Consider the following 72089-nt stretch of genomic DNA (forward strand, 5'->3'; position numbering starts at 1 on the left):
TGGACTCAGAATAGACCAGGCTGACCCTTCTTCCCGGAATTTGAGCCTAGAGCAAAATGACACAAAAACAAACATATACTGTCCAATTCCTTTTGGCCTCCCACATCTTTAAAGAAAGCAGCTCCTGGTGTCTGGAGGATGGTGCCTTCGCTGTGACTTTGCAAGTCACCCCATATCTTTACAATAACGCCCTGTCTAATTAAGTCAGTATTGGCCTCTTGTCACTTGCATAAAGAATCAATAAAGCTGAGCACTGGTGGCTGGTGCCTATAATCCTAGCTGTTCAGGAGGCTGAGATCTGAGGGTTGAGATTTATAGCCAGTCTCAGTCCATGAGACTCTTATTTCCAATTAATCACCAAAGAGCTGGAGTGGAGGTATGGCTCAAGTGATAGAGTGTGGGCCTTGAATGAAAAGGCTGGGCTCTCAGTTTCAAGCCCCAGCACTGACACCAAAAAAAAACCAAAATCCTAACCAATACGCTTGCCTAGGGCAGAAACCTGAGTATGATTCTAATATGTCTTTCTACCTTTTGTTTGCAAATTCTCTTCTATGAATTGGACATCCGATATAGCTCTCAGCTCAGTCTTCCTTCTTTTCTTTTATAATAACGCCAGTGCTATAGTTCAGGCTCTTAGCATTGTGTACCTGAACTTCACAAGACCCCTTAACTGCTACCTCCCTGTCCCCATGGTAACTTTTCTAAAATGCAAATGCAGGCTTTAGAAATTACAATACCAACCCTGGTGCAGTGGAACTATGCACTCACATATTGCTGGCAGTTATCATTTTTACCACCTTTTTCAAAGGCAATTTGGCCATTCACATGGAGAGTCATTAGAAATACAATATAGCCTTTGACTCAACACTAGTCACCTAAAAGAATGTTTTTCCTAAAGAAATAATCAGACATGCATACAAAGAGTAATGACTGACACATTTTCTGAAATTCATTTATTTACTCATTCAACAAATACCAAATGCCTACTATATCAGGTACTCCCATGATTAATTATAATAAAAAATTGGAGGGGCGTAAAGCAGTATTTAATTAGAGAGAATTTTAGTGGACTAAAGACCACAGATTTATTCCTTTACAGTTCTGAAGTCAGAAGTCCCAAATGATCTTGTAAAGCATCAGAAGGGCTGGTGGGCACCAGTGGTTCATGCCATTGGAACCCAACAGCTCAAGAGGCTAAGACCCAGACGACTATGGTTCAAATCCAATCCAGGCAGAAAGGTCCATGAGAATTGTCTCCCAAATAAACATCAGGCTGATGAGAATCGTTTTACAAAAGACAATGAAATATCACGTAATGTCTGTATTTCACTGTTTATTTGAGTACACCTTAGAAAACTGAATGTAACACAAACCCTGGACATTTAGTGGGGAATTATATACCCTTTAACAACTCTGTGAATTTTTACACAAGCATTGTTTTACGAGTTATTATGAAGCATTATAAAAAGTAGAAGGAAAAAAAAGCCAGGCTGGAAGCGTGGCTCAAGTGATAGAACACAAGTTGAAAAAGCAAGCTGAAGCAAGTATGGGACTGGATTCAAACACTATTACTGAATTAAAAAAAGAAAGAAAGAAAGGACATTGGGGAGGTGGGGAAGAAAGGAATGGTAGGGGAAAAATAAAGGAGGGTGTAACAATGCTCGGTAGGAAATGGACTCATTACCTTGCTCAAGTAACTGTAACCCCTCTGTACAGTATCTTTACAATAAAAAATATATATTAAGAAAAAAAGTCAGTAGGAATAGAATCCAGTGGTGACCCCTTTAATCCTAGAGAGGCTGGAGGCACAAAGGATTGCAGTCCAACGCCAGCCAGGACAAAAATCACAATCCTATGTGAAAAGTAAACACAAAATGGTTGGGGCACATCTTACATTGCTTGCCTAAAAAGCACAATTTCAAGTCCACACCAGAGAAAGAGAAAAGGAAAAAGAGGGCTCAAGACTAGCTTCTTTCAGGGGCTCTATTCCCTCTCCTGTGCCAGCTTCTCATAACTACTTGAGACTCCGTCCTCCATCTTCAAAGGCTGTTTGGTCTCCTCTCTTCAGCACCCATCCTGTGGTTTGGTCAAGCCAGTCCAGATAATACAGGGTAACACTCAGGAGATCTCAAGGTCTTTAACCATGTCGGTAAAGTCCATTTTGTCATACAAGGTAACAGAGGCACAGATTCGAGGGTTTGGACCGTGGACAATGGGGCCTCTCCTCAGCCTGCCCAGTGAGATGTCACCAGCAATATGCACTGTGACCAAGGGAGAACCGATTGTCTGCTTCATGTGAGCCAGTCAGAGGAGGCCATACTGATCAGGTGACATTTGAGGGCAGATTCATCATGAAGTTATCCTGGGCTGGGAGGGAAGTATTCATTTTCCAGCAGTTGGATCAAGTTTCCCTTCTCAGCAAAACCTGCTGTCTCTACCACACCCGGTGTTAGTATTGCTGTGGCCAAGACAATATCTATATGTCCCATTGGCCTCACACTGGGTATCCTATGTGGTAATGTTTTCCTTTCATATGGATTTTTCCCTGCTATTCATGAATTTCTTCTGGGCCAAATCAATGTATTTGTACTCCTCCCGCCCTTCCACACAATGCCAGGCATAGTAAATTCCCAGTGAATAGAGGCTAAGCATGTGAATAAATGAATGAGAGCTGGACGTAGAATCAGATGTAAAACTGACTTTACCCTTCCCACTTAGCAGTTACAGAATAACTGGCAAATTTTCAAATCCCTCCATGACTCTTTTCCCATCTATGAATGGGATGACAATAATGTCACTTGCCTTCTAGGATTAATTTGGGAATCTAATAAGGATAAAAATATGTAAAACTTCTAGCATTTGGCTTACAGTGGGAATTTCATTAAATTACATAAAGTCATGTTTTGTAATATTGGGGGTGAAGAACAGTTCATAAAAAGGGAAGTTATTGAAAATGTGTCCCTCGTTACTTAAAATTAAGCTGAGGCTCAGAGCTGAGTGTGTACGAAATGTAGGCTCTGCTGCCCTGGCTTAGGCCCTGGGATCTTATTTGGCAGGAGTCCTGTCTTACTCTGCATCCCTGTGGGGTCTAAAACATATTTGTTTCACTCAACAAATATACATTGAATGCCTACTGTGTCCTAGAAACTGTACTGGGAGTTAGGGGTACACAATGGAAGAGACAGACTCAGAAAAGCTTCTCAGCCACAAATGCCTGCATTTCAAGTTTGGAGAGGTGTTGAAAGAACACAGTACTCTTGTAATGCATTGCATGTTTTCCATGCAATGCCACTGTGAAATCTGTTAATGCTCTTTGTTAAAGAACATTCTTACCCTTCCCAGTGTGTGTGTGTGTGTGTGTGTGTGTGTGTGTGTGTTTGGGGGGAGGGAGTTGGGGAGAGATACAACTACACAGGAAAAGAGCAGTGAGATCCTTGAAATTTCCATTTGCTCTTCACTTGGTACTGCTAAGCATCAGGCTTGGTATCACCTGACTCCAAGATGCTATCCCAGCTGAGATTTCTCCTCCTCCTCCTTCTTTTGTTGGTACTGGGTGTTTGAACTCCTGTCCTTATTCTTACTACCACTGAGCTCCACCTCTAGCACTGGTTTTTGTTTTTTTTTGGGTTGTTTGTTTTCACTGGCTATTCTTAGGATAGGGTCTCCATTCTTGCCCAGGTGTACACCTGAAATGTGATCCACCTACTTTTCACAGGCACATGCCACTGTGGTCAGCTAACTTCTGTGGAGACAGAGTATCATTCAACTTGCCATCCCAGCTGGTCTGAAACTACAGTCCTGCCAATGTCAGCGTCCCATGTGCCTTAATGACAGGCAGGTCACTGCACCCAGCCATGGGTTGAGGATGGGGGTCTCACAAGCATTTCTTCCAGGCTGTCCTGGAACCACAATCCTCCAGATCTCAGCATTCCAAGATCACAAGTATGAATACCAACAACCAGCCTAATAAGAGACCACTGACAGGGCTGTGGTGCACACACACACACACACACACACACACACACACACACACACACACACTGTCCTTCACTGTGAAGGCAGCAGAGATGGCTCTAGCACATACAGCCACTGGTCAGGTGGCCACAGCAATGGGTGTGAGTGCCGGGAGCGCACCTGACAAATGCAAGCTCCGTCACTTCCTGGTCTTATCTGCCTCTTTCCACCTGTTCTTGCCCTGAAGCTCAGAGGTTGGCTTTTCCACACTCACCTCTGGCCTCCTGCTTAAATGTATCTTCTTTTCCTGCTATCAGTACATTTTCTCTGACATGCAGCTTGAGTCTTCTTTCCTGCCTGTTTGTCCTGCATTGTGGGAAGAGTTCAGGATATGGTGGGGGGAGGAGATTCAGCCATGAGGTCAGTGAGGGCCAATTGGACCTATTTCGAATTTAAATTTGGTTTTAAGTCATAAAAGGGCCATAAAAACCTTCCACTAAGTAAGGGAAACGGTCCCATCCGGGGGCCTAAATCCATGTCCAGTTCTGCTTGACTTCTCTCGCTCATTACACTTGTATAATATAGTATGGTTTCTATTGAGTGTTTCCTTCCTGTTTTTACACTTATTCTTGCTTCACTGACTTTATTATGGGCAGAATTTTGTAGTGTTTTTTTTTTTGCACCGCCATAAATACTATTCAATTCAACAAACGCGTACAAATGGTTTCCATTAGAATTTTAATCTACTCTCAAAATGAAAGAAAAGCTTCATATAAATCTTTTTTAAATTACCAGAACATAAATTCAGACAGGGACAGCTCCACCTGGACGACACTCAAGGGGTCACATCCCGCTGTCCCCGCTCATAAATTAATTGAGGTCTCTCGCCGTTGTAAACGAACAGTGCATCCCAGAAAGATCATATCTGTCAAGATTGCAGATTGGTTTCCCTCGGACTTTGTAAAAGTCACAGCTTACAATACCTTCATAATGCCGATGAGAATGGCTGTCTCCCCAACTGGAAAGAAATAGGTGTTTTTGTTCTGTTGGACCAAGATTTACAGAAAGCAATTTTCCTCCATGTAGGAGATAGGACAAACCTGCTGGAAAAAAAAAATGTCATTTCGCAACTTCTTTCATTTTATCACCTTTTTTCCCCCCTGCTAGATGTAGATTCTCTCCCCTGTACAAACAGGCGGGCTGTAGTGACATTTAATGGCTAAGTGAGGCAGCACTAGGGGGCCAATGCACCTTTCGGAGACACTAAGCTGTAAAGAGTTCACATCCCTCTCTCTCTTGCCCACCCCCTACCTCTGAGAGAGTCTAGAAAGTTCCCAGCTTCTTCCAAATGAGGGAATGAGTCACGAACAGGAGAATGCACAGGACACTTCACAGTCATCTGCCATCATCTGAAAGTAGCCTCAGTTTCCCCCCGCGACTGCTGATCCCACAAACCCCAGGATGCCCTCTCTGTCCTTGGTTGACAGCAGCAGACACTCTCAGGAGGACAACTGAAGGGCAGAGTTGGGGCTTATTTTATTTTTTCCCATTTCCTCGTGTCATAACCTAATGCTGTTGTAGCAAAGATTCTGCATATTAAATCGCCTCTTAGCAACTGGGAAGCGGGTGGCGTGATCTATGGAGAAAGGGCCCTCATGTAAATGTATGATGGTTGACACTACCCCACTGAGGACAAAGGGCAAGAGAAATGCAGAGAACGGGGCCAGCAAACCCCGGGAAACATCACTCTTGGCTGTGACTTCGCTCTCCTTGAGTCAAGAGCCAGCGTTGTGGGCTCTTCACCCACAGCTGCCCCATCCCAGACCTGTCACTGCCAGGTCTCAGGGTCTTGGTTGGCAAGGAGACTCAGGAAATCTAGGAGGGGCACCTGGAGAGAGCATCTCTGAGCTCTGCATAGCAGAGAGAAACCCACAGCAAAGACAGAAGGGAATTTTCTCCTGCCCAGGGGAGAGGCTGGCCTTAGACAAGAAATGCCTGGGGCAGGAAGACTTCCCGCCTGAGTAATCCCTTAGCTGAACCAAGCAGGGAAGGTGGGATAAGCCAGTGGAGCATTGATTCTACAGGCCACTGACATCTTTGTCTATCTTTCTCCAAATGATCATCTCGAGCCATGTAAAGTGGCATAATAGCATCTTGGCTTCACTGAGTGGTGCTGGCTGTTCAAGAGCCTCTTTCTTGATTCTTAGCGCATTTATTTTCCATTAGCAGTAATCCCATGCCTGTAAAATTCCAATTACTAAGTGATAATAGAAAGACTGTTCTGCCTGGGATGATGCTCAGGTGCACAGGGTCCAGAGCAGGCCCTGTACCATGCACAGCCACAAACCATCATGTTCAGACCACAAGAGCCAAACACTGGGCCAGGCCCTGAATAGGAGCTGAATAGGCTTCCTCAAAGTGTGTCCTAAGAGACCAGAGGCTCCTGAGACAGTACAAGGAGCTCATGGAGATCAGAACACAGGAATTTCTTTTGCCCATCCTGGGGCTTGAACTCAGAGCCTGGGCACTGCCCCTGAGCTTTTGTTGTGCGACACTAGCACTCTACCACTTGAGCCACAGCTCTAGCTTTTAAGGTTAATTGGAGATAAAGAGTCTCACAGAATTACCTGCCAGGGCTGGCTTGGAACCACCATCCTCAGATCTTGGTTTCCTGAGTAGTTAGGATTACAGATGTGGGCCAACAGCACTCAGCAGTTTTGGTGGGAGGAAAGGATCTACCAAGTCCAGAGTCCAGAACTTCATGATCTGGCCCTGCTGCCACTAGTCTGACCACAGCCCTACTCTAAGACAAGGTCTGGGAGGGCCACCCTGCGGTTCAACTAAAGGGTCATCCTGCACAGAGTATGCCATGAAATGATGTGCGCAGATGTACAATTTGGCCTCCTGCCACACAGGTTCAGAGTGCCACAGGTGGGCTCATAAGTGCCTCTCCAGGAAGCACCTCGTATGCAGTTTGTCAATTACCTCACTTAATATGTATTCATTGGTTAAGCACTAGGGAGTCCAGAGAGAATAAGACAGGCTTCTCTCCTGTTGTTTTGGGGGGTGAAGGCATGTGAGCTATGGTTTGAATGTGTCCCCTAAAGTTTGTTGGAAATTTAATCCTCAAAGCAACAGCATTGAGAGACGGTTAGTGATTAACATCCTGAGCGGTCCTCTCTTTTGATTGGATTAATGTCACTGTAGTGAAAGTACGTTAATTTATACTGGTAAAATAATTTATCTTAATAAAAAGGAAGCTTTCAATTCACTTGCCAGTGGTCCAAATCCATAATGTTGGCTTCTCCAGAGGCTGAGATCTGGAGGATCAAGATTCAAAGCCAGCTTGGATATAAAAATCTGCTAGACTCCAACTCCAAAATAAACCAACAAAAATCCAGGCTGGAGGCACTGCTTAAGTGGTAGAGCACCAGCCAAATTAGTGCTAGACCCTGAGTTCTTATTCTAATACTAGTGGAAAAAATAAAAAGGATGAGTTCAGCCTCTTTCTCTTATTGATCTCTTCTGTCCTCTCCTGCCCTTTGCCCTCTCACTGAGGAATGGTCCAGCCAGTCGGTGCTCACCACAGGATGTCACCTTGCCCCAATCCCTGACCTACAGAATCACTACTTTTTCTACTTCAAAAATGACAGAAAATGTGGTATATATACACAATGGAATTCTATGCCTCCATCAGAAAGAATGACATTGCCCCATTTGTTAGAAAATGGAAAGACTTGGAAAAAATTATATTAAGTGAAGTAAGCCAGGCCCAAAGAAACACAGGTCCCATGGTTTCCCTTATTTTCAATATCTAGTATATGGCTGAGACAAGCAGAAAAGGTCAGATAAGTTGATGTTAGGCAAAATGAACCCCAAGATAAGGACTCAAATGTTTTTTCTTTCATGCGATTGTTTCTAACACATTTATAAGATGATTTCTTTGTGGTTTTGTATATCCCTCCCCCAGGGTATAACCCCTGCTTTCACTGTATTTGATGTTGGTATAATTTGTGGAGGGGAAGGGGAAAAAAACAAATCGTTTAAATAGGGATACAGGTGGACCCATTGCAACAATGAGATGTACAGACGTTATGTCGAAAAATGAACTTTACAACTTTGGCGCTGGGGTGGGGAGGGAAGGACAGGGGAGGAGGGAAATGGGAAGGGATGGGAAGGGGAAACAGAGGAGGAGGCAACAATGCTTGATAAGAAATGTACTCATTACCTTGCCCATGTAATTGTAACCCCTCTGTACGGTATTTTCACAGTAATAGTAAAATAATGACTCTGTCTATGGTATTTTGATATGGCCACATAAAATGGGCTGTGACAGGAGAAATAGAAAATAAAGCAAAAACAAATGGGGAAGAAAGGCAAGGAAAGAGATTGGATAATATAATGGCCTCTGGGCGATGGACATGAAGGGTAGGTAGTTCAGTATTCAGCCATGTGGGCCTCTTGAAAGAGTAAGCCTTGAGTTGAAATGGAGCTGTGGAGGAGTCAAATGTAGGACCAGCTGGGAAGGACTTTTTTTTTTTTTTAAATCCAGGAATGTGAAATCAAATCACAGCAGCCTTGATGTGAGAAGGAAATGTGGAGAAGTCCAACAGACCAGCCAGGGCAGAGTGTCAAAAACTGGAGGGTAAGGGGCTGGAAATGTTGCAATGAGTGGAAAGCTGCCAAACATGGCACCCTCCTGCCTGGTAATGTCAAGACGTGTCCCTCTGCTAAGGCTGCTCAGCGCCGGGTCCTGCTGTGGACATTAGCTTCAGAATGCAGAAGCCTGAGTTACCAACTGGTTCTATCTGAAAGCTGCCACGGCCCAATAAGTCCCTTACCTGCAAATCCTAAAACACAAGGTGAGAATGCAAGACAGGGCACTAAACTGTAATATTCTCCACGAATCGCCAGGAAGTGCAGACTCACAGAGAACTCTGGGGGCCTAGATGCCAAGGTGCCTCGCTTTCCATTTCAAGAGCCTGGGATCTTCTTCCCCTGCTAGCCGGCTGCTGCTCCTCTGAGAGTGGAAACCTGCCAAGTCACAGCCCAGGGATATAACAACTCACTTGGCCAGTGAACAATGTCACGGTCCTGTCCAAGAGAGGAGAGAGAGGCAGGAGGAGAGAGGTAACAGGCAGAGAGCCCACTCTGGGACAATGAGGCTCTTGAGTCCTGACTGAGCAGCCGTCTAAATTGAAACATCATCCCCACCGCACAGTGGACTGATTGCACTGAAGCGAGTTGGCAAAACATCAGACAGCAGGTAACCCGGCAGCCTGCGCCCGGAGGCTTCAGCTGACTCTGTAATCGGGCCACAGCTCCTCCAGTGTTCTGAACTTCGCTGGCACCCCCACCAGTGGTTAGAACCACTAATCTTGACTCAATTAAACCGTGTTTCCCAGGCAGCACTCCACCCCTCCCTGGAGCCCTGGACTTAGTCTTGTGATCAGTGCTGGCTCTGAGACTCACGGTCGAGGCTGTGACCCCAGGCAACTTGGAACCTGTACCCCAGCTCTGTGTGTGGGGCTAGCACAGTTGCCACTCTCTACTTACAGCCTAACAGGACCTTGAACCTAAAGGGCTTTATCTTCTCTGTACCTGTTCTGGCCTTTTACTCTGTGAGAATTCACTGTTGTAATGCTGGTTGATAAAAAGACTCATCAAGGCTTGTTTTTCTGAGAGGGGAGGGGTTGTCATGATACAGCTCCAGAGTGCTGCTGCTGCTGCTGCTGCTGCTGCTGCTGCTGTGTGTGTGTGTGTGTGTGTGTGTGTGTGTGTCCTGGAGCTTCAACTCAGGGTGTCCTTGAGCTTCTTTTGGCTGAAGGCTAGAGCTCTACCACTGAGCCACAGCTCTACTCCTAGCTTTTTTTCTGGGTAGTTTATTAGAGATGAGGGTCTCACAGACTTTCCTGCCTGGGCTGGCTTCAAACCATAGTCCTCAGATCTCAGCTTCCTGAGTAGCTAGGATTACAGGCATGAGGCACTGGTGTCCAGTTCACTCCATGCCTTTTTTTTCTCTCAATTTCATAAGCTGGAACTGCATTTCAGAATTCCTCTACTCCTTGACTTCTGCTCTTTTAAAGATCTAATAAGGGGCTGGGAAGGTGGCTCAGTGATAGAGTGCTTGCCTTGTATGCATGAGGTCATGGGTTTGATTCCCCAGAACCACATAAGAAGAAAAAGCCAGAAGTAGCACTGTGGCTCAAGTGGTAGAGCACTAGCCTTGAACCGAAGAGCTGAGGGACAGGACCCAGGCCCAGAGTTCAGACTCCGCAACCAACCAAAAAAATAAAAAAGATCTAATAGTAGCTATTTAAATCAAATATGTTGGGAGAACTGATGTTCTTATTAGGCAGAACAGGGCTGACTGATCTTATGTGAATTTTTGTCAAACTTTATTTATTTTTATTTTTTTGTCGGTCGTGGGGCTTGAACTCTGGGCTTGGGCGCTGTCCCTCAGCTCTCAGCTCAAGGCCAGTGCTCTACCACTTGAGCCACACCGCCACTTCCAGTTTACTAGTGGTTTATTGGAGATAAGAGTCTCATGGACTTTACTGCCCGGGCTGGCTTTGAACCGCGATCCTCAGACCTCGGCCTCCTGTATAGTTAGGATTACAGGTGTAAGCCACCAGTGCCCAGCTATTTTTTTTTTGGTGGCTCTAGAGAATCCCCTTCCTCCCCTATATAGTAAATAGCTTTCCTTGCATTAAGTAGTTTTCAGATAAGTCTTGAGGTTTTGCTCCTAGCCATGCAGCCTCTGACCTTCATACCTATTGCTTTATTTTGCAGATAGGGTCTCATGCTTTTGCTCCAAACTGACTTCTAACCAGGATCTCCCAGTACCCGGGGGTGCAGATGAGCCACCGTGCCTGCCTGGACTGTTGGGAACTTTTTTTTTTAATTTTATTTTATTTTATTTGTGAACATACTGTACAGAGGGGTTACAATTACATGGGCAGGATAATGCGTACATTTCTTACCAAGCATTGCAGCCTCCTCCTTTGGTTTACCCTTCACATCCCTTCCCAGCCTCCCCCCTCCCCCCCAATCCCAATCCTTCTCCTTTCCCCCCTTCTCCTCCTCCCCCCCCCCCCCCCCCCCCCCCCCCCCCCCGCACCGACGTTGTAAAGCTCATTTTGGACATGACAACTTGTACTTCTCATTGTTGCAACAGGTCCACCTGTATCCTTAAACAACTGGTTTTTCCCCATCTTTTCTTAAGTCAGTTTGTACCTTCCACCTGTGTGTCCTAGGTGAGACTTGGGACCAGAGGGCTTCAGCCACCAATAGCAGGAAGAGAGGACAGACTTACGTAGTTATTAGTTTGTGATGTTTGTGGAACTAAATGCAAATTCAGTTGAGCCCCTTCCCCAACCCCTCCCTCTTTGAAGTTAACACTGCCCAGAAAGGCTGAAATCAGCCCCATTCCTCCTCCATCTCCATCCCCTCTAATGATTCAAAACTATGGTCACAAAACACACAGAGAACATGCTCACAACAGGGAGTTTCTTCTAAATAATACTTTTGATTCATTTTATTAAGAAATTAAACCATTAATCCATTTGAACTCTCAATAGATAATAAATGTTGCCTATTATAAAAGTGCTAATGAATCATTAGTTGTTTTTTTTTAACTAACCACCAAATGACTAACAAATTAAATTTAAATCATTAAGTCTGATAGTCCTAGAAAGAGATCACAGGGGGTGGTGCACTAGAGAACATGGTTTTATTTTGTTTGGTTTAAAACACAAAGAGCCCCATGCTGACTCCTTTCCAGGCATCAGCGAGCATCTTTGAGCTTTGTGGCAAGGGTAGGGGCTGAAGTAGAGGGTGGTGAGCTACCTGGACTGCAGCTGAGTCTATGTCCACAGCTCACAGTCCTTGCTCTAATGAGCACTTACAGGTGTTGCTCAAGTGTTGACTATTGTCTTGCTCATCACCTCTTTCAGGGCTGCCAATGGTAATTTAAAAGCTCTACCATAAGCCGGGAGCAGGTGGCTCAGCCTTGTGATCATAGGCACTCACGAGGTTGAGATCTAAGGATCAAGGTTTGAAGACATGTAGGGCAGAAAGGTCCAATTATCACAATTAACTAGCAAAAAGCCAGAAGTGAAGCTGTAGCTCAAATGGCAGGAAAAAGCTAAGGGTTAGTATTGGCACATAAAAGAACCAAACATTAAGGATGAACATAATCAGTTGTATCTGTGCATAAGGAAAAAAAATAGAACTGTTGCTCACCCCCGCTCACCTTTCAATGAGAAGGAGGCAAGAAATACAGAACCCCATATATGGACATAGTTTTCATTAGAACCCAGGGCCCACCATTATGACAGTGTGCCCAGCTGAATATTTCATCCTCTTGAAATATACTGTGTAACTTGGCTCACTCTGCTCTCTTTTATTAACATTTTAACATGGGAGCATTAAATAAAAGACTGTACTGTTCTAATTTGTAAAACTGTAACAGTTTCATTTGTTCAGCTGCATCAAACCAAGTCTGGTATATATTAAGAGTTTGTCTATTTGTTTCCTAAAGCAATGATATCGATCACACTGTGCATACTCATTGTGTTATAAAGGAAACTAAAGGTGAATATAATGATCAACTCCTGAAAAAATATATAGATACATACATGTTGCTCTCCTCAGGCAATGTCACCTGGGCCTAGTTGTTAAATGCCTAAGAGAATTGACTTCAAAAGATGTGAGGTCTATTTTAGCACATAGTTTTGGACATTTCAGCCTACTGTCAGTTGGTGTCATTGCTTTTGGGTTTGAGGAGAGGTAGTTCTCTGTGTCAGAAGCACTTGGTGGAGAAAGCTGCTTACCTCATGGTGGTCAGGAAGCAGAGAGAGGAAGAAGGGACTGCATTCCTATATCCCAAAGCCTAATTTCCTCCTCCTCCACCTCCACTTTGTCCTTCTTAGCAGTACCGGGGTTTAAACACAGGACCTCACACTTGTTAGGTGAGTGTTCTACCACTTGAGACACACACTCAGCCCTGTTGTGTTCTTAGCTACTTTTCAGATAAAGTTTCATGTTTTTTCTTGAGCTCACTTGGACCATGACCCTCCTACCTACAGCTGCCTATGGATCCAGTATGAATAGGCACATGCCAGCAAACCAGATTTACTAAGTTGGAGAGTATCACTTTTTTGCATGGGGCTGTCCTTGAACTATGGACCCATGATCCTCCAGATCTCCCACCTTCTAAATAGCTGGGATGACAGCCATGAGCCACTGTGCTTACCTAGGCCCCTCTTCTTTTTTGTTTTGGTGGCACTGAGAAGTAAACTGAAAGCCTCATGCTTCCTAGGCATGCATTCTTACCATTTGAGCCACATCCCCAGCCCTTGGACTCCTTAAAGATCCCACTGCTTGCTTCTTAACAGCATAGTAGACTGAGAACCAAGTCTTTAACACTGGTACCTTTGGGGGACACTTCAGATCCAACCTAAGCACTAGAAATGTGTAAGGAAAAGAGATAAAGGCATGCCCCAAATGCTTTTCAAGTTGGAACCACATTAAGGCAGCCAGCATCTAAATACATGGTCTTGCATTCTCATGAGTGGCCACAGTGTCAAAGTATTTTCATGATTATATTAAGATCATGCACTGTGTTGATATTTGCACTCATGCAACAAATGTAAATGTGAGTGAAAGTACTAGAGAGAGCATCAAGGTATGCTAGTACTCCTCACTGCCACATGCTCAAAGAGGAGAAAAGAAAGGCCAGCTTCTCTTAAACAGCTCTCAAATAACCTGAGTGCTGGCTCACACTGTAATCCTATGCTGGAAGCTGAGACCTAGCACTCTACCACTTATGCCACAGCACCACTTCCAGCTTTTTCTGTGTATGCGGTACTGAGGAATTGAACCCAGTGCTTCATGAACACTAGGCAAGCATTCTACCTACCACTAAGCCATATTCCCAGCCCCAACAGAAAGATCAAATATCCATCTCCAATTACACAGCAAAAAGCAGGTCTAGAGATGTGGCTTAAGTGGTAGAGCTCCAGCTGAGAAAGGAAGTAAAGCACACTCAAGGACCTGAGCAAACCAAGCAAGCATGGGGTCCTGAAAACATTTTTTAAAAATCTTTTCAGTGCTGCTTGGAAAAAGTAGTAGTTGTACTAAATCTTGACTGCTGAGAAGTCCTTTTATTTTTTAACATTCCCTGGGATATGATGGTAAAGTATACATAAAGCACTTTGCTGCATGCCAAAGTACAAAGACAGTCTTCTGGAAAAGCACTGTGCAATGGTTTGAGTTGCAAGCTAAACTAGCCACTTTGTTCCTAGAAAGTCTGAACACATGGAGACATTTTCTTGAAAAATCCATAACGTGAGTCAATGATTTCATGGGAAACACAGTGATAAAATGATGATAAAATACAGGTTTTCAAGATAAAATCATGATTCTTTAAAAGAAAATCTGTGATCTGTCACTATGCAGTTAGAAGCATCTCAAGCTGAAAAAAAATTCTTCTGACAAGACCAGTGGTGATATTTACAAGTGATTTTTGGATAGCATATGATGAAATGTGTGAACACCTGAAAAATCCATGTAGCTTTGGCTAGTATTTTTCAGATGATTAGCACGTGTGACGGTATCATTTATGTGTAAAATTCCAATTCAAAAGGCCAGGTGCCGATGGCTAATGCCTGTAATCCTAGCTACTCAGGAGGCTGAGATCTGAGGATTGTGCTTCAAAGCCAGCCCAGGCAGGAAAGTCCATGAGACTCTTATCCCCAATAAACCACCAGAAAACCAGAAGTGGCACTGTGGCTCAGGGGCAACACCCAGGACCACAGTTCAAACTTCACAAGTGACAAAATAAATAAATAAATAAATAAATTCCAATTCAAAATAAGATAGGTCAATGGATTCTACCATAAGGAAGCACTAAAATACTCCCTCAAGTGGTTTCCCATTGTAATTAACCTATATGAAGCTATCTCTTATCTTTGTGGTACAGTATCTTCTATTAAAATATACTTCCTTTGGGTTGAAGTGTGTCTTGGTGTTAAGAGCACCTGCCTTGCAAGCACAAGGCCCTGAGCTCAAATCTCAGTAGTACCAAAACAAAAGATTCATACACCTCCATTTTCTAACTATGGATCTGTGCATTTCTGGTGTTTCAGCCCACCTTGTATTGCTTTAACAACCTAAGTAAAGCTAGATAACTTAAAAAGAAAGTTTTTTTGGCAGAATTCTAGTGGCTAGAAAGTCCAAATCATATATCACTAGCATCTGGCCCTATGGCTATGTCACAACATGACCAAAGAAGCTCTGCACAAAAGCATGTGGCGCAGGTTCACTTTATAGCAATTTACTCTCTTGAGAACTAATCCAGTTACATGAGTCCTAACCCACATCTACAGACAAGAATCAATCCTTTCCAATGAAGCCCTACCACATGGGATCCCTCACTTCACATTGAGAATCAAGCATAAGGATTTCTGGAGCACAAACTACATCTAACCATTGAAGCTTGGAGTTTTTCATGTTCCAGCAAAAACAACATCCCCACAGAAACCCAGCTGTTTGCTATGAAGCCTGAAATCTTAAAGAGTTGTCAAAATGTAACACAACGATATTTTTACTAATGTTTTTGTTCTGAAATATGGGTTTTTTAAAAATGCTCTGTATGTTAGCAAGTAACCGGCCATCATTATTTTAAATAAATTAAAATTTATAGTTTTTTTTGTGTCAGTTGTGGGGCTTGGACTCAGGGCTTGGGTACTGTCCTTGAGGTTTTTATGCTCAAGGCTAGCTCTCTACCAATTGACCCCATAGCTCCACTTCACGTTTTCTGGTGGTTAATTGGAACTAAGTCTCACAGATGTTCCTGCCCAGGATGGCTGATTTAATTAATGTTTTTATGTTTGTTTGTTTGGGGCGGTCTGGTCATGGGGCCTGAACTATGGGCCTGGGCGCTGTCCCTTAGCTCTTCAGCTCAAGGCTAGTGCTCTACCGCTTGAGCCACAGTACCACTTCCAGCTTTTTTCTTTTTGCTTATGTGATGCTGAGGAATTGAACCCAGGGCCTCAGGCATGCAAGGCAAGCGCTCTACCACTGAGCCACCTTCCCAGCCCCTTGATTAATGTTTTAATGCAGTAAAGATCAATAGATATAGACTGTGTGAACAAAATTCTCTGGTATCTTCCATCTTTTGTGTGTGTGTGTGTGTGTGTTCCTGAGGCTTGAATTCAGGGCCTGGGAACTGTCCCTGAGCCTCTTTGAGCTCAAGGCTAGTGCTCTACCACTTGAGCCATAGTTCCACTTTGGCTTTTTTTGAGTAGTTTTTGGAGATAAGAGTCTCATGGACTTTCTTGCCCAGGCTGGGTATGCTCTGCAATTCAGATCTCAGCTTCCTGAGTAGCTAGGATTACAGGCTTGAGCCACCAGCCTCCAGCTATCCTCAATCATTTTTATGAGTGTAAAGGAGACCAGAACCAAAAAGCTTCAAAATTACTGTTTCTAAGGAATCTCAGCAGCAGGCAGTAGGAGAGAGTGCTCTCTTAAGGACTAATACTACTGTGGGTGTGTTTCAGATTTTAAAAGCTAAGAAGACATGATATCTGAAGGCCAAAGTTCTAGACCCAGTTTAGAACTGGGTCTAGAACTAGGTTTCTCAGAAAGAGATACAAAGAAAATTATTGATCAGTTGACAAAAGTGGAATATCAATAGCAGATTGAAACACTGTAGCAATGTGAACTCTATCAGTCTGTGTATATAGATATGTGTGTATGTGTACATATGTGTATTGTGAGTGTGTGTGTATAGCAGTGATACTTGAAGAAAATCTGAGCTGAAATATATAAATTGTTTTGCAATTTTCTGCCCAAGGAATATGCTGGAGGAATAGGAAGAGGAGACAGCTATAACTACCTCTTCCTCCTTAGTTTCCACTGTAGAACTTGGGGTGCTAAGTTTCTTGCCAGCTTCTCTTGCAGCTAAGGTTAGCAACATGATCCAGCTATGTTCTAAGAGATGGAAGAGGGTGTCGTCCAAGAGTTTCCAGTTATGTTTTTGTCTTCCTAATCAAAGGGACATGCTGGAGAGAAGCTTTACCCCACCCAACCTGCCATTTCCTTCTTGCATTTAGAATGATTGCATTTAATGCAAACAGAGCTTAGCAAAACAATCCTGAAGACATTAAACAAAAGATATATTAAAATGAAGCTAAAGAAAAAAAGTCTAGCTCTTTCTGGAGATCCTTGAGCAACAGAACCAATCTCAGCTATGCTTACTGCTGTGCATCTTATTATTTAAATATGTCCTTGTTGAAGCCACAATGTTAAGTGTTTGTTGTTTACAGCTGCACACATTGCTGATGCTTGCTCAGTTAGGAAAGAGTACAAAACAGAGTAAGAACCAGGCCATGAAGCACCATGCAGAGAAAGTAACTCTACAGCAAAATGCCTATTTAAAACCTGGGCCAAATGGCGGCATGCTGAAGTTTTTAAACAATGCCAAGATGTGACAATTTTCCTTAACAAAAGTTAAAATAAAGAACTCCTACAGCAGTAAACATTCAGCAGTGATTTAAGACCTGAAAAGGTCAAGACAGCCCCTAATCAGATGGGTTTCAATGCAAACATCATTTCTGGGTATGCTGCCAAGAGCATACATTATTGCCAAATTCCTCATTGAAAGCCATATATAAGAAGGCGTTAGCTGAAACACAGAAGTTAAAAATAAGATATTTAAATAGTAATCTCCTTTCTCTCTCAAAGATAAATGTGTCCATTAACCCTGACTGCTAACAGGAAGATTTCTTTCCCTTAACATTCTGCATGACTATCTTTTTCCAAACCGTTCGTGAGCAAGTAGGCATGAAAAATAAATAATTTTAGTAAGTTGGCTCCTGATCAGCTACTCCTCTGAATTTAAGCACAATCCAGTTCGTAACTTTTAAGTGGCAATACTAAAAACATGGATAAAACTCCTCTGTGCTGGGCCCCCTGCAAACACTGGGGGAACTGGTGGCTGGATTCAGCCATATACAAATCAGCACATGTGCATCTTGTCTTCTAGTCAGAGTGGAATTATTAGAATGTGTGGGGGTTTCTTCCTAGTCAAGTAGGAAGAGCCCAATGTGAAAACTGAAATAAAGTGCTTCAGTTAACACTTCTAGACAATACAGGAGATGTCATGAACAGCACATGATTCATTGCCACGAAGGTTGTTGCTGGTGGTAACACGAGTAACATTTTGAGGAAGGAAAAAAGTCAGTTCAAGTCAGGAAGGTCTGGGGAAGTATATAGAGAAGACAGGTTCCCAGCTCAATCCTGAAAGATGCATGGCAACCTGTGGGTGATCAAAGGAAGTATACAGAAGAGCATCCTAGAAATACTGGTTTATAACAAAAAGAGTGGCATATGTCTGTAATCCCAGATACACAGGAGGCGTAGGTAGGAGGATCTGGGTCTAGGTCTGGTCCAAGTAAAAGTTTAAGACTAACTCAAACTCAAATCAGAAGCAAAAGAGCTAAACATGAGGCTGAGTTTGAAATCAAGAACTACCCTAACTCACTGTCCCCCCACCCCTCTTCACCCCCCTACCCCCGCCCCCCCAAAAAAAGAGCTAACTCTAGGTCTTTTTACAATCCTGGGGTAGGTATGAACACTGGAAGATTAAAAATGATACCTGGTCCACAGGAACTTCACCTCACTAGGCATATGAGCCTCAACTTTTTACTCGGGTGGGTTTCTGCTTTTATGCATGTTCTTATTCAGTCTTATTTTTAATTAGGAAGAGATGCTAATGTATCAGATCACTTTCACTGATGTCTTGTTGGAGTTCACAAGTCTTTAAAGACTCAAAAAAAATAAAGCATAAAATGTGTCAGGGAAAGGAGTCTCTATCATTTCACTCACAGATTCTGCCCTTTAAATGTAGTTCTTCTGCCAATGGTTCAGTGAAAGATGGCTTCCTATTGTCATTTATTAGCCATGACAGGCAGCAACCTGTCTCTCAGATACAGTTTCCCTTCACCACACAATTATCTAGTAATGCCTGCAAGGCAAAAAAGACTGCTCAAAACTTCTTCATTCTGGAATGTTTTCCCCCCAAAGGCAACAGTTCAAAGTGAACCTCTATTAACTGGAACACTGACATGTGCAGAATTCTCTGGACAGGACAATTCCACTGCTGCTAGAGAGACAGCAGAAACGAAGACATATAATTACCCACAGTCCAGACACCAGGAACTCAGGCTTGGTAGCAGTGTGGGGGTGAAGGCCCTGTATGCTGGCACTGACAGCATCGCCTCACCATAAACCACCCAGCCACAAGCCATCAGCGTATATACATATGTCCCCATCAAGGACCCTTCCCTCAAAGGGGAAAATATGTTTCTCACTTAACTCAATGGAACTAAGACAAAATATAAGACAGTATCAAGATTAAACCAATTAGATGCACCACTGGCTTATTAGCCAGTAGACATTACCTGCACCTGCAGATATGACACAAAAATTATACACTCCAGCTGGGCGCCGGTGGCTCACGCCTGTAATCCTAGCTACTCAGGAGGCTGAGATCTGAGGATCGAGGTTCAAAGCCAGCCTGGGCAGCAAAGTTTGTGAGACTCTTATCTGCAATAAACTGCTAGAAAACTGGAAGTGGCGCTGTGGTTCAAGCGGTAGAGCGCTCACCTTGCGCTGAAGAGCACAAGTACTGCACCCAAGCCCAGAGTTCAAGCCCCATGACTGACAAAAAAATAAATAAAAATAAAAAAATTATACACTCCTTGCTAATAGGGCTCACAACTTATAATCTGGAGCAACATAAAAATAGAGCAGCTGGGCACCAGTGGCTCATGCCTATAATCCTAGCTACTCAGGAGGCTGAGATCTGAAGATCATGGTTCAAAGCCAGCCTGGGCAGGAAAGACTGTGAGACTCTTATCTCCAATAAACCACCAGAAAACCGGAAGTGGCGCTGTAGCTCAAGTGGTAGAGCACTAGCTTTGAGCTGAAGAGCTGAGGGACAGTGTTCAGGCCCAGAGTTCAAGCTCCACGACCAACAAAAAAATATATAAAAATAGAGCATAGTTTCTACCTTTAAGTCTCTTTACTGGCTTCCTTCTTTTACCTTCCATTTGTCTTATGCATTGTGGAGCACAGAGAGGGTCAGGGGTAAGAAAAGAAACAGATTGAAGAAAAAGAAGGGAGACTTAGAAATACAACAAGGTAAGGGGGCAGCCAAGGATGGGTTTGGAGACTGCAGCATGGTGGGAGGGAAGAGACTGGGCCTCATTGAATGGCCAGACTCCAGATGGGGAGCAGGGAACCCAGAAAAATGTGGGAAGAAGGCCCCTGTTCCTAACACCTAAAACCTGAAATCTGGTTCAGAAAGCAGTATACAGCATTAATAGCTCAGATTGTTCTGAGCATTAAACCCACACAATGTGCCTCATGGACAATGCAGAAATGACAGAGAGTTAAACATATCATTATAACAATATAAAAAATAAACATACTTCAGTGTGGTAGAGTTTAATAAGATTTTAATAATATTGGTAGGGAGCCAACTCACAAGATGCCCTGGAATACAATAGAAAGAATAGAAAGAAACCTCAGAGACAAAAATAAAAACTCATGAAAATATAAGAGCACTCTAAAAAAGGTAATAATCTTTAGGATAAAGAAACCATTTTCTCAATAAAAGGACTGAACATGTTTAATAAAAATTAAATGAGATTAAAGATAAGACACGTGGCTTGTATTTTCCACTTACAGTGATTAGGCCAAAGCATTCAGGAAGCACCAATGAGCTCCAATCCCCAACAGTGGGGAGTAACAACCTCTGGGAAGGGGGCGGGGGCAGGGGAGGGGTGACGGGGCGACGTGGAGAAGTTCTCACAACCCACTTACAGGACAGGAATGCATTTACTCTCTGGCTGTGGAGTGCCCTTGGAAATGACCTACGTTGGCAAGTGGAGTAGAGACAACACTTTTCCACCCAGTAGAAGTAGCAGTGGGGGGAAGATGGTGCACCTCTCCCAGCCACACAATTGCAACTGCAATCCCAGTGGGGGCGTGGCCTAGAGAAAGTGACAAGCTGCCTCCTCTGGGAACAACTCATTACTCAGATAAGCTAAACCAAACAGTTCTATGTGACCAACAAACCAAAGATAAGAAGCCAAACCCACAGGGGTCCCCACCCCCCAGAGAGATGAAATGCCACTCCCTGGTGTGTGACAGGAGAGGCGGGAACAGAGAAGGTACTCCTGGCTCAGTGGCACTGATCATCTGCCAGATCAGCTGTGCCATCCTATCCAGTTCTTCTGGGTGGGTGGATGGGGGGGGGGGGTTCCCTCTACTCTACAGCCAATACTTTAATGCTACTGTCATTCGGGCTTGATTTTCTTTTTTTCCAAGGCCACCACATGCTATGCTTCATTTGGGCCAGATGTTCACATCAGCATGTCTGCTCATCCCCGCTAAGAACCAACTATTATTTACATGAGGAGTGACTACTGAAACCTAGTGGATAGCAGAGCCACCAGCCTCCCAGCCAGACGCATCATGAAGGAGGGGACACCTGAGATCCAGCCCCATAGGACAGGCCCTCATTTTCAATCCTAAATCAATAGTCAAAACAGATGTGGACTGCATGTCACGAGAGGGTCCAAAGAGAGACTTGCGGCTGTGTACTCTTTAGATGTCTACTTGGGCTGCACTGGCTATTAAAAAGTTATGTGCAACTTCCAGATGAAAGACATCAGCAACATCTTAGAGGAAAGTCCCAATTCCTGAAGATAGAACTCACTGAGGCTTCTAACTCTTCTGGCTGTTAATTGAATCAAAGTCAATGACAATCTTGTTGCACTTCGGTGAGAATTTCCTAAACATGAAAAAACAAAATGCATAAAGATATTATCCAATAAGTCATTAAAGCAATTTTGTTGACTTTGATTGAAGATGTATTTTTTTGTGCAGAAAAAAAAAATGTCCTGGGATTCACTTGATACTTTATCTTTACAGAAGCCAATTATAAGTGTACCACACTGAGAGGAACATGGACCTGAAAACAGTAAGACAAAAAAAGATGCATGGGGTAGCCTGGTTTATATATTCTTCGGCAATCTGAGTTCATGAATTATCCGGGAGTCAAAGGATTTCTAACAAGTTAGCTGCACAACATGGTATCTGATTACTTGTTTTCCCACCAGAGTTATCACATTTTCTAGGAAATTTTTTCTGCCAACTTGGAGTTGCTCAAAGCAAAAGATAGTAAATTTTATTTTACTTCTTACACACACAAGAAAAAAGAAACTAGCTTTAGCAAGAAATAATCTTTAAGATGCATGTTCTAAAAGTACAAATGTAAACTAAACCCTCCTTATTTTTGTGCTCATTGTTTACCAATTAGTTCTACAACAATGACAGTGAAGATATTTGGGGCTAAACATAGTCTTTTAAATAAAAATCAGACAGTCAGAGAGTCATGTACATAACTAGGATTTAAAATTTCACAAAGCACAATAAGGTAGCTCAAGAGATTCACTGCAAAAAAAAAAGAGAGAGAGAGATTCACTGCATATAACCCATCACCCTAATCATAGTGGACACAGATGGGTTGGAGTAGGTTCCCTAATATGGAGGTCCTATACTGCTGGCCATGCCAATTTCAAAAGAATTTTCTGGACCAGAGTTGTGGTTCAAGTAGTAGAATACCTGTCTACCAAGTGTGAGACCCTGAGTTCAATATGCATACCACAAAAAAAAAAAGAGAGAAGAAAGTATCAAAGAATGTTCTGCCACTGCCATTAATGAAAGGTGATTGATTGTTCTAAAATATTGTTCTAAAAAAGAATTCTTGGTGGCTTAACCTGGCAAACTGCTTTCAACCTAAATTGTCTGTGCCAGAATTTGTTACATTGACAAATTTATAAAAGTTTGGCATTACCACTTTAAAATGTGTGAAATTTTAAAGTTCATACTATTGGAAGAGTCTAAATCCTGAAAAGCTACTAATATTAGAATATAATCATCAGACAGATAGTTATCAGATACTTCTGTCACCACCCTTAAAAATCTACCACTAGATTTCTAGCATCTTCTTCCATCGTATCTCCAAACACATTTCCAAGTGTAGAAGTCAGACATCACTAGGAGAACCCAGATATCAAACAAGATCTCATGTGTTCCTCCGCCAGCCACTGCCCCCAAGTTCTCTGGCCTCACCTGAACTTAACCCCGGCCATCTCAAACATGAGCCTTGCAGCTCTTGTCTCATCACTGTCATGATATTTATCAGACATGAAAATCACTTCTTTTATACCTAAAAGGTAACAACAAAAGTCCCATTAGTACAAGCACATACAGATACAACAGAAGACCAGCAGGAACAGATGGAGCCCTTGTAGCATCTATGATTAATTACCTTTTCCAAGTGAACTTGCAGACAATGTCCAGTTGCTGAAATACACACACACACACACACACACACACACACATATACACAAACACACACATATGCATGTATAATCTGCCATTTTCTAATACAGTAGAGGCATATTATGTTGAATATACTCTCCAGCTTTTGTGGATTTTTTTAAACAAATGCAAAGTAAAAACATCAGGCAGACAAGTCTGATCCAATTAACAAATCTCCCTTATTGCAGATAAGCAAATATTCTTTATTCACCGGCAACTACTCTGAGGCCAAGAGGCTGATGAGGAGGCAGTGGAGGGTGCTGGCCAATTCAGGGATTAGTACCCCTGGGCTTCCAAGAATGGCTCCGTACACATCAATATAGCCCAGCTTTGTGCAGGAAGATCTGCTTCTTTTTCTTCATCTCACAGGCAGGCATAATACGAGAGAATTCTTAAGACCCTGCACTAAAGGCTGCTCCTCTACCAGCTTCAGAAAGGGTAAGAAAGCTGGCCACATGGTGCCTCTCTACCCAGTGCATACACCTGCTACCTCTGTGGACAGCACAGGGAATATCCAAAGGATGGAGAATCAGCAACAGCATGGGAGCCTCAGTGTTCCTTAACGTGGCTCTGATTCACTATCAGCAGACCTCTTCTGCTCTGAGATCCATGGGGTTCCTGATAAACAGTCCCTTTAACCCACACATCTGGCTAAACATGCTAAGTCTTTAAATCTCAAGCTGAGAGCTTTATGGAGATAAAGTGTAGCTGAATCTGAGATGTGACAGCTTGAAAAAGGTGAAATATTCAGAATACAATGTGGTAGAATCATGGAAACAGTAATATAAGAAAAATGTAGGCTTGTAGTACCATTTGAGTCTCATGACATTTATATGCAAAGATATGCTTAGGTCCTCAGATATCTACCATGTATTAGATACAAATTAAAATTTGATATACAGATTCCCAGCTGACCTTGTTTCTGACAAAAGTTCATTCCCCTCCCTCTCCCTTAATCTATGCACAATGTGTCAGAGAACGGTAAATTGACAGTAATTATATGCAATGCCTGTTTAGGTTGGTTTTGGTTTTTGTTGTTGTTGTTGTTTTGGCAGCTTGCAGCTTAAAAAGTTGCAAACTAAATTAAAAACATGCTAAGAATCACAGAGGATGCAATTAGTCTGGGGATACCTGGCACCATTCAAAAATAAAACACAGGAAATATCTTGCAACGCTGATAGTGCAATTAATTTAGATCTACACAATAACAATTTAAGATCAAGCACCTCTGCAAGGAGCTGCTGATGAGCAGGTAGCAATGCAAATGTGACGACTGGAAAGACCTGGCTCCTACCTGCCTGGATGATGAGTTTAGCACATTCATTACATGGGAACAGAGCAACATAGATAGTACAGCCCTTCACGTCCGCCGAATTCTTGTTCATGATGGCATTCAGCTCAGCGTGACACACTGTGGGTTCGGAAGAGGAAGAAAAACTTAAGACTGCAGCTCGTGAAGAATTTACTAAGTGTTAAACATCCCATTCCCCCCTCTGAAATAACATATAACAGACTCAATAAAAATAAATTGATTAGAAACAGCAAGTACTGAGAATAGCAAATGAGGGGCTGGTGATCAGCAGGGAAATCTGCTCGCTGCGGCAGCCCTCAGTCTGGAAGCACCTACAGCAGCCAGGGAGGGCTTAGGTCAAGTGCCCTCGCCCACCCTAAGCAGAGCAATAGCTCACCGCTCCATAAGACCCTGGGGTATTGAATTGCCCACACAAAATGGCTCATTTGTGTGTTGATATGCACACACAGGGACATTCAGTATGGCCATTAAGAGGGCAGGGAGCAATAAGACAAGAGAACCAAGAAGTGAAACTGAGCATTCCAATGCTGAGGGACTCGTTTTATCTCATCGTTCTCAGCCACAGACCCACAAGGAAAAAAAAAAGAATGTCAGCAGACAGCCATTTGTCTTAGGTAAGAGAAACATTCATCCACTTAAGGCAACGTTCTTTGTATACCAACCCATTCCTCTAATGATCTTCAAGTGAGCGCCCAGTGTCATCCCAAGTTCAAGGTCAAAAAGAATGCTTTTCTCTCCCCCCACACCTGTCAAACTGGTCCCTAGAGGTGTTCCAAAATTTGTCATTATCTGTGCTCCATACCTGGTGAGCATGATGGTCTGGGGTGCTGTCTAAGCCTGGCTATTTTAACAGACTGTGCAAGCGAGTTTAGGAAGCACTGCCTTAAGGGATTCCCTGGTGTCCCTAGCACACACCATGCACGCCAGTGGTAAGTCTTGGTTGAATAAATTCATGAGTGAAAGTCATCTAAAACTCCTACAACAGACATATGGGGACCTTCAAGGAGCTTTTCTACCCTCTTCAGCTACTAACCTTCTATAGATAACATCTCTTTTGGAGTTTTAGGCCTCGAATGAATAGTGGACTAAACTCATGGCCCTGTACATTTCAGTCACATCTTGTGCAGTTAATTCACATTGAGAATCTCTTCTGGGTCACACAGAGAATGGCCCCAACTCACCTTCCTCTGACAGCCTCCTGTTTTGGAGAAGGAGCTACAACTACCCCTGTGAGTGCATAGATTGGCAGTGTTGCAGCAGAGCTGACTTGGAGCTCTCTCAGAAAATGAGTGCTTATGTCCTCATTTTAGGAGTCTCCAGTTTCAGAGAGGCCTTGGCCATCAGTGAGAATGAAGAGTTTCTGGTAGCACAGGGCAATTTAAAGAAATAAGCTGACAGTAACAGATGCTGGTGTGGATGTGGGCCAAAAGGAACCCTAGTATACTGTTGGTGGGAATGTATACTTGTTCAACCTCTCTGGAAATCAGTATGGAGGTTCCTCAAAAAACTAAACATAAGCCAGGTACCAGTGGCTGTAATCCTAGCTACTCAGAAGACTGATCTGAGAATCACTGTTTGAAACCAGCCTGCACAGGAAAATCTGTGAGACTCTTATCTTCAATTAACCACCAGAAAAGCTGGAAGTGGAGCTTGGCTCAAGTGGAAGAGCACTAGCCTTGAACAAAAAGCTCAGGGACAGCACCCAAGCCCTGAGTTCAAGCACTAGGACTGGCACAAAATAAACAAACAAAAAAAAAAAACTAAATATAAAACTAACCTATAATTGGGCTGGGAAGGTGGCTCAGTGGTAGAGCGCTTGCCTTGCATGCATGAGGCCCTGGGTTCGATTCCTCAGCACCACATAAGCAAAAAAAAAAAGCTGGAAGTGGCGCTGTGGCTCAAGTGGTAGAGCACTAGCCTTCAGCTGAAGAGCTGAGGGACAGCGTCCAGGCCCAGAGTTCAGGCCCACGACCAAACCCCCCCCCCAAAAAAAAAAACTAACCTATAATCCAGCAATTCCATTCTTGGGCATTTGTCCAAAAGATTACAAACTAGGATATGGTAAAGCCACCAACACAATCATGTTCACTGCAGCACTATTCACCACAGCCAAGGTATGGAATCAGCCCAGATGCCCCTCAAACGGTTCAAGAAAATGTGGTATATGTGCACAATGGAATTTTACTCATCCATTAGAAAGAATGATACTGCATCATTTACAAAGAAATGGAAGGTCGAGAAAAACTCACGTTAAATGAAGTCAAGCCAAGAGAGACAAAGGATACATGTTTTCTTTCATATGTGTAAGCTAGAATTAATTTATAAATATATAAGTAAACACTTTGGGATGGTATACAAGAGTACACAAATGTATTAACTGAAAGATGGAAGATTCAAAGGAAGAACTCAAAAATTCCTCGGAAAGGCACACTCACACTTCAACAAAATAAACATCAGCATACGGGTCCTTGAGAGGGGAGGAAAGTGTCATGGGAGAGGGGAGGAAGGTGTCATGGGAAAAGAGGGTAGACAAATGAAGAGAGGAAGGGGGATGCGAATGCAATCACAAAATTCAATGCATATCCTACAGATTTATGAAAAGTGAGGGCAGTTTGGGAGAGATGGGAGAATGATGAAAAGGATGACATAAGTCACAATTCATTGTGTTCATAAACTGCTTGGTTTATTGGCAACTCCTTTGTACAACTACTTAAAGATAATAAAAAAAAAAAGTATTAAAAAAAAAAGCGAAGCCTTATCAGATCCCAGTCCTACTGTGGTTAGTCCTCTCTGTGCACTAAGGAACCTGTGACCCGCCCCCTGAGGCTCACTGACCTAATGAACCGGTAGGCCAGCCAAACAGAAATGCCCAGGATGGGGTAGCATGGACATGTGAGCAGCACTGGCCACCAGGAGACTATTGGTTACTTTCTCCTCCTAGTGACCTAGCTGGCATTAACACTGCTCAGTGGTAAAAAATAAATAAATAAAAACAAACAAAAAAAAAACAATTAGATGTAATTGTTTCTTTTATTTCCCCCTTGGGGCAGAGCCCAGCCTTCTAGGTTCTTTTTAACCTCCCCAGAGTCTAATGGGATGCCAAGAACATAATGGGTATAAAATATTTATTGAGTAAATAAAGGGGAAAATGCAGAATCTAATTATTGATGGTGACATTGGGAAATATCAAAAGTCCTTTTAAATTCAAATATCAAAAATAGGCTTTCCCATTTATAAATATTTTTTGATGGTGCTGGTATTAAGATTCAGAACTGGAACCTCGAAATGTGTTGTGAAACACTATGACGTTATCTCCTTTGTAAGAGGTGTCATGGTGACTAGCAGCTACCTTTGTGTAATTCATCTGAGGCAGACTGGGGCAAATTTAACATTATAGGTCTGGATACAGCAGTAAAAAATTATCATATGGAATAGATTCCCTTGGGTCTTGAGCAGTGTCTGATGTGCTTGTATAAAGATGGTTTACAGAAGATATAGGATTATAAGCAAACTTTCTCTCAATTAAAAAAGAAATCACAGGATTAAAAAAATACATGCAGGAAGCTGAAGTCCAAGGATCAAGGTTTGAGGCTAGGCTGGGCAAGGAAGTCTATGAGATTCTTATCATCAATGAACCACCAAAACCCCAGAAGTAAAGCTGTGGCTCAAGTGGTAGAATGCTAGCCTTGAGCCCTTAGTGCAAGCCCCAGGACAGGCACAGACAGGCACAGACACAGACACAGACACAGACAGACAGACAGACACACACACACACACACACACATCCTTGCTAAAAGACAAAAATGGTATGTTCTGAGCAACAGAAGTGCAGCACTGCTTCCTCCCTAGAGCTCCTTGGTCCCTCAAGGTCTGACTGATTGAAAATGGCTTCCTGACCAGGCCTGTGGGTTGCAGAGGAAAACCCTCAACCCAGTGGCACTCTGAACCCTCCAGCAGGATCTGCTTGCCTCACTCCCACCTGGAGGCTATTAATGCCCCACCCTGAAATAATGCCTTCACCTCTGTGGCCTGGCATGTTCTTCTCAGGCCCAAGTCCCCCTAATATATAGTGTGCTCCGGTCCCCAGCTGCCCTCCGGAACCTCTATGGAGGCCCCTTTCATTGTTTCATCTAATAAACGATCACCTCAGGCCCAGGCCCCCATACACTTCTTAAAGAGGAAAATGAGTACAGCATTGGTGGCTCATGCCTGTAATCTTAGCTACTCAGGAGGCAGAGATCTGAAGATCTCAGTTCAAAGCTGCCAGTCCAGGCGGGAAAGTCCGTGAGACTCTCCAATTAACCCACCAGAAAACCAGATGTGGCTCTGTGATTCAAGTGGTAGAGCACTACCCTTGAGCACAAAGAAGCTCAGAGGGCAGTGCCCAGACCCTGAGTTCAAGCCCCACAACCGACAAAAAGGAAAATGAGCTCATCACAGGTCAGTCAGAGTGGACTGTGTGAGTTCATACTTGGACTGGCATCTACACCAATCAAATAATAAATAGGTATCCACTTCAGACCATAAAGAATGCTCCGAATCCCTGTGTCTGGACTATGCAGAGCCTTACCAGTACCAAGCACCTCTCTTCTTTGCCTGCTCCCCCTGGTGGGTAACCTGCCAACAGCACTTACCACCAGCATCCAAGGCCCAGTCTGTCAATGAGAAGGACTACGACCTTCAGTGTGCTTTTACATGTCAAGATGAACAACAACATGAAGAGAATTTACTCCCAAGGAATTAGATGTTAAGTAATTTTTAAGATAGCAAGTAGTATCTATTTGGGGCTTTTTCTTAATGTTTCCAGTTCCAGTCCATTCCCAGGACAGTCAGTTCTCTGTAAGACAAGTTGCATTCACAAACCCCAGCTCTCTCTGCCAGGTCTGACAGCGCTCCGTTTCCTTGGTCCTTATACAGGTGCACTTAGTCCTTGTTCTGTACGGTTCAGATGCTCAGCATCTTTTCCTCTTTTCAAAGTTGTCATTCCAGCAACTGCTAATCACTTTTTAAAGTAATTGTCTCACAATGCACACCAGTGGCTCATACCTATAATAATAGCGCCTTGGGAGGCTGAGACCCAGAGGATCACAAGTTAAGGTCAACTGGGCAGAATAGCTCATGTGATTCCATCACATGATCCATCAGGTGATACCTATACCCATTCACTTTAAGAATTCATCAATTCATAGTCTCTGAGACCAGACATATTTTGTAAAACCCTGAAATCAACATTTCTAATCCTAGTTTTCTACCTTTTCCTGAAGCCCTATTTCTGGGAAGAAATGAGGGGTTCCTGGGGCTTCTCTGTACCTTTCGCCCCCCCACAATAAATATTCCACATATATTTGACAAACTAAATAATAAATTTATCTCTAGTACTAACACTTTATTGTGTTACTCAAAAACTATACCAAGAGCCAAAATATACCTCCATGGAAAAAAGAAGCCAAAGTTTGGTTCTGTTAGCTGTAAGCCCCATTTTGTACATTTATAGCAGGAAGAAGACAAAGTATTTAAAAGATGCATTGTGTTTATAAAGCATTCATAAGACATTTTAAATTAAAAAAGAATGAATTTTCCAACTATTTACCTAGACTTACATATCTACAGCTAAGCAATACGCAAGAGAAATTTCCAAATAATACCTGTATTTGATAAGCACAAAAAGTGACACAAAACCCTTTAATTATTCCCCACATTGTTTAAAAGGAGAAGAATCAAAGGCGGAAAATACCAGATTAATGCTTATAAATTCTTGATTGCCAGAAGAGAACCTCTGTTTCAGGTAATTATAAGACAATTCATACACTCTGGTCTTTTCTTCTCTTCCTTCTTCTTTTTTTTTTTTTGTCCTATTACTGTCAGAATTCAAAACTACATTAACCTTGGACCACTGAGAAGAAATTGTATAATTAGAAAACTGTATTTTTCAAATTCTCTCTTACTGGGGCTTGATTAATCCTTACTGTCTCGTGTAGGCAGTGCTTTAGAAGTTTGACAAATGAACAGGATATATTCCGTCCTTCACTATGTGGAATAGATTTTCAACATTTTATAGGTTTGACTTCCATCTCATTTAATATAAGATGAGTGCAATACTTATTTTAGACATGAGTATTAAGGTTAGTCAAATAGGTTTAAAAACAAAAACACCTGAGCAGTGCTAAACATATTCTAAGTGTTACACAAAAATAACTTACTGGGGGCTGGGATGTAGCTCAGTGGCAAAGCGCTTGCCTAGCAAGTGCAACGTCCTGGGTTCGATCCCCAGTACCAAAAAAGAAAAGACAAAAAAATAATAACAACTTAGTGTTCATGCTATCACTCCACCCTTAAGTGATCTTCTAACAGGAAACACCAGGGAACATCAGAGAAGCTGGGCACAGAAAATTTAAGTTCTGTTTCAGTTAGAGAAATTCAAGCATGTTTAAAAGTAGTCATCTTCAGTGGTACAAGATTCTTTTTGTGTATATGCCACTACTGTGGCTTGAACTCAGGGCCTCGGTACTATTCCTTAGCTTTTTGGCCCAAGGCTGGTGCTCGGTTACCACTTGAGCCACAGCTCTGCTTCCAGCTTTTGAGGTGGTTAACTGAAGGTAAGAGTCTCGTGAACTTTCCTGCCTTGGCTGGCTTTGAATGAGGATCCTCAGATCACAGCCTCCCAAGTAGCTAGGATTACAGGCAAGAGCCACAGACGCTCAGCAAAGAAAACAACTTCTTAGGCCTGAGGAGAATTCTGAAAAGATCAGCAACCTGGTGGGCAGCTCTTCCTAAGGGTCGGGTGTAGAAAGCAGGCTCAGTTCACCTGTGGCCACTCAAAACATCCTTCCGCCTCCTGCCACCCCTCCAGACTGGACTGTTCAACTTGAGGACCGCTGGGGTCACCCAGAAAACAAGAGTCAGGCTCAGCTCACAGCCTGTTTCCCATCATCGATTCTTCCTTGCAGTTCTTACTCTGCAATTAATAACTGACATGAACTGGGATACTCAAACCTAAGGCTGAGGTGCACATTGTTTTTAAAGAACTCGAGGTTACTTTAGAAGATATCCTGCCTCTATTGTGGTGGCCAAGTTTGCTGTCATTACTTCTCCAAATGAAAACTGAAGTGACTTCACCTCTGGAGTTCCACAGCTGTGGGTCACAAAGGCTGGTCTCATGTCTGGGAGCGTGGGGGCTCATCCCAGCCCTCGCTGCCAGACTCACACGGGGGCAAACTTCAGCGGAGGGGTGGGGCCCACACTGGTTCCCCTAAAAGACTCATTTAGGGAACTGCTTTACACCTTCTGAAACTAAAATGGAATTTTAACTACTTATTTCTTAATTATTGAAAGATACCCTGACAGGGTCTCATATGTCACTGTCAGCCTCCGAAGTACCTATCCTTCAAGTCAATAATTTAATAACAGACTAATCTCTAAATGTAAGCCCCCAAACCTACTACTACCCCAAGAAGTCCTCCCCCCGCCCCCCGCCCCACCACCAAAGGTTATAAAGTATTCACTTTCATGACTACCCCAAAATGCAAAAGAGACATTTCTAGAATGTGGTCCCAAACAATGTCACTCTTGGCCTCATCTACCCCTGCACAGAGTTTCTCTATGTGTACAGCAGCAGGCTGATTAACTGTCAGAGCTCTCAAATGATCTGAAATATATGGGAGCTTGGGGAAGGGAGAGACAACTTGGAAACCAGTAATCACATTACTTCTCTAAGACAACTGGACCAAGTAGGCCCCACTGGCTACATCTCACTCTTCTTGTCCTCTGCTCCCCATTCTCTCCCAAGCCCATGCCCCTTCCCTTCTTCTTTACCTACTTACGAGAGCTTTACAGAATCCCTGTCTATCGCTTCTCAGATCCAGTCCTTCCTCCCCCGACCTCCGTTATACGCCCCACCCCCACCCCTTATACTAGGCTACCACAGAAGCAGAGACAAGTTTAACTCTCATCAGACCCTTCCCGTGTACGTTCTGGTCAGTTCTGGCTGTGAATACTGAGCATCCAAGCCAAGCTCCCAACTAGGAACTGGATGCCAGGGCTCGAGGAACACTGTCTCCACAGAGTTCACACCCACCACCCACAGGGCCGGAAGACGCCCAGGCACAGAAGCAACCAGAGGATTAAACAAAAGCTACAAGCATGACAGAAGCAGGACTACGGAAGTGTTGAGAAAATTCAGCACATGAGGGGTTAAGTGCACTGTGTACAAGTAGATAGGGGAGGTAGTATTGTTTCTGTGGGGGGAAAAATGTATTTGGATTACAAATGCCTTTTCAGAACAAAGGAGGCTGAACTCCAGGATTTCCCTGCATGAAGGTAAAGCACATTCAAGTCCCAGCCTCTCTCTGCTACAAACCAGAATGATAATATGCTCCCTTCCCATGCTCGGGATTACAGGAAGAGCACAAGAAGGGACCAGGTGGGGAAAAGCCTTCTGAAAGAGAAAGACTTATGCAAATGAAGCCTTTGTTTCTACCAGTCAGAAGGGGACTTGTTTCCTGAGATGGGACAGCCTCAGCCCTACTCCAGGGAGGTGGGGGTCAGGGTCAGGGTCTTCCTGAGCAGAAATGATTGGTGACAGCACTTCTGGACCCCACCAATCCACTCTGTGCACATCGAATGGAGACCCTAGTGCCCCGCCCCATGCAGTTACTCAGAAGATGGAGTAAGTAGCCTCAACCTTCCTGGCACGAAGGGGCACACAACTGTGTGTGAAAAGCAAAACAGGAAATAAGAGATAATGCAGAGAAACCAAGGCCCATACCTGGGAAACGTCTAGTCATCTCTTACCAGCCTGGGCCAGAGACGAGGGATCTGTTGGAAGAAAATGACAGTGGCATGGGAGACCAGGCCAGGTCTGAGCCAAAGGGATGAGCCACTCACCCAGAAGGCCGCCAAGTCCTGGGTGAAGCAGCAGAGTCCCCTACAAACAGCGGGCCCAGGCCTTGCTGCGCACCGTGTGAGCTTCCTGGGTCCATCCGCTCTTTTCTGCCTTTTCTCTTCCATCCCCATAGCAGCTTCTCACACACTGCTTCCCCCACTTCCAAGTCCTTGGGACCTTCGGTGTCTTTCAGCCTCAGCCTGTTGACCACTGAAATGGAGAGAATGGATGCCCCCCTCTCCTCGCACCCCTGAACCCTCTGAGAGACTAGACTCTATTAAGAACACAGTGTGCAAAACCCATTTGGAAAACAAACACTGCTACTTCCTACCCTCTCCACACTGCCCACCTGAGGCTTGGCAGTCCTGGGCTGCACCGATCAGCCTGACCACAGAAAAATTATCCATCTCTTTTCTTTCTCCCCTGCTCTGCTCCCTGTTGCCTGCCCCCCTTCCTCACTGCTTCCTGCTAAAGCTGCTGGCCAGAACTCATGGCACCCAGGGGAGCCACTTAGCCCCAATGGTAGTGCTTAGGGCTAAAGACGTTTCTGACTGTGGTGTTTCCATTATTGATAATAAAGCCCCCAGAACTCTAATTACACTGCTTCCCTATGTGCTAAGGGCACACAATCAGGTCAGGAGGAGGGGGCCGTGAAAATAACTGCATTTCATCCATGGCTGAGCCGGGCCGCCTCCCTTCCTACTGCTCATGTGAGTACATGGGTGATGCCTAAAAGCTTCTGAGAAACGGAGCACTAATCATCCTTCCAGAGTGTTCTGGCATAAATATATACCACAAGGCTTAAAAGCTCCCTGAACCCCCATGGTCATGGTTTTTAGAGGGTAAAGTGGGATTGTGTGCTGGAGTTCTGGAGTCAGGATCCATCTGTGGGTGCTAATTAATTCCAGCTCCACAAGGCTGGCCTCAAGCAACTCAGTGTAGGGAAGAAGGGGGCTCGATGATCTAACTAGGGGTCCACTTGACACTGCCCTACTTCCTAGGAATTCTCCAAGCCCACAGTACCACCTCCTCCCACCGCCGTGTCTCACTCTTCTAGCTGGCAACCTCCCTCCAACCTCACTGCCGTCCATCCTCTCCCACCTGCAACTCCAGGAACCCGGGTGTCTGCTGTCACTTTCCATTCCCCACTTCTCTGTTCCTAGTGTCCCTCTTCCTGTTACGAACCAGGGTACCGGTGCCAGTGCCGGGGAGGCTACTTCTGCTCACATCCACAAACATGTTGCCTCTTTCTCCCTTCCTTGATTCCTGTCATTCTATGGAATGAGACCACTGACTCCCATGTCTCAGGCATAAACAATATCAAACCCAGCAAACAAAAGTGCCCAAGAAGCTAAAAGCAAATTCTCCCATCCTGCACACAATATAAAGCTTTTTCCTGGCCCCATCTCCTTTCTGCTCCGGAAACCACATCAAAACCATGTTCTGCTCTTCCTTCAACTAGCTGCACGTGGGCTCCCAATCCCACCACTATGTTGAAACTGCTCTCGGCAACATCGACAACCACCTCTATGTTAAACTCCAGAGGCATGCTTAGTTTTCTTAAAGTATCTTGGACACACTACACCATGGCCCCTTACTCCTTAAACCACTGTTTCCTCAGCCTGCTCTGCAGGTCTACTGTCAGGGGTGAGGGCAGGGCTGCTTCCTGCCGTTATGCACACCTCTCTTCCATGAGGCAACCAACTGCCCACCATGCTTACACTGACATTGCAAGCCTGGAGTTCTCCTCTGCTCCCACACTCACCTGCCTGCCCACCCCTTTTCTGGAAGCTTTCACAACCATCTCAATCTTTCTGATAGGATCACATCTTTCTGATCTTCTTGCAGGCTCTTACATCCAGCAGCTGCTGCAGATAGAAGTGCTTGAGGGTGGCGGGGTCCCATTTCTCTCCCTTACCCCACATCACCCTATTCTCTTGGTGTTTCCTTCATATTATGCATCAAGCCACTTTTCTCTGATCCAGCACTACTAACCCCCCAAGGCCTCTTCCCTAGTCTACTGCTCCCACTCACTCTTGCCCCTGAACATGAATTTCATATAAACACCTGTCATATCCATTTGGGCTGTCCAAACAAATACCACACACTGGTAGCTTCTAAACAGCAGAAACTCATGTTCCACAGTTCTGGATGCCTGGTAGTCCAAGACTGAGCTCCAGCAGATTCAGTTCCTCTTCCTGGGTCACCCACAGTTCTGTGTGTCCTCCACACAGTGCCAGGTACCTAGCTCCCTTAGGGACTCTTTCTTACAAGTCCACTCATCCTACCCATGAGGGCTTTGTTAATGACCTCGTGATCTAATCATACTTCAACACCATCACTTTGGGTGAAGGGTTCTAACATGAATTCAGTTCACAGGAACAAAGATAAAGTAATCTTTTTGATCCAAACTCCTTAACCTACAAGGCCCACAACCTCACCTCGTCACTCCATCCTTCACTCACTAAGCCTGAGCGAATTCTGACCTTGGCACACATCATGATTGCTCCAACAGTGTTCCCACCATGGGGCCTGGCCATCTGCTCAGAATACTCTCACCCCCAAACACCAACTTGCCCATATTTACCTCATGAACTCATTGGATCCTTCAAATTTCAACTTAAAAGTCACTTCCCAGAAATGAATATTTGATAAATATCTGTTGATTTCACTAATTGTCAACCTCTTCCACAATCAGTCTACAAACTCCCTAAAAAGAGTCCAGACCAGACCATGAACCTTGCACTGAGGACTGCAGTGTCTGGCACCTAATATATAGCACAGGTGCCCTGGATTTTTGAATGAATGAGAATAGGTGTGAAAGTACTCAAAAAAAAGACAACCAAAAACACAACAACCAATCCCTTACAAAATAAGTTATAATCTCTCAAAGTAAGCTGACTCAAGAGAACACTCTCATCACCAACCGACAACTCCAACTGGGAAGAGAACTGATGACTCATTAGTATTTATTTCAACTCCTACAGTGATAACTCACTTGCAGAAGGAAAAAAAAAAACGACAAAAGAGGAATTCTGCTTCCCTCTTTTCACCTAAACTCAAAAAATTAATGGCATTTTGAGCAAAGTCTTTTAATTGCAGAATTTAAAAATTCATGCTCAGTTATCATATTCAATATTTTAAATTTACTATGGCATCTATCATTTGAAAGAAGCACAGAGATAAAATTTACACCTCTGCTAATTACCTAGCACCAGCCCTTTAGCCAGCACAAAACGGAAGCCTGTATGCCTCCTCATGCTTTAACTCCCTCGTGTCCATCAATATCCTGCCTTTATCACAGGACTTCCCAATGCCAGGCAAGTATCTGGGTCTCAATAAATACATCAAGTTGCTTCACTCACAAAAGAATTTTTAAAGTTCTTTTCTTTTGGTCTTAGATTAACCTCTCCTAAAGATGTTCAAATAGTGCTGAGTCTCATATGTTCACAGGTCCTGTGGCACTTGGTTACTGGAATTCTTCCTCTATTGTTATCCAATCTACTTTCTTCCCGTATCTTTTAATCTCAGGTTTGTGGAGTAACCTTTTTACTTTTTAAGCATCCTCTGTTATTTGTGCATACGCTTCAGCCCATTTCTGGTCATCACCTTTTAAAAACCACTACCTTAAATTTTTTATTTCAAACTTCTATGTGGCAAATTGACCTCAAAAATCACATTTTTCCAAAAAAAAAAAAAAAAGAGGCATACGCAGGCATGTTCTCTAGGGATAAGTATTTTAGCTGTTCCTATGACTGCTCTTTAGAACAGGGGGGTTATTCTGTTACTACCCAATCGTTTGTAGATATTCATAGTAAAACCACATTAATGCTTTAAAATATAATTAGCCTTGTATCTACAAAAAAAATATTTATTTGATAAAAGTTAAATCAATTAGCAAAAAAAAAAAAGCTATTCTTTCCTGAAGACTGTTTATAAACAATCATAACCTAAAGTGAAATGTTCTTAACTCAAGCTGGTTAATTTTAGGGGGTGTGAAAAAGGACTCAAACATATACCACTGAGTTCCTGCTAATCTAAAACACCATACAATCAAACCTGGCTTGCCCTTCATTCATAAAAATAATCTACTTAATTTCTTTTCTGAACAAGTGCTTAAAGGTTTTCCATTGATTCCATTACCTATTTTGTACAAAAGTCCCTAATTAGACCTGCTGTCAGGCCACAACTCCTAGATGGCCAGGTTGGGAAGAACTCACAGGAAGCTAGAAGTGAAATTAAATTCTGCAAAAAGGAAACAGCAAGTCATCAAATCCACAGACCTGCCTAACAAAACCAGAGGGCATTCCATTTCAACAGGCTGAAAGAACAAATTTGATCTTAATTACTAAGAAGCTCTTACAACTTGTGAGGAAGTCACAGCTTAAGAAGGATCAGCCTCCTAACTTCTTGATAAATTAGTTTCTCAAGACTAACCTTTTGGATGCCAAAGAAATACATCACAGGCATGGCAGTCAGGAAAATGTCAGTGTTCGGGGGGGTACAGTAAATGGCTAAGTAATCACTAAAATGACACCTATGCATGCTTAATGATATGCTAAGTGTGAAAAATAAAGATTACATTTAAATACAGATTTAAAGAAGAACTGTCACATGCCAGCCAAGTATTTTCAGTCGCCATGTTGATCTCCTACCTTAATTAAATTCCAGGCTTTTCTGCATTGTTTCCTTCCCAGCATCATTTCCTTTTTAGGATATGCAAAATACATATTGAAAAACACGTACATATATCGTTGCAAAAATAGGAAAAAATTCTAGAAAGGGTCCATGTCCCTACTTCCTTTTTACTTTTTCCTCTTCTTCTTTTTTTTTTTTTTGCCAGTCCTGGGCCTTGAACTCTGGGCCTGGGCACTGTCTCTAAGCTCCTTTTTGCTTAAGGACCTACCACTTGAGCCACAGCACCACTTCCAGTATTCTGGTGGTTAACTGGAGTTAAGAGTCTCATGGACTATCCTGCCTGGGCTGACTTTGAACCATGATCCTCAGATCTCAGTCTCCTAAGTAGCTAGGAGTATAGTTGTGAGCCACCGCTGCCCAGCTACTTCCGGCTTTTTCTATGATTAATTGGAGACAACAGTCTCACCGACTTTCCTGCAAAGGCTGGCTTTGAACCTCGATCCTCAGATCACAGTCTCCTAAGTAGCAAGGATTAGGGGTGTGAGCCCATCCTTCCTTCTGCACAATACATTCAGAGACACTACTATTGACTCTAGAAATAGCAATTCCATTCACTCCAGAAACAGCTCCCTATTGTGAGCATGTGATGATGGGGGAGACACATAAACCCCTGCCTTCTTGAGAGCTGAGGATGGAAAGAGGAAGCCAAATCAACAGGCATGCCCATGCACCAAGCCCATTGCCAAGAGAAAACAGCAAGGCCACAAATCTAGGACAGTGTGATGAGGTGAAGGTGCACTGTTCAAAATTCTCTGAAGGCTGGGAAGGTGGCTCAGTGGTAGAAGCTTGCCTTGCATGAAGCCCTGGGTTCAATTCCTCAGTACCACATAAACACAAAAAGCCGGAAGTGGCACTGTGGCTCAAGTGGTAGAGTGCTATCCTTGAGCAAAAGAAGCTTAGGGACAGTGCCCAGGCCCTGAGTTCAAGCGCCAGGACTAGGGGTGGGGGTGGGGGGTGGGGGAGGGAGGAGGCGGGAGAAAGAAACAAAATTCTCTGAAGCTTAACAATGCAAAGAAGTTGATTCTACTCTGACTCTGCAGTCTATAAAGTGTATCATCAAAACTGATTACCGCAACTCAAGGAAGGAGCTTTATCTGAATTACTGAGCGTATTTTACCTCCATTTTATAAAATTGGTATTTTGATTAAATGTGATTCACCGTAATGAATTTCACAAAGAAGAAACCAAAAATGTCAACGGAATACTTACTTCATCATGAATTTAGCAAACCCACCTCCTCATAAAAAATACAAGCCTTCCATAGTCTTTTGATAAGGCAAATTAGATACACTAGCTGCTTCCTGGCTTTTAATTGCCATTCATCTGAAAAGGTCTCACTGTAACAACACCACCTCCTTCCTGCCACTGCGACTCTCTTTGCACTGTCTTTTGGATTTTTTTTTTCAGGGAAAAAACACGAACTAGAAGCAGTTTCTTTTGCAGGGAGAATTTTCATTTTCCATTATTAATATTTCATTATAATCAAATAGTTTCATGAAGTTTTGATCCTAAGGCTGAAAGAACAAAAACACCCTTTACAAAAAAATGCCTCTCCAGAGACACAGCCTAGAAAAAAGCTCTGTCTTCCGATTACAAGGATTTTGTGCTTTCCTCCTCCCCACAAAGTGCCAATCAAGCCAAATGACATCAAGCTTACGGAATTCATCAAGTAGAATTAAATTGTAGGTTATTTAGTAAACTCAAATTTACATGGGCTTCAAGGTCCCTGGCTTAATCACTTTGGGCTGCTATAACAAAGCATTGTATTTCTCATGTTTAGTTATGGAGGCTGAAGGCCAAGATCCAAGTATCAGGATGTGGGGTTCTGATGAGGGCCCTCTTGTAGGTTTACAAATTGCAGTCTTCTCCTTTTATCCTCAAATGGTGAACAGCAAGTACTTTCTGGAGTCTCTGCTCTCTGGGGTCCTTCCTATAAGGCACTAATTCCAGGGGCTCTACCTTCTCCTCTACCTCTCCTAATTACCTTCCACAAGCCCCATCTCCAAACACCATCACCTTGGGACCAGGGTTTTTAGATGAATTTTAGGGGGAATGGGGACACAAACATTTAGTTCATTGAACTCTCTTTTGAAGGAATGTTAAAGTAAGTTGTGCACAAGTGGCTTTCTAATGCTAGGCACAGGCCACCTCTCACGGCTGACCTCTTCATCTCTGAGGAATTATTGCATCTGACCTGCCGTCTACTGAAATGCAAACTAAGATCAGCATTTCAGAAAAGCTGAATTCCTAGGCCCCCAAGGAGAAACGCAGATTGGCATAGCAGACAGAGCACTCAGGAGATGCCCCGATGTATATTGGGATGTATGTAGTGAGGAATTACCAAGAGCCTAGCATGGTCCACAGCTGAATAAATGCTATGTCTACCATGTCAAACCCTTTCCAATAATAAATACTGCGTGACTAATAAAGGTGAGACCCATGTATGAATGATAGGAAGTAATTTTTTGTCATCATGGATTTTCTTACTCAAAAGATACCTGGTTTTTGTTTGTTTGTTTTTTAACAATAGGGTCCTCTTTATTTAAAAGTGTCTATATTTTAGGTAGTCTCTAAAAGTCCTTCACAGGAATCGGTGCACAACCTACGACCGGATCCTTCTTCATATGGCAATCTAATCACCACTAACATAAATAGAAAGAGGGCTATGTCTAAGCGATTCTAGAGAGTATCAACTTATTTTTTAATTGATCTTTAACATCTTCAAACAGAAGCAAAAAAAAAAATCACATTACAGTTTAGTTATCACTAAACATTTCTACCACATGCCAGCCAATCCACATAATTACTTCACTCTTGTCTGAAAGGTCTTGAGAAATAGAGTTGAGTGTATAGTACACACAATCACCATTATTTACATTGAGAGCCCATCTTTATGTGTATTATGCTGGTAGCAATAGAAACACCTTTTTAAAGATCATTTAATACCTACTGCAACTTTTATGGTACATCAAATTACAAACTTACTACTATGAAAGAAAACTATCTTCTAACATAGCTACATGAACAATGAATAATAGATTAAGTGAAGGCAAAGACCTCTACAATCCTAGAGATATCCTATGGATAATTAAAAAAAAAAAAAAGTAATGCAGGTAGACAGTCAGTGCTCCGCAACTCAGCAGCCATTCAGTCATTAACAATCAGTGCAGCCTGACTCATGCCTGTAACCCTACCTATTCATGTGGCTGAGATCTGAGGATAGAGATTTGAAGCCAGCCTGGGCAGGAAACTGTAAAGCTCTCATCTCCAATGAAAAATTCCAAAAAGTCAGAACTGGTGCTGTGGTTCAAGTGGTAGACTACTAGCCTTGAGCAAAAAAACTCATGGGCATATGCAGTAGGAAGTCTTTGCTTCTCCACCACTGTTATAAATCCACCTGGGGTGCACAGTGAGCTGCTTAGTAACCACAGAGGGTCTCTCTACCACGGGCCATCCACTAGCATCTTTCGCAACTAGCCTGAGTGGGAAAGACTGACATCTCTTAAGAATTCCTCTATATTGGAGTTCAGCACAAAGACTAATATTTCACTGTCTTGACTCAGTGAAATATTGACCGCAGCAGTCATACATTTCAATGCAGATCTTTAAGTTATCGACCCTTTTGCTTTTCACTGTTTTTATATGGGACATTGAACTGCACAGTGAAAAATTATTTTTGCATAGACCTGAAAACAACTCATCATTTCCCTACTTTCTTCCCATCAAAAGCTTACAGAATCAAAACCAGAATGACAAAAAGTTGCTAAAATATGGAAGCAAATTCTTCACATAACCACTACTGTCAGCTATAAAGCTCTGTCGGAGAAGACACTTTTACGTTCTCCCAATTCTGATCCTGCTCTTCCAACTCCGACCAGAGAGAGTAAAGTTAAATTGACTCTTTATTAAATCCCCTTAATCACAGAACTATTTTTTTTTATACCCTGAATGCTTTGTAGTTGGCCCTCATTGCTCAATTCATTCTCTACTTCCAAGTGTCTTTCTTCTTTCTCATTCAAACATGGAGGATTTGCCCTAAAGCAGTTTAGAAAAAATGACAGAACTTATTTAACATGATTAAGAACAAGAACATTATTTTTTTAATGCATAAATTACACTAAACGGAGACTTGGAATTCTCCATTTAAAAAAAAAAACTATCAAGGAGCTAGGCCCTGGTGGCTCATGACTGTAATCCTAGCTACTCAGGAGGCCGAGATCTGAAGACTGAGGTTCGAAAACAGCCTAGGTAGGAAAGTCTATGAGACTTTTATCTCCAATAATCACCTAAAAACTAGAAGTGGAGCTGTGACTCAAAGTAGTAGAGCACTAGCCTTGACAGTATCCAGGCCCTGAGTTCAAGCCCATGACCAAACAAAACAAAAACAAAAACTACCAGAGTCAACAAAGGTGGTCTCTGAACTTGGTTATCTAAAAAAGATATCATCTATTCCACTTCAATGACCTTATCTACTTTTTCTTCCAAAGCCATTCTGTTCATTTCCAGGCCTAAGTACAGAGTCTAACATGTTGGAAAATTAGCACCCAACATAGGTGGACCCAATTTGCCTCTTTCATGGTATGAACTACATTTCCTGTAGGAAACAAAAGTGAAGCTGTAGCAGATAAGGTCGAAAGCAATTTCCCCTGGGACCCAGACAATAATGTTCTAAGAAGCATCCTTCTCTAATTCTAAGGGGATTTGTACCCTGTTAGCCAAGCCAAAAGGCTCCACTTCCATCTTTCTGGAGTGTGGGACTGCAGAAGTCCCTGTGATGGATCAAGAAAATGTGGTATATATACACAATGGAATTCTATGCCTCCATCAGAAAGAATGACATTGCCCCATTTGTTAGGAAATGGAAAAACTTGGAAAAAATTATATTAAGTGAAGTAAGCCAGGCCCAAAGAAACATAGGTCCCATGGTTTCCCTTATATGCAATATCTAGTATATATATGAGTCAAGCGGAAAAGGTCAGATAATGTGATGTCAGGAAAATGAACCCTTAGATATGTATTTTAATGTTTTTTTCTTTCATGCATGTGTTTCTAATGCATTTATAAGATTATCTCTTTGTTTCTTTGTATGTCCCTCCCCCACAGTATAACCCCTGCTTTCACTATATTTGATGTCAGTATAACTTGAGGAGGAGATGGGGAAAAACCAGTTGTTTAAGGATACAGGTGGACCTGTTGCAACAATGAGAAGTACAAGTTGTCATGTCCAAAATGAGCTTTACAACATCGGTGCAGGGGGGGGAGGGGGGGGGGGAGAAGGATTGGGATTGGGGGGGAGGGGGGAGGCTGGGAAGGGATGGGAAGGGTAAACAAAAGGAGGAGGCTGCAATGCTTGGTAAGAAATGTACGCATTATCCTGCCCATGTAATTGTAACCCCTCTGTACAGTATGTTCACAAATAAAATAAAAAATAAAAAAAAAAGAAGTCCCTGTGACCGGAAGAAGGACCATCTCATCCAACTCCTGGCATCCAACTCACAGTCTAGTCTCTGCTTCCCAGAGAGAAGGACACAGGTGTCCTCACCAGGCAGAGGGTCTGGAGGCAGCCTGCTTCTCCTGACAGCAAAGCCCCAGGCAGTGCTTAGAAAGCTGACCCTATTTCCCAGGAGTAAAGAAACACCCTGCAGAGCCACCATTATGTGTCCCCCAGCTGTCTCTGCAAGGAACTGAAGTCTCCCATCAAAGCTCTGGTGCCCACAGGCTGGCAGGCCATCAATGAAGTGTACTAGGTCCCTACAGGCAGTGGAGCTCCAGACCTCAGAGCCAGGTTGCATTACCACTACTGTGCTTCTACTGCTTGCCCTCTTTGAACCTTAAGGGATGGGGATGGGAAACTGGAGTCTTCCAATGGGACTTGTCTTCTTATTAGCTGCTCATGACTGAAAAGGAAGGCAATTCCTCCAGATGTTTGAGTCAAACACCTGGCCAGGATCTTTCACTAGGAAGTATGGAATGTAAATGCACCTTACCATAAGGGTATTTGGTATCCAACTTATTCTCCGCTGTCCTACTCCAAGGCAACTGGTCATCGCTGCACCCATTGGGCATTCCATTGTACCCTATCCCAACGATCTTATTTTCAGCATTCACAATGCAGGCTCCAACCTGCAGGGAGACAGAGACGAAGGCTGGGTGACTCCAAATAGCTGAACTGCCATGAGGGCAGGGATGGGGAGACAATGAAGTGGGGCAGGAAAATGTAAGCACGTGAACACAGCACCAAGGATAACAGGTTTGCATTTCTTAAAGTTGATAACTGCTCCTTTCTTCAAATCTGCTCATGTGTGGACATGCATTTATGAGTCTGAAAACATTCTCCTCTGAAACTCACCTGGGAATTTGGATCTTTGCTTCTCTGTGCTGACAAAAAGGCCACCGCCATGAAATACTCGGGCCACTCCAAATAGTCATCCCGTTTTTTGCAGGAAACTTCGCTCATGTTGAGTCTAGAAAAGGAAAAAAAAAAAAAAAAAACACCATATAATGTTGTGACAAAAAAATAAAAACAACAGACATATTTTAACTTTTTGTGTATGTGCTGGTCCTGGGACTTGAACTGAGAGACTAGGAACTGTCTTTAAGCTCTCCCAACTTCTGGGGTTTAATGGTTAATTGGAGATAAGAGTCTCACAAACTTTCCTGCTTGGGCTAGCTTTGAACCACAATCCTCAGATCTCAGCCTCCTGTACAACTAGGATTACAGGCATGAGCCACTAGTGTCCCCCACATTATGACATTTTGATCCACTTTCCAACTCAATCCAACCACACCAATCTCTGGGTCTTTAAACAGAGGTGATTTTGGCTACTCTTATGAGTCAGAAACCCCAGCTCCTACACAATCTCTGATCTTAAGAAAAACATTTAAGTTTGCATTTGAACCTCACCTTCACATTCTCCAATATCTCATCTCCTTACTGCGTTTTCATAAGATGCTTTTCTAAGTGAATATATACAGTTGGGCTATACACCATTCCTACATTCCTTATACATTGGAGTCTGCATAGGTGGGAGAGCAGAGAACCATTTGTTGGTCACCAAATACGTTCCTTAAGTTTTTATACTTCAGATTCCTTGTTTATATAGAATATCTTACTCACTTCTAGCTGAAGTAGGCAGGGACACCCATAGAGGCTTTAGGAAACTTGCCCTCAGTCACACCAGAGATATCTGTGCCAGGATTTCAAGGGAAACAGCTGAAGGTGCACCGATTCTAACATTAACAAACTCATTTGTCTTTTCCCCTTAGTTGTCCCAAGTAGAACAGTTACCAACTCCAGGGACTGCATCAAAGGTTCAGTAACATGGGCTTTCCTGAGGGCAGGCACAGACACTTTACAGTAGGAACAACCCTTGAAGTGAGGCCCACAACTTCAGCTCAGAGGATCCTTAGAAAAGGGATGAAAGGAGGGGAACTCAAGACCATTCAGTTCCTCCTGCCACTGAGAAATCTGGATGCCCATCCTAAAAGAAGAGAATTCCAGAAACCTCCTTTAGGCGGATGCTGTTGAGTCCTGGGAAGAGCCTGATAGGATGAGGTGAATAGGTAGACACCAGGAGCCACGGTTACCCACAGATTCTGTTCCCCCGAAGTCGGAGTAGCCTGCAGGAAGGGATGTGCTGGATTGGCCTGTTTTTCCCACCAGGTTAAAGAAGAGCTTCCACAATGGCTGTAGGGTGCCAGGCAGTAAGTACCTACTAAACAAAGCAAGGGGGGGGGGGGTAATAGGAAAGGAACACATTATGCCAGGCACCAGCGGCTCCCTCCTGTCATCCTAACTACCCAGGAGCCTGAGATCCGAGGATTGCAGTCCAAAGCCAGTCCAGGCAGAAAAATTCCATGAGACTCCTATCTCCAATTAACCACCAGAAAACTGCCAGGAGTGCTGTGGCTCAAAGTGATCGAGGGCTAGCCTTGAGCAGAAAAATAGCTCAGGGACAGGATCCAGGCCCTGAGTTCAAGACTCACACCGACAATAAAAATTTAAAAAAGGAACACACTACTGCACCGAGGACTAACCCACGTGCGGCTTCATGCACAGAAGAGCACAGGATTTAATCACCGCAGGAGCGGGGTGCCAAGCACTGCCAGAGCTGGAGACACCAAGTCCAAACGAGGAAGTCAAATCTGGAGCAGACCAGGGTGAGGGTTTCAATGGCTCCAGGGTGGTCAATGGTTCGGGGGGTGCAGTGGGCCACGGAGGCCGCGGCCTGGGGTGCTGAGAACCAGGCGGATCCAGTAAGGACTGTCAGCCCGCTGGAGACACAGGAGGAAACTGAGGCTGGGAGCAACGACACCCGGCCCACGCTCCTCCCAGGCCCGCTCGGCTCGGGTCCCGGATCCGAACCCCAGCACCCCATCCGCACCAAGGGGAAAGCCACGGGCGCTCCGGCCGGGAGCCCGGGCCGCCGGCCGCCCACCCTCCCGCGCCAGCCCCGAGGCCCCACGTGCGGGCTGGGAGAGGAAGGGACGTCCCCTCCGGGGCCGCCGAGCCGGGGCCCCCGGCGGCACCACGGGGCGCGCGGCGCGTACCCGGCGGCCCGGCTGACGCCCGCCACCCGCCGGGGCCCGATCCGCGGGCCTGCAGGCCGGTGCCCGTCCCCGCCGCCGTCCCGGCCGCCGCCGCCGTCCCGAGCCCGAGAAAGGAAGTCGGCGGAAGAGGAGGCGGGGCCGGAAGGGGCCCGGGCCGGGGCCGGCGGGCGGGCGGGCGCGCGCTCGAGGCGGGGGCGTCCGGGCCACCGTCCGGATCCGCAGGGGCCCCGCCGCCCCGCCGCGGACCCGGCGCGGGCTCGAGAGTCTCAGCCCCGGGCGCCAGCCCTCCATTCGGGGTCACCAACAGACCCAGTTTGGGGCGCCAAGGCGCCATGAGGTCGTCTGCTGCCACGCCCGGCCCGCGATCCTGGGCCTTGGCACGGCCTGGATTGGCGCCCCTCGCGGGGACCCCGCTTAGACACGGCCAGGGGGGTCTCACGTCATCCCCTCCTGAGAGCTAGGCCGTTCTCTTTACAGACAGAGCTACCGTCCAAGTATTTATACCTTACATGCAATATATAATTATATGTAACATATTTGTATGACATATAGAATACTGTATGTGTGCATAAAGGTAATATATACCTATTACACATACCCTAGGCTTTGAACTCTGACCCTCGCCAGTTGCTAGACAGGCCCCCTACGACTTGGTTTTGTTTTGCTGGGCCTGAGGCTTGAACTCAGGGCCTGGGCACTATCCCTGAGCTTTTTGAACTCAGGGCCTGTGCACTATCCCTGAGCTCCTCAGCACAAGCCTAGAGCTCTACCACTTGAGCCACAGCGCCACTTGCAGTTTTCTGGTGGTTAATTGGAAATAAAAGTCTCATGGACTTTCCTGCCCGGGCTGGCTTTGAACTGCAATCCTCAGATCTCAGCCTCCTGAGTAGCTAGGATTACAGGCGTGAGCCACTGGCACCCAGCTTCTTCTATGACTTGGGTCACTCCCCCCCCTCCCCAGCCCTGATTAAATTGCCGGTGACTAAAAGTCCAAAGAATTTGGTGTTGTGCAACTGAAAAGGGTGGGAAGGGAAGAAAACTAACTGGTTGGGCTTCTGGAATGAGCCCTGCAGTGTCCTCCTGGGGACTACTGGCCACTGACGACTTTCATCTAGAGGGGTTGTTAGGGTTGGGGTGCTGTACCTAGAGAGAGGCCCAGTACCTGGAAGATTCATTTGCATTTGCGTTTTGCTTGACTGGCTTCACGGTTTCTACTCATCATGTAGAAAGGCCAGAGGTGTTTACTGAAGGCCGACACCCTTTCCCAGGCCCCTGTCTCCACATATCCACCACATACTCCTCTTGGTATTACCAATTGACTACTTTCCAGACCCCATGCCTCTGTTTCCCTTTAAGAAGTCACAATCTTTTCTTGGCAGAGGAGGTAGGAGCCACTAGTGGCATCAAAGCCCCATGCAGAGATGGTCCCAGAAGAATCTTACCTGACTTTTGTCCTTTTAATCGGGGTCCTCAATTTCTGAGATATGCAAATATACTCAAAAATATGCCACAGATCAGTCAGAGATAGATAACCCCAGCCTTGTAAATAGAAGACACTAGTCCTGATGAATGCATTGATGGTGTTCATCCTTCTCTGAGACCCCGATACTGTATTCAGGCATCAGACCCCTATGTCTCTTGGGACATTAGTTCCACCCCAGAGAATGACAAAAGAGATCCTTTTCTTTGTTACACATGGGGCTTGCAGATACTGCCAGCACTCTCCATAAATAATAGCTGTTGTAATAATCATGAGTTCTGATCTGCACATCCCAGATCGGAATGGCTAATCCAAACAAAAGCTTGTTAACCGTATTAATTTAGCCTAACGGAAGAAGAATGACGGGAATAAACAGTTGCTTCTATCTAATTTCTCGCAGACATCATTCTTCATCTCTGTGGTCCAGCTTGCAGATTTCATAATTAAATTATGTACTGTTCTTGGTGCATGCCAGGAAAGCAAAGGAGAAAAATACTTTATTGTTTAACTACAGATTTTTTTTTTGCCTTGATAAAATTCAGACTTGAAAGAGCCACATAAAGATGATGATACGTAATATCAAGTTGACTGTCTTGTTGCCACTAAAATGTATTCTGTCCCTGAGCCTCAGGTCTCCTTCCTCCGCCCACTGTTTGGTCATACTCCTCTATAGTCTTTAGGCCTTCATAGATCCATTTCTCTTCTTACCAACCTACAACCAATACATCACCAGTTGCTGCTGGCCCTTCAACCACAACATCATTAAGCTTTCTTCCTTCCTCTGTCCTATAAAGACTGTCATACATAATTTAGTTACTTCTCATCATTCTCCATTTTGGTCAACTCACACACTCCGCTCTGCCATAAATTCAAGATCCTGCTTGCTACAAACACATTACCTTGAATGCTGCAGCGTTTCTCTGAAAGGCCCTCATCTTAAAGATGGCATAATTCATAACACAGGAAATTCTCCTGATTCATGATTTCACAACTTGAGGTTTCAAATATTCTACATTCACAGTAAAACCAGACAGCTAAGTGGGAAAAAATACATTCCTTGGTATGTCTTGCTCATTAACACCTTGTAACTCCAAGTGTGACTGTGGGTGTTAAAGCTCTCTTGCTAATACCTTGTATTTTGGTTTATAATTGAGGATCTTTCTTCACCTACCACAGATACAGAGGTTTGCTAGGCTTTCCACCATATACAGATTTCCTCTCCCTGAGCAAAGAGCCAGGCATTACACAGAGGAGTTCAACATGTTCATAAAGACCATTGTCTTTTTCTATTTACAGGACTATAAGTTTTCTGTGACTCATCCATTACATAATTTAGAATATAGTTGAGGATCTCAAAAGTGGAGAAACTAGGGGCGACATGGTCCAAGAAGAAATGTATTTTTACCTGACTTATGTAACTGTAACCTCTCTGTATATCACCTTTATAATAACAATTAAAATATTACAAATCTAGGGGTTGCCAGGAGCCAGTGGCTCACACCTGTAATCCTAGCTACTCAGGAGGCTGAGATCTGAGGATCATGGTTCAAAACCACTGGGCAGGAAAGTCCATGAGATTCTTATCTCCAATAAATCACTCAGAAAACCAGAAGTGGCACTGTGGCTCAAGTGGTAGAGCGCTACCCTTGAACTGAAGAGCTGAGGGATAACATCCAGGCCCAGAGTTCAAGACCCATCACTGACGAAAAAAAAAAAATTGAAAACTTGAAAAAAAAAAACAGCAAATAAATTTTTCAGATTGGAGGAGGGGAGGAGAGAATCCAGATTAAAATTAAAAAGACAAAAGTCAGGTAAGATTCTTCAGGGACCATCTTTGCAGGAGTTTTCATGGTATTGATGGACAGTCTGCCTTACCAAGAGCCATATAGCAATCTCCTACCTCCCTATTTACCAAGAAAAGGATCTCACCTCTAACTAGGGAATTGGAGGCAGGAAGTGTGGAAAATAGCCAGTCTGTTCTGTGCATCAAAGTTTTTTGTTTTCTTTTGTTTGAGGGGAGGTTGTTTTTTGCCTTATTGGGGTTTGAACTCAAGGCCTCATGTTAACCTGGCAAACACTCACTCAATTGAGCCATGTCCCAACCTTTTTTGCTATATACATATACATATACATATACATATACATATATATATATATATATGTGCAGCTGGGTGATAGGTGTATACTATCACGCCTCAGTTTGTGTCTTTGAGATGGAGTTTTGCTAACATTTTGCCCAGCATGGCCTTGAAACATGATCCTCTCATTATTCACAGCCTGAGTACCTGAGGTTGGTATTACGTTTGCCATAGAAAAAGATCACAGGCTTTTGAGTTAGGCTAGACTTTGAATCCTAACTTGACTCTTCCTACCTAAGTGATCTTCAAAAGGTACTTGTCTTCTTGGAGTCTGTACAAATCAATAACACTCATTCAATCTTTTTTTTTTTTCCTCTGTTGTGGGTCTTGAACTCTAGGCCTGAGCGCTGTCCCTGAGCGCTCTACTACTTGAGCCACAGCACCAATGAGAGTCTCACGGACTTTCCTGTCCCGGCTGGCTTTGAACCATGATCCTCAGATCTCAGCCTCCTGAGTAGCTAGGATTACAGGTATGAGCCACCAGCACCCAGCTTCAGTCAGTCATGTTAACATTAATTCTCTACTTTGTGCCAATGCTGCAGATACCACAGTAAATAAAAGAGAAACCTGTTCTTGCTTCTCCCCTAATAAATGTAGAGTAAATGAACCTCAATGCCAGCCCATCAACATAATAAACTGTTCTAAGTCACTTGGTGAAAGGTCTTTGTTTTTAGCGGGTTGGTCATCAGGAGCATGAGATCTTATTTATATTGTTTAACAGTTGTGCGTGCAAATAAAATGCCATTTTTCCTTCTTTTCAAAGAAAGAGCCGTTTTATGTTTATAAGTTAGAATCCAAACTAGCGGGAAGTATTTAAGCCTTAAAAAAAAGGGAGGCTGAGGTTGGGAATGTGGCTGAGTGGTAGAGCGCTTGTTTAGGGACAGTGCCCAGGCCCTGAGTTCAAGACCCAGGATGGGCGAAAAAGAAAAAAAAAAAGAAAAGAAAAAAATGAGGATTGCTTAAAACACACACACACACACACACACACACAATGATAATCCCAGAAAACAAATTTGATATATAATTTTGTCCATATAGACATTTTATTATGCATGCTCAAGGCGTGAGGTCAGTTGTTCGTGTTTAATGAAATGCATAGACTATGAATTGGTATGACAGGAAATTCTTACCAGGAAAAAAAATTCAAGTTTCTAAATAGTATTTTTTTTTTGATTGGTTGTAGGGTTTGAACTCTGGACCTGGGTGCTAATCTTGAGCTCTTCAGTGCAAGGCGAGTGCTCTACCACTTGAGCCACAGCACCACTTCTGGTTTTCTGGTGGTTAATTGGAGCTAGAAGTCTCACAGACTTTCCTAGTTTGGCTGGCTTTGAACCACAATCCTCAGATCTCAGCCTCCTGTGTAGCTAGGATTACAGGCTCAAGCCACGGGCACCTGGCCTAAATAGGATTTTTATGAGATAAGGCTACCAAAGATCTTTATCTTCACACAGGTTCAAAAGAAGGTCAATGAGGAAATGATAATTGTGCATATGTAAAAAAGCTGGGTACTATGCTATTGTGCATCAGTAAAGTATTTGTTGATTGAATAAGTGAATTAGTAGAAAAAAACTTGCTTTATGACCAATTATTTGGAGTGTCCAACACTTAGAAGTTTGTGTAAACTCCAATTCTACCCCTCTCTCTGCCTCCTTTTTTCTCCTTGAATTTAAAAGACTAGAGTGACATTTGGTAGGTGAGACGTTGGAGCTGTGGACCAGGGTAACCGAAGGCAACATAATTGTTTTCAAGAGGAAAAGATCTGGCTCTAAGGATTTGGGTCATGGCCTGAAAATGACCATTGACAGGGCTGGAAGAGAAGGCAGTGAGGAGGGCTGTCTGCTTTTCTCGTGGTATGTTAGTTCTCCACATGACTTGATTTTCCTCGACAGAGCTGAACTTGCAGTGTCTCTCATACATAACTGGTTGAAGTTGATGGAAATTACATGTCTTATCACTTCTTAAAAGGAAAAAAAATACAGAAAATGTAAATCTAAAAGAAATGGGCAATTTTCTTGTACCACTTTATATTTCTGTGTAAGTTACCAAGTGTCAATCAGTCCTACTTTTTAAAATTCACATTTGTCAAGCAGCATGTAAGCTTTCAATGTTGTACAAGGAAAGATAATGCTTCATGTGGAACCGTCACTTAATGCTAGTTCTGTAGAAGTGCGTACCTGAAAAGAATTTATCAGATTTCTGGGTTTATAGAAATATTAACGATCTCATTAAATCAGACCCTTTACTTTCAGGTCACCATGGAATCTCCTGGAGCGGAATGGACAAGGTTTTATGGTTCTTGCTACAGAATTTTTTTTATTGACCTTGGAATCACCACTCGTGTTGTAGGATGTATTTTAAATGGTGTAATAAGGTGAATGAATGCCCTCAGATTCATCACAAATGAGAGCCCCTGTTAGATTTTTTTTTTTTGAAAGTTAATGGCTATCATCACCTGCCTGACATGTTGCCTTTCCTCCGCTCACTAGAGAGCTCACCGGGGGCAAACTTCTTGAAAGGAGAAGGCCAGAGTCAAATGAATGTTTTAGTATGGCAACTCAGCATGGCTGTGTATATGGAGGATGACATCTGGGATCTCGCCATGACAACAACAGTCTGCTATTACTGCCACAAAGTGCAAACGCATCAAGGAACACATCTACAAGCATAAAGGAACGAAAGAAGGAAGGAGACTGGTCCTCTGTGAGCAGCCATTTCCTGTTCACAGTCAGCGGGGCTAAGCTTTAATGGAGAAAGTGAGCAAGCCCATCGCAATGACAAGGCCAGGTCCTGTCCTTAACCACCTCTTCTTACTGCAGTGTTTGATAGACAACTCTAAAGGGAGGAAAGGGAGAAAGCTGTCAGCCAGGAAGCATTTTAAGATACTGTGATCTTAGACACGCTACCTTCAAATTAGCCCTGGATTGAGTTAAATATCAACCGGAGGAAGTAGAAGGGCACTCGTGGAATCATCCCTACGAAAACGAGAGAGATTTAATAGTTTGGTGGTTAGAGAAACCACTATCCTGCAAGAAAAAATCAATATCTACACAGCGCTAGAATCACACCAAGGGCTCCTGGAGCCGAGCCATTTCAGTGAAGAATAAACCCAGATTCATTAGAGTAGAAAGTCACAATGTGGTAGGAGGTCAAACATAAATACACCCTGGGCTCTATTGTCCGGAAACCCAAGATATTCTGCTTTCAGGATCCCAGCATTTTTTTTTAAAGCATAGAATTTACAGAACTAGAAGTGACCTTAGTAATCATAGAGTCCAGCCCTGTCTTTTTACAGATGAGGAAATAGTGGCCCAAGAAGACTACTTGGCTTGCTTCCATTCACACAGCTCATCCGGGAAGACTTCCTCCCTGCCACACTGCTCATAGCCAAACTTAGGCTCTATGAATCAAACCACAACTGTTTACTAGGAACCTCTTCAAAACGCATGCTAGCAAGTGTTCGAGGAACATAAAGCAAGCCAAACCAGCCTTCTCCCTATCTCTCTTCACTAGAGAGAAAACTACATAACGAGTCATGCAATACGTAGTGGCTGCGTAGTGGCTAAGCAGTAATGTACGATAACAATGAAAAAGCTATTCCAAAGCAGCCTATGATTATTTGTATGTGTGTTCCACCTTAAAAAAAAAAACACACAAGCTGCCCTTTCTGCCCACCTAGGAAGTAGCTGAGGAACACAGACCTGCATCTTTGTTGTGACTTTTTCTTAGCATCACATTCAGTTTAGTTTCCATCTTTCCTTGTCTCCAACTTTCTTTTTTCTTTCTTTTCCTTTTTGAGAAAGTGCGGGACATACGTGACACACACAAAAAAAAACTTGCACAAGCATATAGAATTATTTTTTATCATCACTGAAAGTAGTAGAATGTCCTATCATGTAGTGCATACCTGTAATACCAAAACTCTGGAAACTGAGGCAGAGGATTGTGAACTTGAGACCAGTGGGGTCATACCAGGAGTTCAAGGTCAACCTGAGCCACATAGTGAAACTTTTACTGAAAAAGAAAGAGAAGAAAGAGGAGGAAGAGAAGAAAGGGCATAAAGAGGGAGAGAAGGAAGGGAGAGAAGGAAGGCAGAAGAAGAAGAGAGAACAGGGAACAGAGAAGAGGAAGGAGAAGAAGGAGAAAGAGAAAGAGGACAAAGAAAAGAAGGAGGAGGAGGAGGAGGAGAGGATGAGGAGGAGGAAGAAGAGGAGGAAGAGGAGGAAGAGGAAGAAGGAAGAGCAGGAGGAGGAAGAGCAGGAGGAGGAAGAGGAGGAGGAGGAGGAGGAGGAAGAGGAGGAGGAAGTTTCTCTATCAAACCCAGGGAAAAGATTATATCCGAAGAAATCTGGGAGCTGGGAATGTGGCTTAGTGGTAGAGTGTTTGCCTAGTATGCATGAAGCCCTGGGTTGGACACCTCAGTACCACATAAACAGAAAAAGCCAGAAGTGGCACTGTGGCTCAAGTGGTAGAGTGTTAGCCTTGAGCAAAAGAAGCTCAGGGACAGTGCCCAGGCCCTGAGTTCAAGCCCCAAGCCTGGCAAAAAGAAAAAAAGAAAAAGAAAAGAAGAAGAAATTTATATATTTGTTTCTAGAGCAAAGTCCTGCCCCCCCCCAAAAAAAGAGTATCATGTCTTTGTATTCTCTATACAGGGAGTGTTCATACGTGCTGAACATAATTATAGTACTAGAGAATCAAGGAGGTAAACATACATAGATACATCATATATCACCCTCTCATTGTGTAGTCTTTCATTTGATCTTTGTTAAGATTCCAGAATTTACATTACCTTTTAGGTAAATGCCTACTCTCTTGTCACCCACACAAGAAGCTTCCCATGAAATAAAGAAATGGAATGGGTTGAAAAGGTGGCTCCATGATAGAGTGCTTGCCTTGCATGCATGAGGCCCTGGGTTCAATTCCTGAGCACCAAATAACAGGAAAAGCCAGAAGTGACGCTGTGGTTCAAGTGGTAGAGCGCTAGCCTTGAGCTGAAGAGTTGAGGGACAGAGCCTAGGTCCAGAGTTCAAGCCCCACAACTGACCAAAAAGAACTAGTAAAAAAGAAATGAAGCATGCAGCATACCTTTCAGGGCTGGTAGAGAAGGAGGTTGATATCTAAGAATTAAGTCTAGCTGCTAAAAAACCAACGGTATTTGCATAATAAGGCATATATCCAATGTAAACACTTCTCGAACTTTCCATTCCTTGTGTGTTTTCCTATACCTGGCAACCTGGGAAACCCAGAGGAGTATATTTCTTGAAAGTCTTTGTTAATCTACTACTCACCTGTCTTTATTCTCTTTGTCACGGTATAAATGACATGTGTTGGCAAAAGGTGATATCTTAGAGTGTGATTTCACTTCAGGGCAATCCATTCGTTTTTGTTTGCAACAACCCGCCACTATTGTAACCAGCTTCCCTGAGCCAGGCACCCATACAGAGAAAAGAGTTTCATTTTATAAAAATGATGGCAAATCTATTAGTGACTTTCACGGCACTATTAAGCAGGTTATTATTAGACAGAATTGACATTTCACATGCAGAAATATTCTTTTCTTGAAAGTCAAGTGTCATTCAAAAAAGGGAGAAGTTATTTAAAATTTTTTAAACACACATACACATCAAAGAAATCCCCTGAAAATCTCTCCTTATAAATGCCTCCATCCATTTAGGAATCAGAGCTAGGACTGATGCCTTTGATTTCCCTTTGATGCAAACAATATCACCAGAATGGAATCACTTTGGGAAATGCTTGTAAGCAGTGGCCAGGAAAACAGAATCTTGTTCCACAGCCACAGCTAGATCCTGGTCTTGATGGGCTAAAACCCAGCTGAAGGTCATAGTATTCATTCACAAAGCATGCCACAAAGAACCACCCCGCCCCACTCCCGCCCCTTGCTCCGTCCAGACATAAGCTCAAACTCCTGCTGTATATATATAGAGAGAGATTGCAACAGCAACCAGGATGCTTGAAGAGATTTTCACTGCGTTTGCCTTTGGAGGTACCCATTTGGCTCAGCAGAAGCTAAACATTTTTAAGAGCACAGTAAGAAATAGGCCAGAAAACATCAAAGCTTTATAGCTTTTGAGAAAACTTGATGGTCTTGCTGGTACAACTCCCTATGATATGGTTCAGTTGTAATAACAATGGAAAGTGTATCAGTGAAAACTGCTGATGAAACATCAGAAAAATGTAGCCAAGGGTCTTTTAAACACATTTAAGAACTGTTCTTTTGAACTGTGCCTCTTAGCTTTAGAAAACCTCTTCAAGATTTTAAACAGGGCTTTGGCTGAACTGCAGAGTGAGAACCTGAAATTATCTTGTGCGCTGGAATCAATATCAAGCAATATTTTCTCTTGGAGAGAAATTCAATCTGACAGAAAAGAGTAGGAGCCATAAGGAAACTGGTACCCTGGCCAAATAAAAAAAAAAAATGCTTGCCTTAGAAAGATGCTGTAAAGCAGTACAAATTAGGTGATGTCACTGGAGGCAGAAAACCTTCGTGACAGAATAAAATGTTATCTGCACGTCAGAATACTTCATTATCACTAATACAGGTCACTAAGCTTCACGAAACGCATCCATCAACCTTCATGGTTATTTGTGAGGCACTGCTGGTAGCTAGATGGGGCACCAACAAAATGCACCACCCCTCAATCACAAGAGAGCAGGGTTCAAGCGGAGGCCTTGGTACACAGACCATCCTTTGTTAGTCTCGAAGTGCTCTCTAGTGGCCAGAAGAACACAGAATTATCCAAGGCGCACTGGAGTCACTTAGGAAATGATTCAGAATCCAGTTGTCTTGTAAAAAGAAAGATAGCTATGCTTCTTCCTGCTATTGGAGTCTCCTGTGTTCATGAAAATCGTTTATGAACAGACCTGCCTTTCCCAGAGATTATATAGCCACCCTTCAGTCATTAATTCAGTGTGTAATTCTAGGCCAGGCATCAAAGGTTGATTGAATTAATGGGGAAGGGTCTCCTTTTGAATTCATCCTCAAGCATGGCTAAGAGGCTCATTAGTGAAAGGGATTTCTAAGTAGAACATGAAGTACTTTTAGCAGTGTGTACAGTGTCCATCTGTGTGACTATGCAAACAATCTATGCTGTGCCCCAAAGACATATTGGAAGAAAAAGAAGCTGGGATAAGATCAACCCCAGAAGTACTGGCATTTTCCAGAAATTAAATCAATGTTCTATTTCTAGTATTAATATCCCCCCCCACACACACACAAATCCCATCCTGGTAAGGCATGTTGGTGCACCCTTGTAATCACAGCTACTTGGAAGTAAAAATGGTGATACTGCAAGTTCAAGAACAACCCTGATCTGAGTGAGTGCCAGTGGCTCATGCCTAGCTACTCAGGAGGCTAAGATTGGTCTTTTGAGTTATAGCAACAGAGACAGCAGTCCAACCCTCCTAACTGGTGCCCGTGTTCAACTGAGTAGCACAGCTGGCATCTCAATTTCTAGTGCATCAAATGTGCTCCTGCCACTAACACTACGTGTTTTTTGTTCTGGTAAACAAACAAACAAAAAAGACAGTTCAAAAGAGAACATCTCGCTAGACGCTGGTCGCTCATGCCTATAATCCTAGCTACTTAGGAGGCTGAGATCTGAGGATCACAGTTCAAAGCCAGCCAGGATAGGAAAGCCCATGAGATTCTTATCTCAAATAAATTTCTCAGAAAACACCAGAAGTGGCATTTTGACTCAAGTGGTAGAACACTAGCCTTGAGAAAAAGAATCTCAGGGACAGTGCCCAGGCCCTGAGTTCAAGCCCCAGGACTATCACACAGAGCAAGAAAGAGGGGGGGGAGGGAGAGTGGGAGAGAGAGAGAACGTCTCTAGTAAGAACAAGTCAAAGAGAGACAAAGGAATTTTTAAAAAGAATTGGGAGGTGGCAGGAGTCAATCAGGCATTAAAAAATACATCCAGTGGCTTCTCAGGAAAACCACTGTGTGAGACTTTTTTGAGATTGAGACAGATGGAAAAGCCAGTTGCTGAATTCAAAAGGAAGGCTATCATATGGGGAACACATTAGAAATGCATGGAAACATAAACAAAACACTTGCAGGTGAGCGTCTAGGTGCCTTTAGCGATGGGGGAACCCACATAACAGGAGTCCACTGCAGGAGGAGAGCCTCCAGGAAGCTCTCCAAGGTGTCAGCAATGAATAATTCTGTGTAGGCTGCACAACACTCTGAAGTCGCAATGCCTAAGCAAACAAATGGAAAAGCAAACTTTCTTATTTTCCTAGAATTGATACTGCCTTCTATTTTGAGCTGTTAGACTGTCTGATAAAAGAAATGTAGACTTGGTCATTTTGTCATTGGAGGCAAGTGAGGGTTTTTGAAGTTTTCCTTTAAAAGTAGGGACTCTTGGGGGCTAGGAATGTGGCTTAGTGGTAGAGTGCTTGCCTAGAATGCATGAAGCCCTGGTTTCGATTCCTCAGTACCACATAAACAGAAGAAGTCAGAAGTGGCACTATGGCTCAAGTGGTAGAATGTTAGAATTGAGCAAAGCTCAGGGACAGTGCACAGGCCCTGAGTTCAAGCCCTAGGACTGGCACAAAAAAAAAAGGCAAAAAATGGGGATTCTGGGCTGGGAAGGTGGCTCAGTGGTAGAGTGCTTGCCTTGAATGCCTGAAGCCCCGGGTTCGATTCCTCAGCACCACATAAGCAAAAAGAAAAAAGCCGGAAGTGGCACTGTGGCTCAAGTGGTAGAGTGCTAGCCTTGAGCTGAAGAGCTGAGGGACAGCGCCCAGGCCCAGAGTTCAGGCCCCACGACCAGACCCCCCCCCGGAAAAAAAATGGGGATTCTTAGGGCCCTTGACTTTGATCACAGAATAAGCATTTCTGGATAAGTTATAATGGTAAGAAAACTTGGTGGAGCTTTATTGAGCAACTAAGCAAGCAGGCCAGCAGACATACAAACAGCCACACAAAAAGTGAGGGGGAAGCCGGGCGCTGGTGGCTTATGCCTGTAATCCTAGCTACTCAGGAAGCTGAGATCTGAGGATCATGGTTCAAAGCCAACCAGGGCAGGAAAGTCCGTGAGACTCTCATTTCCAACAAACTACCAGAAAACTGGAAGTGGTGCTGTGGCTCAAGTGGTAGAGCTATTGCCTTGAGCTGAAGAGCTCACTGACAGGCCCAGAGTTCAAGCCCTCCACAACTGACAAAACAAAACAAAACAAAACAAGTCAGAGGGTGCTCTAAGGGAGAGATACACTGGGCTCTTCCTATGATAAAGACAGAATCTGACTTAAAGTTATGCAGATAGGTATTTATCTTTGCCCCTAACTACTGTTGGTATTATATTTTTACTATTTGAACTCAGGATCCCTGAGACTGACCTATACTTGAAATATATGACAATGGACTGGGAAAGTGGCTCAATGGTAGAGTGTTTGCCTTGCATGCATGAGGCCCTGGGTTCAATTCCTCAGTACCACATAAGCAGAAAAAGCCAGGAGTATTGCTGTGGCTTAAGTGGTAGAGCGCTAGTCTTGAACTGAAGTGCTGAGGGACAGCACCCAGGGCAGAGTCCAAGCCCCATGACAAAAAAAAAAAAAAAAAAAAAAAGACATACATGACCATTATGTCTGAGCATTGCTTTAAGGAAAGAATGCATTCTGCCATATATTTTAACTGTATTTGCTTTTTTTGGTACTGGGGATGGAACCCAGGACATTGCATTTGCTAGGCAAGCACTTAGACACTGAGCTATATTGCAGCCCTGCCATCTATTTTAAAACTGTTGCGTATCCCTGAATTAGAATGTATCCTGCCACAAATGTTCATCCTTTGAGATTAGCGCTTCGTAGCAGAAGGAGCCATTTTGCTAAGTATTTGCTTCTCCGGGACACATGTCTTTTTTATGATGTCCTTTCTCAGTTTTTAAAGCACACTAATTGTTTGGGGCCAGCATGCAAGGTCAGATGGAGAAAGCCACTCTCGCTCTTTTTCTCTCCCTTGTATTAATACTGCAGCTCATGACAGAGTGCAAGGATTAAAACAAAAAAAGATAGTGCTACGCTTCTGCATACACCATCTCCAAATGCCTGGCTGCCATTCACCTTATTGTCCCTCGTCTATCCTGCCTCAACTTGAAATCATTCAGGTTACGTTTTGCCCTTCTCTTTCCTGTCCAGGAAGGAAATCCACTTCCCCTCCTAAATTTTAGGGTATGAGACCACATCATATCCGCAGAGAGGAGTTTATTCTCAGGATCTGCATACAGAGACACTGTCTTCGTCTCCTTGGTGGACATCCATCCTCACTGTCAACCTCTGACCACCAGGAATGTTGAAGAACTCCCCCCACCTGGCAGCCACTGACACGTCCACGCTTGGCTGTCTCAGGCTCTCTCTGCACAGCTACAGCAGGCAATTCCAGATGCCCTGTTGCTGTCTCCTCAGCCACCATGCTCTCTCTCTACACAGGAAAATCCGGATCCTTGCTCCCATTAGTGATCCCAATCAGGCAAGATCCCTTCAGACAGCAGCCCCTCAGTTTGCCAAGAATTGCAAACATGTTCAGGAGAAACTACAAGGAACCCTGTTTATTGAGTTGCAGTTAGAGATACCAACATAAACTTTCCGACACAGAAATAAGGACAATCAGAGACTAGAATTTGGTGCTTGCTTCAACTGGGGTGTCCTTAACACACCTCAAATTCCCTGATGATAGAGACCTTAAACATACAACATTCACATTTACATTTCTATTCATTTCTATATTCAACCAAATCTGTAACAATTTGACCAATAAATAATGAGAGCAACAGCCTGTTGAGCAAAATAGGGAACTATCAATCCAAACTGATAGAAGCAAATAAATACACATTGAAAGCATTGGAGACAGAGAGTATCCACATAATTCCAAAGCATCTTCCCTAAGAATATTTAATCCAATGTCAGGATAAAGAAACCTGGAAGAGCTGGGCGCCGGTGGCTCACGCCTATAATACTAGCTACTCAGGAGGCTAAGAGCTGAGGATCGTGATTCAAAGCCAGCTCAGGCAGGAAAGTCTGTGAGACTCTTATCTCCAGTTAACCACCAGAAAAGCAGAAGTGGTGCTGTGGCTCAAGTGATAGAGCACTAGCCTTGGGCTGAAGAGTTCAGGGGCAGAGCCCAGCCCCAGAGTTCAAGCCCTACAACTGACAAAAAAAGAAAAAGAGAGAAAGAAAAAAAGAGAAAGAAAGAAAGGCAGAAACAGGAAGGAAGGGAAGAAGGAAGGGAGGGAGGGAGGGAGGAAAGAAGGAAGGAAGGAAGGAAGGAAGGAAGGAAGGAAGGAAGGAAGAAAAGGAAGGAAGGAAAAGAAAAGAAAAGAAAAAAAAAACCTGGAAGGCACCACCTTAATCAAATTTTGAACACTCCTATGACTGGCAATGATGCAAATCAAAATCACCTAACGATGGAAGGGGTGATATTTTACCAAAAACATATTGAATTTGCCGGACGCTGGTGGCTGATGCCTGTAATCCTCACTACTCGGGAGGCTGAGATCTAAGGATTGTGGTTCAAAGCCAGCCCAGGCAGGAAAGTCCATGAGACTCTTATCTCCAATAAACAACTAGAAAACCAGAAGTGGCGCTGTAGCTCAAGTGGTAGGGCACTGGCCTGGAGCTGAAGAGTGCAGGGACAGGGCCCAGGCCCAGAGTTCAAGCCCCAAACACAACAGCAACAACGAATAGGACTGTTGCAGATTGATGCAGACTAAAGAGATATGTGCTAAAGGCAATGTGTAGTCTGGGACTGAGTCTGTCTGTGGGGTAGGACTCAAATAGTGTCTCCAGACTAGAAGGCAATAGAGAGCCAGAGGTCATTTCCTGATTTAAATGGCTGTACGCTATGCAGAAGATGACCTTGTTTGTAGAAATAACTTGAAGTGTTCCGAAATCATGGGGTAAATTACTCCCAAATGACTCCAAAAAGAATAGTTCGTTGTTGTATTTGAAACTTTTTCATATGAGTTTGGAAGGGTGTCAAAAAAAACCAATTCTTTTAATAAAATAAAAATGTCCCATAGAAGTTTAAAAGTCCAAGAACAGCCAAGGATTAGGTGAAGGAAAAGAAGTTTCGGAGGAACTACTTTACCAAATGTCAAGATGAATTTTGAAGGGATGGTAATTAAGGCCATGTGGTACTGATTGCAGAAGGGTGGAGAAACGGACTAATGGGGCCAGAGAGAACCCATAAACAAGCCCACTTATAAAGGGAGACTTCATAAATTACGAAGTTAGTGCTGCAGAACAGTGGGAAGGAGAATGAATTGTGCTGCATTAATTAGCGATCCATATGGAAAAAATTAAAACTCACTGCTACCAAACATAAGCACGCAATTAATTCCAGGTGGATTACAGATCCAAATGTGAAAAATAAACACTAAAACGGCAAGATGAGTGTTGTTGTAAAGGCCTCCTAAGATGGTAGAAATGTTCTGTAATTCTAACCTGTCAAATACATCGGCCAGTAGTCACATTTGGCTTTTAAGTATTTGAAATATGGCTAGGCCATATTTCCTACTCAGGAGGCTGAGATCTGAGGATCATGGTTCAAAGCCAGCCTGGGCAAGGAAAGTCCGTGAGACGCTTATCTCCAATAAACCACTAGAAAACCAGAAGTGGCGCTGTGGCTCAAGCGGTAGAGCACTCGCCTTGAGCTGAAGAGCTGAGGGATAGTGCCCAAGCCCAGAGTTCAAGCCCCACAACCTACCAAAAAAAAAAGAAAGAAAGAAATATGACTAGTATAACCATAAAACTGTGCATCGAAATTACCTCAAATAACATTAAATGTCTTTTTTGTACATGTCTGCAGCTGGAGTTTGAACTCAGAATCTTGTATTTCCTAGGTAGGGACTCTACCAGTTGAGCCATTCTCCCAGCCCTACTTTAAGTTTAACTAATCATACATATATGATTATTTAACACCAGTGACTATTGGTTGGTCAGTGCAAATCTAAAAGATAATTTAAGATCCACTGTATTCATAAACTGGCTGTTACAACTACTAACAAATAATACATTTTTTAAAAAATTTTTAAATGCTATCATAACCTTGTTGCAAAAATTTGCTAGGCATTTGAGCCTCACCCCTAGCCTCTTTTTTTTTTGGCTTTTTTTTTTAGGTAGGATCTGAAGTTTTTGCCCAAGCCAGCATATACCTCTACATAGCTTGGATTATAGACATTAGCCATCACATATCACCAGGAAAGGATTTCTTAAACAAGACATGTGGTTTGAATTTATGCTAGTATTTAGGAGAAAAGGATACATTTTACTTCATTAAAATTTAGAATTTCTAGGCTGGGAAGGTGGCTCAGTGGTAGAGTGCTTGCCTTGCATGCATGAGGCCTTGGGTTTGATTCTTTCGCACCATATAAACAGAAAAAAACAAAAGTGGTGCTGTGGCTCAAGTGGCAGAGCGCTAACCTCAAGATGAAGAGCTGAGGGACAGCACCCAGGCCCAGAGTTCAAGCCCCACAACTGACAAAAAAAGAAAAAAAAATGTCTAGCTGGGCTCTGGTGGCTTACACCTGTAATCCTGGCTACTCAGGAGGCTGAGATCTGAGAATCACGGTTCAAAGCCAGCCTAGTCAGGAATGTCAGTGAGACTCTCATCTCCAATTAACCACTAGAAAACTGGAAGTGGAGTTGTGGCTTAAGGGTAGAGTGCTTGCCTTGAGTTGAAGAGCTCAGGGACAGTGCTTAGTCCCAGAGTTCAAGCCCCATGACTGACCAAAAAAAAAGATAGAATTTCTGGTCTTTATGAAGAGAGTGGAATGGAAGAAGACGAGTTAAAACAAAGACAAAATGTATTATATAATTGATATGAGTCATATATAGTATATACAAAGAATTCCTCTGAAACAGTAAGGGAAAGATATATTTAGTAGAAAAACATGCAAGAGACTTGAGCTTAGGCTTTACAAAATAATAAAAATAATAAATAGCCTAATGAAAATGAATGAAAATCCATATATAAATATACTCAGGGGTATTTGAAGCTAAGTAAACTGGAACTAGTTACAGTCAGACAATGTATCACAGAACTATATAATCCCAGCTATGTGTGAGGTAAAGAAAATGAGAATCAAAGTTCAAGGCCAGCCCAAGCAAAAAAGATAAATGAGTTACCATCTCAACTATTAAAGCTGGGCAAACTAGCATACATCTATAATCCAGCTATGTAGGGGTTTAGGTAGGAAGCTTACAATCAAAGCTGGCCCCAGGAATATGAGAGGCTCTGAGTTCAAACCCCAGACCAACAACAACAAAAACTCAACCGATAATCATATATTGTGATGATTAGACCTGATGGGCTAAAATTTAAAACGTAACATCAAGAGTTACCTTGGATGAGTAGAAACTTGCCACTCTCATATATCACAATGAGAATGAACATCGTTAGATCCATTTTGGGAAACTCTGACCTTGCCTAATTATTGGATAGTGAATCCTCTGTGACCAGCAATCTTGTTTCTCAGCACATGCTCACAGAAACATATGCACCACGAAACATGTTTGAGAACATCCATCTCATTATGATTCATAACAGTCAAGAAATAAAAGCAACGTAAGTGTTCATCAATAATAAAATAGTAACAAATTACGGTATATTAACACAACAGAATATTATGTAGCAATAAAAGGAAATGAATTACTGATGCATGCAATATGCATCAGTATAATAAATGGCTTAGGAAATATTGAGCTTAGGAAACTGCCAGTTATTTATCTGTTGTCAAGCCTATCTTTTCCATTTGCAGTGTTGAGACCAGGACTTTAAAGCACATTATTGCTTTTCTCCCTTCCTGCTAGGCTCTACCAGCCGTGGACACTAGAGGGCGACTATAAGGTGTCAGGAGGAGGACTTGACCTCCTTCTGTAGTATCAATGGTTGCCCATTTTTAAATTTTCCTCCGTTATAGAAAAAGCATCATTGCCGGGCGCTGGCACTGGTGGCTCATGCCTGTAATCCTAGCTACTCAGGAGGCTGAGATCTGAGGATCGCAGTTCAAAGCCAGCCTGGGCAGGAAAGCCCGTGAGACTCTTACCTCCAATTAACCACCAGAAAACTAGAAGTGGTGCTGTAGCTCAGGTGGTAGTGAGCTAGCCTTGAGCTGAATTGCTCAGGGTCGGAGCCCTGGGCCCAGAGTTGAAGCCCCATAACGGACCAAAAAAAAAAAAAAGCATCATTGCATTCTTTGATCTGAGTTCATCTTTGCAGCATCCCTCCTCTTGTTCTTCTAAACTTTAATAATCCTAGCTTCCTCCCTTGGTTTCCCCAGCCCCAGAGGTGGTCACTGTATCTGGCAATTGCTCCCCCCTCCCCCCAGTTAGCAGTTCAGTATATTAAATGATCGCTGGCACTGGGGTGTATGTGTGTGGTAGAACCTTGGTTGGCATGCATAAAGCTGCGGATTCAACTCACAGTATTGACAAACAAAAAACAAAGCAACAACAATAATTTTTTTTTAATTCTGCCGGGTGCTGATGGCTCATGACTATAATCTAAACTACTCAGGCGGCTGGGTGTATCACTGTTCAAAGCCAGCCAGAGCAAGAAATTCCATGAGACCCTTATCTGCAATTCATCACCAAAAAAGCCCGAAGCAGAGCTGTGGCTCACATGGTAGAGCAGTCGCCTTGAGCAACAAAGCTCAGGAACAGTGCCCAAACCTTGAGTTTAAGCCCCAGGACAGGCACCCCCCCAAAAAAAAATTTGCTAATATAACTGGCATAACCCCTATAATCTGATGCTACCAGACTTAAAATTACAGCATGCTTCCATTTATATAAAATTCAAAAGCAGGCAAGGCTAGTGGTACTTTTAGTGGGAACTTTAGAGAAAATGGGAGAATACAGAGCGTGCCGTCTCCTTGGAAGCTAGCGTTGTTCAATTTGCTGATGCACTTGGTGAAGATTTCATGTGTCCCCACGTGATTCTTTCATGGAGTGCATTTTTAATTAATTCACACTGTGCATTTTTCTGCTTTTCCCCCCTCACAGTTGGGGCTTGAACTCAGGCCTGGGTGCTGTCTCTGAGCCTCTTTGCAAACACTCTCCCACGTAAGCCACAGCACCACTTCCAGCTTTTTCTGAGTAGTTTATAGGAAATAAGAGTTTTACAGACTTTCCTACCCTGGCAGGAAAGCCTTCTGAAAAGCTAGGATTACTTGGCTTCATGTGATTTTTACCTTAGCAATTTTTTTAAAAAAAATTAAACCTATATGTAAGAGAGACTTCTAAAATGGAGATGTTGTATTTCTGTATAGCATTTCCCCCCACTATGTAGTGTACAGGCATCTTTGGCAAGGATGATTTCAATGCAGATGACAAAAGCCCACCCCCATAGCTCCCAGGCCACAGGGCTGCAATGGGGCCCATGAATTGGAAGCTTTAGCAGGTTCCTTAGAGCTTCTCACACCTACTGAAGTTGGAGCATCACTGATATTAACTGTCCTTAGCCTCCTCCTGTTAGGACAGTACCTCCATTACCACAGAGATTCCTGCCATAACCCTTTGTCTATCTCCACATTTCTACTAACTAGAAATTCCTCATGTATTTGTTTTAATAAAATTCTGGTGTAAAGAAACATATCATTTAGTTGAAATAGTGGGATTTATGCATAGTCTTACATCTCCTGTTGGAGAAAAGAAATCTAGAAACATTAGGAACTTTTCCACATAAGAGAGACCTCAGTAATAGCTCTTAGCATTTGATGGACCATTGGGGAGCAATGGTCTTCAGTTATGGGGGTTCGTTAAACTACAGAAAGGTGCAAAGACACACCATTTTCCTATGATTCTAGAGAATTCTCAGTCTTGCAACTACAAACTTTCCAATATCCAGGGACCTCTACTGTGGAGGTTCAGATTCTATGTTTAGTGTGAACTGCATTCCAGAAGCAGGTAGAAGGGGTTGGGAAGGTTGCTCAGTGGTAGAGTGCTTGCCTTGCATGCATGAGGCCCTGGGTTCCATTCCTCAGTACCACATAAGCAGAAAAAGGCTGAAGTGGTGCTGTGGCTCAAGTGGTAGAGTGCTAGCCTTGAGCTGAGGAGCTGAGGGACAGCACCCAGGCCCAGAGTTCAAGCCCCACAACTGACAAAAAATAAAATAAAAATAAATAAATAAACAGAAGCAGGTAGGACCCTTGATGTTTCTGGAAGAGAGCAGTAGGCCCTCCACACTGGCTGATCTGTTTGGGAGGCTTCAGAGTGAGGAGAGCTGGCAAAAGAGAAGTCAAAAGGTTCCAATTCTATTTCTATCCTTAACATCTGTGGGAATTGGTCCTGCTTCTTCATTCCTGTGCCATTTTCTTCTCTTGAACGTTGGTATCAAGGATGACCTGCTTTCTTCCCAGTTGCAAGGCCCAAGAAAGACCTGAAAGTGCTGTCAGTTGAGAAGAGTAAGGCACGATATATGTGCAGGCGACAACCACTGTCTAATTGGGAACAAACCCAACACAGGTCATGGATGCACACATGTACCATATATCCACCATTCACCACAGGGGAGAAGACAGCCAGCCTTCAATCATGATAATAGATGAAACAAGTGAAATCAATAAACATGGAACAACTGAGTTTTTATTTGTTTTTTAAACAGGATCTCATTATATAGACAGGTCTGGGCTTGAAGTTGTGATTCTCTTGCCTTAGCCTCTTTAGGGCAGGAATTTCAGGCAAATACTACCAGGACCCACTTGGAAGACCTGAGATTGTTTTAAAAAGGGGGAAGGGGGGATGAAAAAAATCATAAGGCTACAACATAGACATGGGAGTCAAAAAGAATGCAAGGAACGGCTAGTTCAAGGTCATTTAAACTTGCCAGAGGAGTTTGCAGACAAGAGCTGAGTAGGAAACCAACTACCAACAGTGGTCCAGGCCCTCAGCCTTTTTTAGATGCCATCCTCCTGAGCTATAGCTGTTCTCTTCATACTCATATACTTCTTCTTTCACCTGGGAGCATGATCATTTGAGTGAAAGTTATTATAGGATCATCATTGCAAGTGATGTTTTTACTACTTTAGGTTATTGTAAACCATGATCTGCAAATGTGAAAAATTAAATCCAATCCCTCACCACCCTCCCTCATTAGGCACAAATCCTTTGCCCTAATGTTTCTGTCAGCTGATACCACCCATTTATCACCAACACAGTAGCTCCCTTTGGCATTTTTCCCCTAGTATATACTATTGGTGACTGTATGATACTGCAAAGTGTCAGGTTAATACACCCAATGTTAATTGTTTCATCAAGGACAGGAGACAAAAACAAACAAATCTCACACAGCTGCAAAGGAATTTGGATTACATTTTTGATTTAGACTTGTATCATCAACCGAGATAATAACTAAAAATGAACCAGGATTTTCTCTGACCATAATGCATATTGTATTGAATTCATTATTACTCAAGTCATCAAATGGAAGATTATATCTGGGGAAAATGATGAGTTTAGTGATCACATAAAAACCAGTGTGACATATGCTGGGTCATATATTTAGCACCAAGGCACAAAGCCAAAGAAAATATTACTTTTATTCATCATAAATGGACATCCAGTGACACGATGATTAGACTCACCAAAGTTCCTATTTCCAGCAGAGAGTAAACATCCTAGGTGTGATTTAAAAATAAGAAGACTGATTGTTATGGAGTCTGGTTACTTCACAAGCAAATTACAGGGCCTCTTCAAGGATATGGTTCGTCTGTTTCTTGATTCAACTAAAATATGAAATATTTGTTGCAACTGAGCGAGTTTTATTTAACTTGTGCCTTTCAAAATCTTGTGACATATTTTGTCCATTGGACTCATCAGAGTCCTATTGAGCCATTTGGATATTTATAACATCTTTCAAGGACCCCAGAAAATTATAAATACAGGAGGAAGGGCTGCGGGCAGCCATGGAGCAGCATAGAGGTGTCCCTGTCATGTATGAAATGATTTTATGGGCTTTATACAGCCTTCAGATCTGGCTATCAGCTAAGGTCAGATTATATATGATATTCATTATCTTCTCCATACTTTACTAAATTTCTCAATTTTTCATTGAGAGTTATCTTTTTTTTTGTCAGTCATAGATCTTGAACTCTGGGCCTGGGCGCTGTCCCTCAGCTCTTCAGCTCAAGGCTAGCGCTCTACCACTGGGGCCACAGCACCACTTCTGGTTTTCCAGTAGTTTGTTGGAGATAAGAGTTTCACAGACTTTCCTGCCCAAGCTGGCTTTGAACCACAATCCTCAGATCTCAGCCTCTTGAGTAGCTAGAATGACATATGTGAGCCACTGGTGCCTGGCTCCAATATTTATCTTTTAACCAATAAAAACAAACATATTACTTGGGCATAATGTCCAGCAATCCATTGGTGACAAGCAAGCTCTCCCTCTATCCTCACTCTTTCCCTGCATGCATACCCCATTTCTTGACCTTATCTGACAGGTGCCACTCACCTTGACCATCGCTTTCTAGCCCTCTCCTTTGACACACAGCATCTGTTAGAGCTTTGTCCTACTGAACCTGACTTCTCACACTTATGTGCCCTGCTCCTCCAACCCCATCATCTCTTTATTATTTTTTGCTTGTATTACCTTATTTTCTTTTCTGAATATTTTGATTATCTTTGGGTAATTATACAAAGGAGTTGCCATTCAGCAGAGCAGTTTATGAATACATTGCATCCTGATCAATGTCATCCCTTTCAACATTCTCACCCATCCCTCTCAACCCACCTTTTCCCTGTTCTGAATTTTTTAGGATATATATTGTAGTTTGTGTATAAAATGCATTTGGATGGACCAAGAAAATGTGAAACACACACACACATACACACAATGAAAGTCTACTCATCCATCAGGAAGAATGATATAGCATCATTAGTAAGGAAATGGAGAAAGATATATTAAGTGGAGTAAGCCAGTCTCAGAAAAACACAGGTTGCATGGTTTCCCTCATCTGTAGTAGCTAGAATGTGCCTATGAATCTGTAAGTAAGTACACTGAGTGGTATGCAAGTAGTTACCAATGAATTAATTGAAGTATAAGAGAATCACTGGAGAGCTCAGATAGTATAACTGTTTAGAAAGACTAAGTTAAAGCCCAATAAAATAAAAAACACAGGAAATGAATACTTGCAAGAGGGAGGGGTGGGGCCAAAAGGAGAGGGGTAGGTGAATGGAAAGGGAAAATGGGGAGAACATGGCCAATAATTCATTGTATATACCACAAAAATTGAAAAAAATAAGACGGGGGGTAGGCTAAAGGGTGAGGGGCATGTTGAAAGGATGACCCAGATCAAGATGAATTGTATTGATCATCTTTTTTTTTTGGTCATGGGCCTGAACTCTGGGCCTGGGTGCTGTCCCTCAGCTCTTCAGCTCAGAGCTATCGCACTACCACTTGAGCCACAGTGCCACTTCTGGCTTTTTCTGCTTGTATGGTGCTGAGGAATCAAACTCAGAGCCTCATGCATGCGAGGCAAGAACTCTGAGCCATCTTCCCAGCCCTGATCATCTTTCTTGACAGTTTCAATTTCTCCGTGGATGTCACTCACTTACCACCACAGCCAGTTAATCCTTAGCTTCCTTTGGCCAAGAAATAACCTTTTGCTCCATGTCACTACTCTTACCTTCTTCGGTGATTACTTAACATCACCCAACAAAACATGTTTCGTCTCCAAAATCCACTAACCTTGGATAACATTTGAACATGTACTTCTACCATATTGCTTTATTGTGACTAGAAACCCTTGATTCCTCAGTCTCCACCAGCCTTTCCTTTCCTCACATTTCTTCTCTAGATTTGGCTCTAGGACCTATTGTTTTAATTACCTTCTTTCTCTCTCCCTTCATCACATTTGCCTGAAGAGCAAGGTCTAGAATAAGATCACACAGCTAAACTGGGTGCCAAATGAATCATGCCTGTAAGCCTAGCTACTCAAGAGGCTGAGATATGAGGATTGTGGTTCTATGTCACCTTACCCCTCTCTCCCTGCATCACATGTGCCATGAATCTGTCAGCACCATATCTATCTCCAGAAGTTACATTTTTCAGATTTACACAACTGGGCAAACTTCTACATGGGCAGGTATTCTAATACAGAGGTATTTCATTTAAGGGATAAGAGAATCACCAGCTACGCTATTCTGACTATACTAACTACACTATTCTGACTCTGTGGTGATACGAGACATACCATTAAGTGTTATTCCCCAAGCCCAGCACAAATGCACATGCTCAGACAGGTACCCATTTCATACATTACACAAATAAGTTTCCCAGTTGCAATTCACTTGTCTTTCAGCACTTGCAGTATCCCAGATTCAGATTCCACATTCTTGCTGAGATTGTTATGAAATACTGTGGACTTAATTCGTGGGATGAACCTTTTGAAAGGTATTCTTCTCACTCAATTATTTAGGCTCAATGTTTATGCGAGAGCGTTGAGGCTCTGAATTGATTTACATCATATTCCAAGTATCGCTACTCTCTGGATACCTCAGGGTAATTTCTGACATTATGACAAATATAAAAACCTGAATGGCTGAACTTGTGAGTACAAAGTAGTTACATGATAACATTATAAAGTATCTCTCAAAAGGATGCAC

At 43.2% G+C, this 72089-nt stretch overlaps 1 protein-coding gene across 8 annotated transcripts; it reads right to left on the reverse strand.

The window, feature by feature from the left end:
* Positions 1-20463: 20463 nt before the first annotated feature.
* On the reverse strand, positions 20464-47189 carry Dctd (dCMP deaminase). 8 transcript variants are annotated; one of them, XM_013026722.1, is made up of 8 exons: positions 46857-46934; positions 45898-46021; positions 45595-45787; positions 44656-44770; positions 44294-44429; positions 24710-24826; positions 23164-23260; positions 20464-21820 (listed from the first exon to the last, which is right to left on the reverse strand). In XM_013026722.1, the coding sequence occupies exons 4-8, from the start codon at positions 44761-44763 to the stop codon at positions 21754-21756; spliced, it is 525 nt and encodes a 174-aa protein (XP_012882176.1). In that variant the 5' UTR covers positions 44764-44770; positions 45595-45787; positions 45898-46021; positions 46857-46934; the 3' UTR covers positions 20464-21753. The 8 variants fall into 8 exon arrangements, with proteins under 8 accessions (XP_012882176.1, XP_012882195.1, XP_012882157.1 ...); XM_013026741.1 differs by lacking the exon at positions 45595-45787 and adding an exon at positions 46387-46580; XM_013026703.1 differs by lacking the exon at positions 45595-45787 and adding an exon at positions 46344-46580.
* Between the last annotated feature and the right edge of the window lie 24900 nt (positions 47190-72089).

Source organism: Dipodomys ordii, unplaced genomic scaffold, assembly GCF_000151885.1.
Source record: "Dipodomys ordii isolate 6190 unplaced genomic scaffold, Dord_2.0 Scaffold4, whole genome shotgun sequence".
Taxonomy (NCBI): domain Eukaryota; kingdom Metazoa; phylum Chordata; class Mammalia; order Rodentia; family Heteromyidae; genus Dipodomys; species Dipodomys ordii.

Excerpts from the sequence above, each read along its gene's own strand:
- Dctd (XM_013026703.1), bottom strand. Across the intron at positions 23,261-24,709 it reads TAAACTCATCATCCAGGCAG|GTATAAAAGAAGTGATTTTC; the intron begins GTAGGAGCCAGG and ends GTTACCTTTTAG. Across the intron at positions 21,821-23,163 it reads ATGGCCGGGGTTAAGTTCAG|GAAATTCTCACCGAAGTGCA; the intron begins GTGAGGCCAGAG and ends TTTCATGTTTAG.